Genomic DNA, 72,089 nt, shown 5'->3' on the forward strand with positions numbered 1-72,089 from the left:
TCTTCTCCCCCCTCTGTCTGTCAACTGTGAAATTACTGGTATATCGGAGCACCACTTAAATAATTTGACAATTCAGATGCTTCCTTTACCAAAATACAGAGTAGCTGGTGGTTTTTCAAGGAGTTCCTTTGCTGAGTGGGGGAGTGGCTATGTACGTAAAAAACAGCATTCCATTTGAGTCCATAGACGTATCACGGAAATGCACTGAATAGATATTTCAGTGTTGTGCAGGGGCAGTTCAACTTAGTGAAACTAAACTTCTAATTTTTGTTATTTATACGTCCCCTAACTCTGACTTCAGAACATTTCTATTCAAGCTAGAGATGGTTCTTGATTCACTTTATAGGAAGTACTGGAACATTATATGTGGAGACTTCAATATTAATTTTGTATATGATGCTGCTAGATCTCCTAAATTCATATTTTCTTATACAAATTGTGCTTTGTTTCCAACTAGGATGCAAGGGAACAGTGACACAGCCATAGACAATATTTTTATTCATTCTTCATTACTAGATGAGCACTCTATTAGCGAAAGTGTGAATGGCCTTTCAGACCATGATGCACAAATTTTAACACTAAAAGGTTTTGGTACTCAAACAAATGTCACATATAATTACAAACTATGTAGGAAAGTTAATCCAATGGCAATAGAGAGTTTTTTAAAACTCGTCAAGGAACAAGAGCCGCATTATGTTTATAGTGCCGATAACAAACATGATATATATAATGCTTTCCTTAACACATGTCTCATGCTCTTTGAGAGTTGTTTTACATTAGAACGTTCTTAACGGGGTACTGTCAGTAAAAGGCTGACTAGTGGGATAACGATATCATGTAGAACAAAGCGGGAATCACATCAAAATATTAGAAGTAATCACACTCAAGCTACAGCAGCCCATTACAAACAGTATTGTAAGGTGCTTAAAAATGTGATAAGGAAGTCAAATAGAATAGCTAATTCACAGGATAAACTTAAAACCATTTGCTCAGTTGTGAAGCAAGTGCCTGGTCTGCAGCACAAGATCGATGACTTAAAGTCAGGTCGTAGTAAAAATATTTGTCTTGCTGATAAATCAGATATATGTACAGTATTTAACAATCATTTTCTGAGCATTTCTGGTGAACTGAATAATAATTTAGTTTCTTCAGTGAATCATATAACTCTCTTGGCAAATGCCTTTCCGAGATTGAAGTCTCAAATACTCCTCTGTGATACACACAAGGTGGAGATTGAGTCAATAATCAAATCGCGGAAGACTCTCATTGACATGGTGGAGTGCCTAGCAGAATATTAAAATACATATGTTAGCCATGTACTTAGCCATATTTGTAATTTTTCCTTTAAGAATGGTCAGTTTCCTGAACGATTTAAGTACTCAGTAGCAAAGCCGCTTTATAAAAAGGGAGAAAGGGATATTGTAGAAAATTTTAGACCTATTTCTATGCCATCAGTGTTTGCTTAAGTTATTGAAAAGCCTGTGTATATAAGGAAAACTGATCAGTTTATATCACATAATTTGCTATCACATTTAAATTTCGGCTTTAGAAGTCGTTTAACAACTGAAAATGCCTTATTCACTTTTCTCTGTGAGGCACTAGGTGGTGTAAACAAAAAGTTTCGAACGATAGGCATATATTTTGATTTGTGTTGATCACAAAATATTACTCCAGAAATTGGACCATTACGGAATATGTGGAGTAGCTCACAACTGATTCACCTCTTACATTTAACAACAGACAGCAATGTATCATTATTCACAGTGTTGAGAAGGGGGTCTGAGTGGGGCTCAGTCAGATGAGGGGAGCCCCAGGAATCAGTGTTTGGGCCACTGCCGTTCCTTCTTTATATAAATGATATGCCCTCTAGTATTACAGGTAACTCTAAAATATTTACGTTTTCTGATGACACTAGTTTGGTAGTAAAGGATGTTGTGTGGAACATTGGCTCGGTTTCAAATAGTGCAGTTCATGACATAAGTTCATGGTTTTTAGAAAATAAACTAACGCTAAATCACAGTAAAACTCAAGGTCGATATCGTGTTGATGTATGGCTATTGTGATCAAAATGCCCAACGAGCGTGTCCTATGTATGCTGCTCGGTATCCTGGACGACATCATCCAAGTGTCCGGACCGTTCGCCGGATAGTTACGTTATTTAAGGAAACAGGAAGTGTTCAGCCACATGCGAAACGTCGACCACGACTTGCAACAAATGATGATGCCCAAGTAGGTGTATTAGCTGCTGTCGCAGCTAATCCGCACATCAGTAGCAGACAAATCGCGCGAGAATCGGGAATCTCAAAAACTTGGGTGTTGAGAATGCTACATCAACATCGATTGCACCCGTACCATATTTCTGTGCACCAGTAATTGCATGGCGATGACTTTGAACGTCGTGTAAAGCTCTGCCACTGAGTACAAGAGAAATTACGGGACGATGACAGATTTTTTGCACGCGTTCTATTTAGCGACGAAGTGTTATTCACCAATAGCGGTAACGTAAGCCGGCATACTATTTGCTATCGTGATCCACCGACAACGCCTGGCAACATGAGTCAGCGCATTGTCAATGCATGTACGAACATTACGGAAGGTGAACTATTCGCTGGTGAGAGGAATGTCATTACACGTATTGCCAAATGCATTGAGGTTGACGGACATCATTTTGAGCATTTATTGCATTAATGTCGTATTTACAGTTAATCACGCTGTAACAGCATGCGTTCTCAGAAATGATAAGTTCACGAAGGACCACCCTGTATATATTCTTTACTGTCGTTTCTTGCTAACAATATAAGCTTATTCCCAAGAATAAGCAGCTTTCACATTGGAACAACCGAAATAAAATGTTCAAACGTACCTACCTTCTGTATTTTAATTTAAAAAATCTACCTGTTACCAACTGTTCACCTAAAATTGTGAGTCATATGTTTGTGACTACTATAGCGCCATCTATGACAAAGCCAAAACAGTGGTCCAACTAAAACATTCATATTTCTTTACGTACTACATGAATATGTAATAAAAGTGGGGGTTCCTATTTTAAGAAAACGCCGTTGATATCCGTCTGACCTATGCAGCGCCATCTAGCAGGCCACCAATAGCGTGGGAGCTCTAATGTTAGGCTGACGGTGGACTACTAAGGAATATAGTGGGCAGATGCGGTGACAAGGCCAATGCCACTCTGTTTTCTTGCTTGGGGGTCTCGTCCGAGATGTAGAGGAGTTTCTGCTGCTGGCGATTAAGAGTACTAGGTGCATCTGGCTGCAAATTACGGCTTATGTCGGCAGGAGTGATGCCTGCCGTCCATTTTCAGAAACCATCCTCGCTCAAATGGGTCAAATGGCTCTGAGCTCTATGGGACTTAACATCTGAGGTCATCAGTCCCCTAGAACTTAGAACTACTTAAACCTAACTAACCTAAGGACATCACACATATCCATGCCCGAGGCAGGATTCCAAGCGGCGACCGTAGCAGTCGCGCGGTTCTGGGCTGAAGCGCCTAGAACCGCTCGGCCACAGTGGCCGGCCCATCCTCGCTGCCGGCTATTTTGGTGGAAATAGCTAGCCACAGGTGTGAGGTGGAAGCAGAGCTAGCATTTTGCAGCATCTTTCCCAGAACCGATCGCTGTTCTCTGGTTTTGAGCCGAGTGGAAGGCTCAGATGATTCTGTGACGGTCACACATACGGATTTCTCGACCTCTGATGTCGAGAGGAGAACTATAGGATCCCCCCCCCCAATATGTCAGGCGTGCACTAAATGCAGGAATCAGATACTAGCATAGCAGATTATGTATGGTAAGGCGCATGTGGAACTTTTACATAGGGAAATCTCTCATCAGATTTCAGTCAGAAAAGAATATAGTTCCCATTAATGAAACTGAGTAGCGTTCGTCATGACAGATTGGAGTAAGAAAATATAAATTTTGTATTAGTGGACTCCATGTGTTATCATGGAAAGGTCCCTCAACTAGTCGGGCACGTAAACGGTAATAACGCCTACATAGTGCTAGGGGTAGAAAGCTGGTTGAAAGTAGATGTTAACAGTAATGAAATTCTTATTATGTCATAAATAGCTTAGCGCCCGCTGCTTCGTCGCATACTGTATGACCTGCAGAGATTTTTTTTGTTTTTGTTTTTATTTAACCGAATTTTTATGTTGTTCACAAATTGCAACACCTTCTAGGCTTTTTACGTTAATTCAGACCATATAAACATACTTTTTTTTCCGAATGTGCTTCTGACCAAAAAGCGATTCTGGTAACTTGGATCTAAAGTTCTTAGTAATCATGCCTTTTGCGATCTTGCGGAGATATTTCCATAGCATATTTCATAGTCTAGCAAATATTTCTTGATATCTAACCGAGAAGTGAAATAACAATTGTCATATATTTAGCTTTATTTTTTTTAATGTAACGAAATATTTTCTTAAAAATTTTCATCTTGTATTACACTTACTTACGGGTTGAATTTCTAGATACAGTGAAACACGTATTTTTCTATTTCTAACCGAGAAGTCAAATACCAGTTATCATAGATGTAGCCTTAAAAATCGTTTAATATTTCGTTAGTAATTATTTATTTTCGAAAAAGGTTTCACTCACTATTTTACCCCCTTACTGGTGGAATTTCCAAAAATGCTGAAACACATAATTTTTAGAATTTCTGACTGAGAAACCAAATACAAGTTTTCGTATTTCTTGCTTCAAAATTACCTTAATAACGACATACTTTCAAAAAGCTTTTATCCCCTATTTCACTCTCTTAGGAGAGTAATTTCGGACAATCGCTTCTTAAAACGTTACCTACAGTGTAAGATACACACCATCTCTAAACTTAACAGTATGGGCTGGCCGATGATGGGTCACTGAATCAGTCTGACCCTTTTTTAACCCCATTATGGGTTGAATTTCCAAAAGCACGTATCTTTTCATCTCTAACCGAGAACCCATACATCAGTTCTCGAAGATTTATTTAAAACTTCCTTTGCAATGAAATATTTTCATAAAACATTTCACCCCATATTGCCCCCCCCCCTAAAAGTTTAATTTCCAAAAGCAGCGACATGTGTATGTTTTATTTCTAACAGAGGAGCCACATACAAATTGTCATAGATTTAGCTTCAATAATGCTTCCAAAGTGTCTAACATGTGTGAGACTGGTTCTGATCTATCTTTGTACCACAGTCGCGCAAGGAAACTCTGTGAGTGTTCTAGGAATTTTGTGTTGAACCTACGGTCTGTAAGGTAGGAATGTCGGTTCCACTACACTCCCTGTAAAGGAAACGCTATCGCTAACAGAAATTAGTGTACGGGTTCAGGCGTAAGTATATGTTAGAAAAAATTAAAATCTTAGATTCTCATTATTCAGGTTTTTATTTTCTCTAGGTATGACTTCATAATTATAATACGTACAGGATGGTAAATTATTAATATTGGGTGTTCACAACTGTGAAGTGAAATTCCTAACTATTCCCATTGGTAGTAAGATGGTTGATGACCATGTCTACGGATCGATGAAATACAAACAAATTACATCCAACTGGTGCCAGAGATACTTAAAAAAATGCACGGGACTTCACTGTGTGTTATTTTTTTGACACCTTAATCGTTGACTTGGGCGCTCTCTCGTCAAATCGAACGTTTATTGTGCTTTAGTGGCCTTATCCCCACGTCTTCTTTCGTTCCTTCCTGCCTTTGTTTGACTTTTCGATACGGGTTTCGTTGCTGGAAATTTGTCCGCCTGTTTGTCCTCCAATACCCGTTGCGATTGCCGTTTTTCCCCTGTAGCAGTTATTGCCATTCCAGAGTGGATAACCACTGCCGTTTCTTGTTCCGTATACATACCCATTGCCCTGTTGGAATCGATTGTCATATCTCGGCGCGAAGTTATGCCGCCGTTCGTAATAGCTGACATTCCTTCATGAGGTCTCTGGCGCATTTAGCGGTCTTTCATTCACGTCTTCAGCGAGTTTCGCTTTTTTCTTGTCTCATCTTCCAAGAACATGAATTCTAATTCTCTTGAAATTCCTTTGAAAGCTTCCATGTCATTGGTTCCGCACCTGCCAATGACTGTTGGTATTTTAGTGACAGCTTCATGGTACACAATTTAATCTTATTCTCCATTGCTGTATGGCACATCCAGTCATTCGTTTATCTTAGCCATTGCTTCGAAAAATTTTACAGGGCTCTTCTCTCCGGAATTCTCGAAGTATGGATTTTGTAGTAGTTCATACTTGACGCTATTTTGCGCTTCGCTCGACCCACAGCGTGAGAGAAACTTATCTCTGAAATCTTAATAAGATAGACATGTAGCTGCTACGTTTTGCATCGTTTCTCCTACTTTTCCAGATATGTCGGCACATATAAAATCTAGTTTGTGTGCTAATGTCCAAAATTCTGGTAGTCCTACTCTGAATTGATCAATGCTGGTTTATGGATGCAGTGAATTTCCTACCCGGAAATGCTGAAACTTCCTTGCAGTGAGGGAATGATAGTTGTCGTACCTCGTCATGGTACCGTACGAAATTCGAGAGTCCTCGTCACTTCTATTCCCGATCATTTCACGTGTCAATCTTTCAGGTTGTGGTCAATCCATTGGATATTACCCACTGCAACTTTCGGCTAGTCTTGCATGATATCGTTGTAATGGAACGCAATGACTTCCTTCCATCGGCTCTGCCCGAGTGATGGTATGCTTTACGCTATAACCTTCGCGCCCTTGCATTTCCCTGTTACGTATGGGCTCAGTATCTTGTCTGGCTAATCTTGCCGCTTCATCATGTGGTCCGAATTGTTCCGAAAACGATGCTTGTGGTACCCGATGTCTTTGTGGTGCCGTCTGCTCTTCGTTAAGTTTCGAAACGAGCCCGTGGCATCGCAGGTTGTCGGGTATCGCGTAACTTTTTCTCCGCCTGTGATTGGAGTTTTATTTGAGTGAAACCTTTTTTTTTTCATTCCTTGTGAAACTTCTTGCCTTCCCGGTGGCGTCATTGACTCGGAAGTTGTTACGGATTCAGAACTTGTATGATCTTGATCACTTCACTCTTTTATAGTTCACAACAGTTCTTCTCTGAGTTTTTCGAATTGATTCTTAGTTTTCGCTTCTATTCTCACGATCCGAGTACCATACCTCTTGACAACTGCTTTCGTGATGCGTTTTTTCAACACACTATCTTCAACTATTTGTCGTGCAGTGACCGCTGCTTGGCATGTAATTGCATTAACCTGGTTGGTTATCTTTGCAATTTCACAATGAGTATAATCACGTAATGTTTTGTTGTCATCACATAATGTTTTGATTTCGGTCTGTGTACCGTCACGCAATGTTTGCAAGTCCACTTAGACCTTGCCAAAATCTATTCTTAATTTCCTGTGACCTATTATTAAAGTTTCGATTACCTTTCTGGATTCTTTTGCCTCTTCCTCTGTGTGATCTAACTTTTGTTTGATCTCAAGTTGTCTTGCCGTTCCCGCACTTTGCTCACGTATCTGTTGGAGCAATTGTTTCGTCTATTGTTTTATCTCTCTGTTTTGTATTGTTACGGTGTGCGTTAATTGCTGGAGAATTTCTAACAAATTAACGGTTCGTACTACCTCTTCTTCCAACGCTCCTCTTTCTGCGTCCACATTCTCGTGTCTGTCAGCAACTAACAACAGTGAACCATACAGTGGCGCATTTCCAATTGTATTGCCTGTACTCAGTTGTGAGGGAGGTCTTGTTACATGCACTATGGGCTAGACGTATTCAAGATGTTCCCCATCTGCCTGCACCCCTGCATTACGTTGATCGCCACTTTCGGCGGCTTCTGCTGCACCACCTGTCCTATTTCTCCCGTCTGTTGTTCTGTGCTCTGGTTCCCGTACATTATCTTGCTGGGTGTCAATCTCAATTCGATCAAGGCCTCGATCTGCCACTGCTAATCTCGCTACTGCCTGTCTTTGCAATTTTAACTGACGAGCCATACTTCGCGTAATAATGCGATCATGCGACCTTACTCGCTACATAAAATTAGTACCTTCACACTTTCTCTACTGTTACTAGTTCGCTTGACTGTAGACCTTCACTTACCATCTGGGACAGAATCAACTTAACAACGCTGTCTGCCACATGTGAGCTTGCAAAAAAAAACTTAAAGCTATCAATGGCGTTACAACTATACTACGGGGATTCTGCGTACATCTCTCAGTGCATTGCATGTCTCTGTCTCTCTACTGACATGTCACTATCGACTACCATTTACCATTGGTTGATACAACACAAAAATTTAATACAAAAATTTTAAGAGTATAATTTTCTCACCTACTAACTATGCATGGTCGACCACCTTACCATGGTATTTTACCATCCTGGCAGGGTCGCCATTATCTAACATTTGTGACGCCGGTTCTGATCTTCTGGCTTCGTACCACAGTTGCGCAAGGACGCTCTGTGTGAGTTTTAGAAATTTGGTGTTGAACCTAAAACCTGAAAGGTAGGAAGATAACATCCCATGCATGCAGAGTTCAGACGAATGCAACAGTATGGACAGTAATGTAATCAGACAATCATCTCAATGTCAGTTCCACTACACTCTCTGAAAAAGGAAACATTATCGCTAACAGAAATAAGTATATGAGTTCAGGCGTAACTACATGTCAGCAAAAAATGAAAATCCCACATTTTCGTTAGTTAGGTTCATATTTTCTCTAAGTATGACTTCATAATTATAATGTGTAAATGATGGTAAATTACTAATATTGTGTGTTCCCAACTGTGAAGTGAAATTCCTAACTATTCTAAGATTCTTTAATAGTAAGATGGTTGGTGACCATGTCTGGGGATCGATAAAATACAAAAGAAATTAAATACAATTGGGGACAGACATATCAAAAAAATGCGGAATTAAAATAACCAATTAATGGATGAGGTCGGTAAAGAGCATTCAGAAAGAAGTACACAATAAGAACATTTTAATAACTTCATGGTCAAAGCACTGTACAGTGGCTGATCAGTTCTTTTTGTTAAATCGGATATCTCGCGTTTGTTCTTCATTTAAGCCCTACAATCATAACGATGTTTAAGCACAAGTCATGGATGAATGTACGAAAAAATAAGATAGATGGAGACGACCGCAGTTCTGAGTATCAATTAAATATCACTTGATGGCGTAGCGCTAGCACGTGTAACGGCGGCAGAGAATCTATTATAAATCTCTCTCGACTTTTAAACACCAGTCTAATACATTTCCTATGTCTTTGGTGAAGCGAAGACTCCAGGTTGTTCACTAGCTAAGTTAACTGGCATGGTACACGCTATTTGGCTGACATAGCACATACGTAGTTGCCCTCAAATCGCTCGCAAGCATTAACTGTCAGTGCTCGGTGAAATTCTCCATACTAGGAGACTTTGCAGTTTAACTTCCTACGAGCTAAGATGAGCCTGTGATCACATGTTCGCATAATGACTCTCGCAATTGTCTCAGCGCGGCGCGAGTTGCCTGGCTCAAACACTCGACAATTTGCTGCAAGAGAAAGCGCTCTCTACATTTTTCTATATCAAAGCTGGTGGCCACACGTTTTCGATCTGACCAATCAGAGCGTTTGTACTTCTTATAACTCTACCTAACTCTACCCCTAAGAGTTGTTTTTTTTTTGTTTTTTTTTTTTCCTATGACAGGCGTCGTTTCTTTCATAGGGCTGAGCTTAATATCTGCTATGTAGTACTGAGATAAACAGCTTTTACTTTCATGCAAGTTTTAGCGCAGGTGGCTACAGTGAGTCACCATTGTTCTGAGTTGGGTTCCTCCGGATGTTTGGCTGCCATCCTCAGTTGTAGAATGGCTGTAGAATGGCTATCCAAAGGGTCATCGTTAAAAACAGGGACAAGGAGGGATTTTGCTGCCAGCAGTCTGTGCAGTGGCTCTGGCGTCTCATTGTGTCTGCTATATGTCCCACTGTGAAGGTTTCAGCCTGCATGAGACGAGTGCTGCCGTCGAAAAATTCTCCTTCCCTCAGAACTGCATCTCGTAGCTTGGGCTAGGAAAATTACTTGTGTGCAGTTCCTAATGTGAGTGTTAGTGGTTTATATTCACGAAATGCTGGCTTGTTTATTCGTTTTGTCTGTCAACAGTTCGTACATTTTCACATAACTATGTCGTGTTACATACCGATTTAACCAGAATTGTTTCAGGGATTCAATGTAAGGTGTATTATTTGTTTGACACCTTACAAGTGAAATATTTCCATAAAAACTTTCACCCCCTGTTTCACTGCCATAGAAATAAGCCAGTATTCTTGTACAAGTTTGTTCATAATGTTTAAACTATGATTTAGGCCTGCTTGACAAAAGTGTCTTCTGGTTCTCTATTCATCTGTGGTGTCCGCTAACACATGCGACTGACCACTTTTCATTCAGTACACTTTTTAATAGCACTTGCAGTCAACATTTCAATAAAGTCACTGGCAAAATAGTAAACTGTTCGTTAAATAAATACACATGTAAGACAAAATATAAGGTATTCATGCTATATTCATTTACTGTGTAATTGTGGTGGATACAATGTTCTGACAATAATTTTCATAATGAAACAATTATAAAAGATGTCGTAACTCGGTAAATAAAATCGATACAGCTACATATATTTCAGGGATAATAGCTACAGTGCAATGCTATCATCTGCGATATCGTTTGTTGAAAACGTTCAAATGTTCAAATGTCTATAAGCACTATCAGTCCCCTAGACTTAGAACTACTTAAACCTAACTAACCTAAGGACATCACACACATCCAAGCCCGAGGCAGGATTCGAACCTGTGACCGTAGCAGCAGCGCAGTTCCCGACTGAAGTGCCTGCAACCACTCGGCCGCAGCGGCTGGCTGTTGAAATCGTATGAAGCTATTAAAAGCTTTTAGCTAGAGGTTCATTGTGAAAATGTTCATTCACTGTGAAACATTAACTTTTGGAGTTTTAAAGATACTGAAATATTGTTGTGACACCAGATGTGCCTCATTTTTCTAATATCGCCGATTTGTTGAGATTTCTGTTTAATACTTGACTGTGAATTATTATATACTCTGAGAGAGCTGTAAATTGCCATATTTCAGCTTGTCTCACTGTCAGAGTCCGCCATTTCAGATCGTTCCATATGCAGCTAAGTGAGTGTCATTGACCAGCTATTTGTGGGATTTACTCACATCCGGTTTTCGCCTTACGTTGGCCGGGGGCAGCCACTGTGCTCCGTCCAGATACCTGGGCCTGCTAGTATTCAGCCGTACATCAAATACACCTTGCCTTGTAACAATTCTGTGTGTTCCATTAGCTCGCCTAAATACACATAATGTTACACACCTCCACTAATGTGGCACATTACCTCAATAACTTGTTACATTAAGTAGCATCTAATTTGTCATGCATAACATAATAAATACATGAAAAACATAATAAATTGAATACCCTAGTTCCATGTCAGAACAATAGGGTAAGTAGCTTTGTGGTGGTGAATGGATCACCACGTACATCTTAGGATATGTCATATTACCATCTTAAATTTTCTAAAACATTGTGAAATTATGGAATATTAATTAAATTTCTAAATAAAAACAGAATTTTTATGTAACTTTCGATTCAGCTCGATCTTTTAAAAGTTTTTAGCGCTATTCCGCTCATTTGATAGGACATTTTTGATTTGACCACATTGTAGCACTTTACCATCACCAATACAACACATAATCAGTACTCGGGCGTTAGAGTATAGATGGTTCATAAACAAATAAGCCAGTATTCTTGCACAATTGTGCTCACATTAAATGACTACAGATTGTCCTTACATATCGTTTAAACATTCATTTAGATTGCTTGACAAATGCATCTTTCGGTTCTGTGTTCAGTTGTGGTGTGCGATAAACGCATGTGACTGACCACTTTTAAATTAGTACAGTTTTTTAATAGCAACTGCAATCAACATTTAAATATAGGTGATGGCAAAATAGCAAAGTGTGCATTAAATAAATGCACAGGTATGAGAAAATATGAGAATTGATGCTGTATTAATTTTCTGTGTAATTGTGACGGATACGTTTTTCTGACAAATATTTACATTATGAAAAAGATATAAAAGACGTCGAAATCAATAAATAAAGCAGATACAGCTACACAGATTTCAGAGATGTTAGCTACAGTGCTATGCTATTATCTGAGATATCGTTTGTTGGAATTACATAAAGCGATTAAAAGTTGTTAACTCAGAGGTCGATTGTACAAACGTTTATTCGCTGTGAAGTATTAACTTCTGTAGTTTTAAAGATATTGAAATGTTATTGTGCCATTGGATGTGCTTAATTTTTTTAGATCAGCAATATATTTAGATTTGCACTAAACATTAGACTATAGATTATGGAACAGCTGTAAGACGCCGTCTTTCAGCTTGTCTCCGAGTCCGCCATTGTTGGTCGTTCCACATTCTGCTAAGAGAGCGACCATTGTCCAGCTCCTTCTTCTGGGATTTTCTCTCTCTCCAGCCTTTGTCGTGGGCTGACTTGGAGAGGCCGCTGCTGTCCACCCGGAGCCACGGGCTCGCTAGCATTGAACTGTACATCAGATACACCTTACCTCGTAGCAGTTCTGGTACACTGATTAGCCAGCCCAAATACAAGTAACGTTGCTATGTGGTCACCAAGCTTCAGTGGAAAGCAATTCTAGAGAGGCGATGTGCGCCACAGTGTGATTTACTATTACAATTCCGAATACGTACATACCTAGAGGAGTTAACCGATAAATTGCTACCTCTTATGTACCTCGCGAGAAATTTGTGAAGAGAAAATGAGAGAGATTCGAGCTCGCATGGACGCTTTCAAACAGTTACTCTTCCCGCCGACTATTCGCTCCTGGAACACATCTATCCATCGACCCGTCATATAGCGCAGACTGCATGCAGGTCGTTGGCATATACTCACCATTTCACGGCCATGACTGACGTCAGTGGTGGACGGCCATATGACTGCCTGCTGGTATCAGTTCTGGAAGTGAAAGTGACAGTACACTTCACCACACACTGGTAAGTGGCTTGTGGAGTGTAGACGTAGATGTTGCTAGCTAAGGGAGAGATAACACAGTGTAGAAGTATGCAGCCAACTAGTCATTCAATATATGCAAACCACACCACCAAAACATCATTAATAACTTAAAAGTTTCATTTCTTTTTAACACTGTTAAATCAAATCTTAAATGAATTTGGATGCAAAATCGAAATGCCAAATGTCAATACCAAATCTTGATTTGACTTTATTTCTAAAACGCCCAGAGTCACCCATAGGAAAATTTAATAAAAATTTTAATAATTATACAAACAACGCTATGATCCCTTAGCAAAGGCTGATGGAGCTTCAGCTTAGTCCACTGGGTTCAACACAGTAGATAAAGAAAGAGCTATTGGCAAGGGTTACCTCCTAATGCAAGTGGAAAAGTTACAAGAAAAACTACGAGAGATTCACGGGGAAAATAACTGAGCAGGTAAACGTAACCTACAACAATGACAATCGCAACAAACTTGAATAGATTTCCGCAGATGATGACTGAAGAATATGCAACTCGTGATCATCCTTAAACCGATAAAGAAATTTACCGGAACCCAACGGGCGGAGAGAGGAGACATTGGAGGTACTAATTCTTCAACAGATTTAACGCATTTACATGGAAAGGCGTGGTCTCTACTGCAACAACTTTGTAATGCGTCAATCAGCTTCCAAACATAGCCTACCAAATGGCGTTTCACAGCAAATGGTGTGTTGAGGAAATCCCCATACATCGAGCCCTCGAAGTAAAATCATTGAAAGAGTTAGATGAAATTGTTGGTATACGCCAACATTAGAACACCAGACAAAATGTAAGTCACATTCATGAGAGCTAACGTAAATACCGTGCAACACCGCCCCTAGCCTTGATAATCGCCTCGATTCGGAGAGGAAGAGGGTCCACAAGTTTATTTAGGTGCGTCATATCTCACTGAAGCTACTCATTTATGATTGTATGACATAAAGTTAGAAAGGTGCGCAAATGTTAATTACTACGTTCCAAAAGCTGTTCGAAGCATTCTCACACATTTTTAATTGGATGAAAATGATTTAATTTAGCAGTAGGGTGTATAAGTGTTCACCAGACCACGAATGTAAGGGTGCAGCGCTGTGAACATGCCTGTTGTCAGCTTGAAAGAAGTTTTGCCTGGTTGCCTAGCGGTAAAGCTCTTCATTCAAAACCGCGAGGTTGCTGGATCGAATCCCAGTCGGATTACGTATTTTCCAGTTTAGTCTCAAACTAACCCTCACCTCTCAACGATGTGAGGAGTCGTAAGAAACGACACATGGTTCGGATTCCACGTTAAAGTGTAGGTCCCCTTTCCGCGGTCGTATAAGTGGGATGGGTTAGGGACAAGCAAGTCGCAAAAGTGGTGTCCAATTGAAAGATCTGCATCAGGTCATTGAGCTGAACGGAATTATTATTACACCTTGAAAGACGGGAGTATCCACAGGATACTCATCATGAAGATGTGTAAGGAAGGGATACATTAGGTTATGTTGAAATAAACACCATGATTCATGTTCGAATTTTTCTGTGCCTCGTGATGACTGGGTGTTGTGTGATGTCCTTAGGTTAAGTTAGGTTTAAGTAGTTCTAAGTTCTAGGGGACTGATGACCATAGATGTTCAGTCCCATAGTGCTCAGAGCCATTTGCACCATGTTCGAATTTACCTGAATAAGTTGGCCCATCTTCTGGCACGAAAAACACTCGCAATATGTTCCACAAACACCTAAGGTCTGAAAGACACCCTCTACACGCTGTGGGTTAAAGTACTCATAGGGCTCCGCTGCACCAAACGCCTTGCATCATTTGAAAAGAGAAAAGAATTGCATCTCGTCGGACCATACAACAAACTTCCAGTTAGCCACTATTATGTCGTGTTGTTCCGTCCATTGAAGACGTAAAGCTTTACGTGACGTTATGAGCAATAGCCTTTGCGAGACACCCAACTCCAAAGGTCCTTTGTATGGAGCGCCTGCCGCAATGATCGCTCAGAGACTGGTGGAGAAGAACATGCTTTCAGTGACAGCGAAAGGTGTATGTTTATTTTGCCCTCCTTCATTCTGATTACGTATTTTTACATATCTGTTCCGTGGGAATTCTTTGGCAAATTTTTCGACCGCTCGTTGCTCAATTTCGATATCCCTCTGCTACCTGGGAAGTATTTAGGCTTCACTGGAGCTCTCTGGAGTGAGCATCGGAATGCCTTGAGCGTGGGGGTGTGACGCGAGCACCTTGTATGTGTAGGAAGGAAACGGGGATAGGTACAGGGTGGTAGTTGTAGCTACAAGCTCACTGTAAGTTGGATCGGTAATGCTAAGGTTACAAGATAGGCTCTTCTGTAAATTTAAAAATTATTGTGTGCAATAAAAGTGAAGACATCTGTTGGAAGTAATCATCACAGTTCTTGTTACACATCATAGAAAACGTTGTGCTATTATGATATGGGTTCGAATAGTTTACACTGAAGATGGGCACACAGTGACCTAAATCTATCTGTATGATAAAGGATTTCAATATTTACGACCGATGCTACCATTTATCCAAAATACACTGAAGCGCCAAAAAAAAACTGTTATAGGCATGCACATTCAAATACAGAGGTATGTAAACAGACAGAATACGGCGCTGAGATCGGCCACGCCTATATAAGACAAGTGTCTGGCGCACTTGTTAGATCGGTTACTGCTGCTACAATAGAAGGTTATCAAGATTTATGTGAGTCTAAACGTGGTGTTATACTCAGCGCACGAATGATGGAACACACTATCGCCGAGGTAGGGATGAAGTGGAGATTTTCCCGTACGACCATTTCACGAGTGTACCGTGAATATCAGGAATCCGGTAAAACATCAAATCTCCGACATCGCTGCGGCCGGAAAAGATCCTGCAAGGACGGGATCAACGACTACTGAAGAGAATCGTTCAACGTGATAGAAGTACAACACTTCCGCAAGTTGCTGCAGGTTTCAATGCTGGGCCATCAACAACTCAGCGTGCGAGCCATTCAACGAAACCTCACCGATATAGGCTTTCGGAGCCGAAGGCCCACTCGTGTACACTTGTTGATTGCCCTACACAAAGCTTTACGCCTCGCGTGGACCCTTCAGTACCGACATTGAACTGTTGATGACTGAAAACATGTTGCCTGGTCGGACGAGTCTCGTTTAAAATTGTATCGAGCGGATGGATGTGTACGGGTATGGAGACAACCTCATGAATCCATGGACCCTGCATGTCATCAGGGGACAGTTCAAGCTGGTCGAGGTTCTGTAATGGTGTGGGCGTGTGCAGTTAGAGTGTTGTGGACTCCTGGTACGCCTAGATACGACTCTGACAGGTGACACGTACATAAGCATTCCTTCTGATCACCTAACTAACCTAAGGACATCCCACACATCCATGCCCGAGGCAGGATTCGATCCTGCGACCGTAGCGGTCACGCGGTTCCAGACTGAAGTGCCTAGAACCGCTGGGCCATACCGACGGCAAAAGCTTTCAACGTGCTGTTCTGAAGAGATCTCTATCCCCTCGTACTCTTACGGATTTATGGACAGCCCTGCATGATTCATGGTGTCATTTCCCTCCAGCACTACTTCAGACATTATTCGAGTACGTGCCACGTCGTGCTGCGGCACTTCTACGTGCTCGCGATGGCCCTACACGATATTAGGCAGGTGTAGCAGTTTCTTTGCCTCTTCAGTGTGTATTGACGATAATACACTCGTGGTGGACACGGTTCCCAATGGAATTAGAAATCAAGTAGTTGTAAATTGTCAGTCACTTGGAAGCAGTTGTACTGAGGCAGTCACCGTGCTGTTGTCACATGAGCTCAGTCCTAAGTGTAGTGCAGTGCCTGTTTTTATTTAGTAAGCTTTGAGTAGCTTTTTGGTTGAACTGTGTGTTATTGTCAGTTGGTACGAGCAGGCAGTGCTGAGCCGGAAGAGGCCGGTTAGAAGTCATTTCATCAGACAAGCTGTGGTCTGATAATTCGGCTGCCACTCTGTTCAATTGATGGACTGCATGTATTGGTATTGGTATTGATAGCGGCTACAGTATTACCGTATTTTTGATAGAGCAACTATGGTTTTTGAATTGATTTTGACAGGTGCATGTTGCTCCTTTGCATTCTCATCAGCGATCTGACGTATGGTATTACTGCTTTGCGTTTCTTACGGCTTCGCTTGTATCTAGCGGCAGTATGTCTGATTAGATTTTCTGATGAAGAATGTACCAGTGTGATGGTTAGGCTTGGCTTAATATTCAGCATTGGTTACATTCAACCAGTTATCTGAAATTGGTAATCATTGTTTTCATTCGCCAAATATATCGGAAGTATTACTTTATTTCCTCAGGAATCGAGCCAAATGTAACTGTATTAAGTGTAACAGATGCTGCGTGTTGTATTACTTTATCCGAGGGAATATTGTAGTAATTATTTTAATAAATAAAACGTTTATTGGAATTTTCCTATTTATTTAATGTGGTCAGACTAAAGGTCTTATCTCATGCTTTTTCTAAACAAATTACCAATATATATTTTTGGGTTATTACTTTTTACTGCCACAATACGATGTCTGTGAGGAGTCAGTTGTATGTTAGCGTCAATTTTATAAAATAAGATAAGTCACGACGAAGCTGCGCCTACCGAGTTATTATTTTATTGTTTTCAGGTGATGTGGCACTGCCAGACACTGTATGAATAATTGTTTCTGTGATTTAATTTTTTATTCTCAAACATAATGATTAGAAGTGGCCGGTAGTAGCTCTTACAGAGGTTGTTTCTTAACCGAATCATACATAACATTTCTACAGCTGGCAGGTGTGACCGAGCGGTTCTAGGCGCTTCTACATCTACATCTACATCCATACTCCGCAAGCCACCTGACGGTGTGTGGCGGAGGGTACCTTCAGTACCTCTATCGGTTCTCCCTTCTATTCCAGTCTCGTATTGTTCGTGGATAGAAAGATTGTCGGTATGCCTCTGTGTGGGCTCAAATCTCTCTGATTTTATCCTCATGGTCTCTTCGCGAGATATACGTAGGAGGGAGCAATATACTGCTTCACTCTTCGGTGAAGGTATGTTCTCGAAACTTTGACAAAAGCCCGTACCGAGCTACTGAGCGTCTCTCCTGTAGAGTCTTCCACTGGAGTTTATCTATCATCTCCGTAACGCTTTCGCGATTACTAAATGATCCTGTAACGAAGCGCGCTGCTCTCCGTTGGATCTTCTCTATCTCTTCTATCAATCCTATCTGGTACGGATCCCACACTGCTGAGCAGTATTCAAGCAGTGGGCGAACAAGCGTACTGTAACCTACTTCCTTTGTTTTCGGATTGCATTTCCTTAGGATTCTTCCAATGAATCTCAGTCTGGCATCTACTTTACCGACGATCAACATTATATGATCATTCCATTTTAAATCACTCCTAATGCGTACTCCCAGATAATTTATGGTATTAACTGCTTCCAGTTGCTGACCTGCTATTTTGTAGCTAAATGATAAGGGATCTTTCTTTCTGTGTATTCGCAGCACATTACACTTGTCTACATTGAGATTCAATTGCCATACCCCGCACCATGCGTCAATTCGCTGCAGATCCTCCAGCATTTCAGTACAATTTTCCATTGTTACAACCTCTCGATACACCACAGCATCATCTGCAAAATGCCTCAGTAAACTTCCGATGTCATCCACCAGGTCATTTATGTATATTGTGAATAGCAACGGTCCTATGACACTCCCCTGCGGCACACCTGAAATCACTCTTACTTCGGAAGACTTCTCTCCATTGAGAATGACATGCTGTGTCCTGTTATCTAGGAACTCCTCAATCCAATCACACAATTGGTCTGATAGTCCATATGCTCTTACTTTGTTCATTAAACGACTGTGGGGAACTGTATCGAACGCCTTGCGGAAGTCAAGAAACACGGCATCTACCTGGGAACCCGTGTCTATGGCCCTCTGCGTCTCGTGGACGAATAGCGCGAGCTGGGTTTCACATGACCGTCTTTTTCGAAACCCATGCTGATTCCTACAGAGTAGATTTCTAGTCTCCAGAAAAGTCATTATACTCGAACACAATACGTGTTCCAAAATTCTACAACTGATCGACGTTAGAGATATAGGTCTATAGTTCTGCACATATGTTCGACGTCCCTTCTTGAAAACGGGGATGACCTGTGCCCTTTTCCAATCCTTTGGAACGCTACGCTCGTCTACAGACCTACGGTACACCGCTGCAAGAAGGGGGGCAAGTTCATTCGCGTACTCTGTGTAAAATTGAACTGGTATCCCATCAGGTCCAGAGGCCTTTCCTCTTTTGAGCGATTTTAATTGTTTCTCTATCCCTCTGTCGTCTATTTCGATATCTACCATTTTGTCATCTGTGTGACAATCTAGAGAAGGAACTACAGTGTAATCTTCCTCTGTGAAACAACTTTGGAAAAAGACATTTAGTATTTCGGCCTTTAGTCTGTCATCCTCTGTTTCAGTACCATTTTGGTCACAGAGTGTCTAGACATTTTGTTTTGATCCACCTACCGCTTTGACATAAGACCAAAATTTCTTAGGATTTTCTGCCAGGTCAGTACATAGAACTTTACTTTCGAATTCATTGAACGCCTCTCGCATAGCCCTCCTCACACTACATTTCGCTTCGCGTAATTTTTGTTTGTCTGCAAGGCTTTGGCTATGTTTATGTTTGCTGTGAAGTTCCCTTTGCTTCCGCAGCAGTTTTCTAACTCGGTTGTTGTACCACGGTGGCTCTTTTCCATCTCTTACGATCTTGCTTGGCACATACTCATCTAACGCATTATGTACGACGGTTTTGAACTTTGTCCACTGATCCTCAACACTATCTGTACTTGAGATTAAACTTTTGTGTTGAGCCAACAGGTACTCTGAAATCTGCTTTTTGTCACTTTTTCTAAACAGAAAAATCTTCCTACCCTTTTTAATATTCCTATTTACGGCTGAAATCATCGATGCCGTAACCGCTTTATGATCGCTGATTCCCTGTTCTGCGTTAACTTTTTCAAATAGTCCGGGTCTGTTTGTCACCAAAAGGTCTAATATGTTATCGCCACGAGTCGGTTCTCTGTTTAACTGCTCAAGGTAGTTTTCAGATAAAGCACTTAAAAAAATTTCACTGGATTCTTTGTCCCTGCCACCCGTTATGAACGTTTGAGTCTCCCAGTCTATATCCGGCAAATTAAAATCTCCACCCAGAACTATTACATGGTGGGGAAATCTACTCGAAATATTTTCCAAAATATCCTTCAGGTGCTCAGCCACAAAAGCTGCTGAGCCAGGGGGCCTATAGAGACATCCAATTACCATGCCTGAGCCTGCTTTAACCGTGACCTTCACCCAAATAATTTCACATTTCGGATCTCCGTCAATTTCCTTCGATACTATTGCACTTCTTATCACTAAAATCACGCCTCCCCCTTCACTGTCCAGCCTGTCTCTGCGGTATACATTCCAATCTGAGTTTAGGATTTCATTACTGTTTACGTCTGGTTTCAGCCAACTTTCTGTCCCTAGTACTATATGGGCGTTGTGACCGTTTATTAATGAGAGCAGTTCTGGGACCTTTCTATAGACGCTCCTGCAGTTTACTATTAGCACATTAATATTGTTATTCCCTGTAGCATTTTGCCTACTCCTACCTTGTCGCGTCTCAGGAGGCGTCTTGTTGGGCCTAGGGAAGGGATTTTCTAACCTAAAAAACCCCCATGTGCACTCCACGCGTACTCCGCTACCCTTGTAGCCGCTTCCGGCGTGTAGTGCACGCCTGACCTATTCAGGGGGACCCTACATTTCTCCACCCGATAGCGGAGGTCGAGAAATTTGCACCCCAGATCTCCGCAGAATCGTCTGAGCCTCTGGTTTAAGCCTTCCACTCGGCTCCAAACCAGAGGACCGCGATCTGTTCTGGGAACGATACTACAAATAGTTAGCTCTGATTCTACCCCGCGAGCGAGGCTTTCCGCCTTCACCAATTCCGCCAACCGCCTGTACGAACTGAGGATGACCTCTGAACCCAGACGGCAGGAGTCATTGGTGCCGACATGAGCAACAATTTGCAGTCGGGTGCACCCTGTGCTCTCTATCGCCGCCAGTAGGGCCTCCTCCACATCTCGGATGAGACCCCCCGGCAAGCAGACAGAGTGAACACTGGCCTTCTTCCCCGACCTTCCCGCTATTTCCCTAAGGGGCTCCATCACCCGCCTAACGTTGGAGCTCCCAATAACTAATAATCCCCTCCACCCGTGTGCCTGCTCGGACCTTGCTGAAGGAGCAGCCACATGTCCACTCACAGGCAGAGCGGGCGATGCCACACGGCCAGCCTCCACATTGATCCTCCGCCTCGTGCGCCGCGAACGCCGCTGAACCCGCCACTCCCCTTGGGGAGAGGATGGCCCAACCGCGCCCGGTACCCGAGAAGATGTCTCGACAGCAGGGACAGTGGGTGAAGCATGTAACACCTGGGGTGTACCTTGCGACGCACCAGACTCCCCACTGCCGCTACACTCCGAGGCAGCAGCCTGAAGACGGCTGACCGCGGCCATCAACACGCTCAGCTGTTCGCGAACAGTGGCCAGCTCCTCCTGCGTCCGTACACAGCAGTCACGCATCCTATCCATCCTAAGGAATGAATTTACTGAAGAGAGTTAATCAACCTTTAACAAGACTGCTAATTCACTAAAGGCGGCTGTTTATTCACTAAACTGTGGTTGCTAGCCACTTCTTGTAGAAAACAATGAAAATAGCACTACCTGTCTCTGGACTGTATTGAAAACAAACACTAGCACTACTGGCACTATGGTTGACTAAAGGGATTCTGTATTCAAAACAAACACGAAATCTATGGAACACTATTAATAGCACCCGACGATAAAGCTTCCTAAAAGCAAATACACACGGAAGAAGAAGTGAAAAGGAAGAAAAATACAGTTAATACTTAAATTATGGTAGCTCGCTGCACAGCAGACGTGAAGCAGACGGCAGTTACGACGACACTTCAGTCTGGATCCGCGCGACCGCTACGGTCGCAGGTTCGAATCCTGCCTCGGGCATGGATGTGTGTGATATCCTTAGGTTAGTTAGGTTTAAGTAGTTCTAAGTCTAGGGGATTGATGAATTCAGAAGTTAAGTACCATAGTGCTCAGGCCCATTTGAACCATTTGAACATCTCTACAATACTGAGAGATTGTAGGACTACGTTGCGCAGTATATGTATTGATATCAGTCGTTTTGGATTGAGTCAGCTACTAATAATTGATATAGATATCGTCTTTTAACAGACAGCAGCATTACCTGCTGGATTTTGAAAACTACTGTCACTGATAAGGCATGAGACTCGTCTTCAGGCTCTGGTGGTTAGGATCGCTTCAGCATTGCCGTTCTTACGCTTGTTAAGCGCCTGCGAGTGTTACACCGTTCTTTGTAAGCGAGTTTTTACATTCCACGTGGAAACATGAGTAAATCAGGGAACTTCGTTACTCTGCGGCCATGGTCGTAGGCAACCACAATACCTATCTCCTTTCCGCTAAAGCGTCATGTCTTTGTGTCGACCCATCATGCTGCGCTGATTGCATCCAAACGATTGGCACATCGACGCCACTGCACAGCTATCACTGACGTCAGCTGTGGACTGTCGCAAATCCGCCTGGTGCCAGTTCGTACACCATGTGCAGCGCTCCAAAATTATTAGCGAGAGCTTTGAAGGGGGTAACTAATATTTTTTTTTCAGCTGACCTTCTCATCGCCTTCTCAGCTGTTAACAAGAAATCAAACGGTTAAAAAAGTTGTAAGTGGAGAAAGTATCAGGATTTAATCGTGTGTTTCCGAACTGTATTCGACATCTTGTAATCCATGGAATAATTTAGCGGAAGGAATTCTGCTATGATAGTTTATGCAGTTGGACTACTATTTCAAAAACAATATCAAGGAATCTAATACTATAACGATATTTAAACAACAAAGATCAGTAGACGTTGAATCGAGCTTCGGAACACAGCATTACTCAGAGCATGTTTCGCACTTGTGGAACACTGAACATTCAACACAGAACAAAATATTACAGACTAAGCAGTTCCAGCAAACAATGCCGGTTTCCAAATTTGGCAAAACTATTTTGCCAGGAGACGGCCCTCAAGCCGACTTAGGATTCGCAGGAAAGATAAGGACGTTAGTAACATTTTTAATTTAAAATGGAAGGTGCTTATCAAGCGAGATACTGACAACTCTCATATATATGTGCCAATAATATGATCTTCTAAAATCAGTTAGGGCATGAATAAGGAAAATATTCCAAGTAAAGGACAAGTCTCCTAAGATTCATTATTCATTCCAGTAGTCCCATTCTCTTATTACACTGTAGGAAATACTGCAATAAGTCACAAGTGGGTCAGTTCAAATCCATTTAAGGTAGTAAAATAACAAGACAAAGGCTCAGATGAACATTTACAAAGATAAATCTTCATAACTTAGGCAGATATTCTGATCGTTCACTGACCTGCCTAAAGAATTTCTAAAACAACAGATAGAAACTCAAAATATGCCCCAATAACACGAATAAATTACCTAGTACTTCACTGACTGTTGATGTATATCATTTCCACACCACATCTCTCGTCTATTGTGCCCAAGTCTCACACAGCAACCGCAGTGCTAATAAGAACTACATCAATCTTCAAGAAAAAAATTGAATTATTACAGGAGCACTTAATGTAACTTCTACAGACTGGACACAAAACGCCAGTGATAAGACAACTGCACAGGTCAGGCTACAGGAAAAAACATCAAGAGAACCTAAAATTTCCCTTATTTTAAATTCATGGGGGTCTAAAAGATGTCAGTTATTGTATTCTGTATTCAAGGTAAGTTCTCTCAAAACATTTGTGTGCATTTGATTACGTGCTCCACAGACAAAGTTTAGTATCATGATATCGAAAAATAGCTTGAGTCCACAATCAGAGTATGGCAGTGTAAGAAAATAATTTACCACCAAGGGAAAATGTTCCTAGGTATGTGCTGTATGCCAGAGAAAGAGTCCCTGTTTTCAAAATTAAATACCTTAAAAACCAAGATCGACACACGAGTGCAACAAACAGTATGTTTATTGTGAAAGCTGCAAGAATTTTGCACAGACGTTCAAAAAGCTGCTAAAAGATGATGCTCCAACCGCAATACATAGTAGCTCAGAGCGATCAGTTTCAACGCTGAAACGTGAAAGGAAGTTAACGTACCGAAGGAAGAGGTTGGTGTAATATATTCCATCGAACGCTCACGTTGAAAGACTCTGTCTACTGGAACCATCCCAACGCTCTGGACGAGCTTGAATCGAGGACCTGTATTATATCTGAATCCATTCCCGTCAAGGCACTACAGGACGTGATGCCAAATTACAATTTTCATTCGTGCGCCTCTATACTGCGAGTGGTAGAAATTTTGAAAAGCTTGTGATGTGACTGCAAGGACTTCTTGCAGAGGACGAATTTAATGTCACACGTCGATACTGTAAGAGCTGCGGAGCGTACAGTGCCACCTGTTAGCAGCTTTTCGAACTATTTCTGTATAACTTCTGGGTAAAACTCTTACAGCTTTCACAATAAACATACCTTTGGTTACACTGGACTATTGGTATTGATTTTTGACATACCAAATTTTGAAATCGGGGACTCCCTCGCTGGACCCCCTGTACTGTCAAGTTATCGCAAACTCCTTTGTTTAACTAGGGGAAATTATTCCGAAGAGGTGTTTGTGAATTAGACTGAACCGACTGAAGACGATCCATACCATAAGCTTCAATCTCTAATCTCTTCCTAACTCTTCCCACTGTTGCTGTGAACAATGTTTGGGACACCTGATCCAACGATATCTTCTGCATTCGACTGTCTAAAAGGACTCCTATTAGGTGCAGAACTACCACCGAAGCCTCGATATTGTACTTTATAAATGTTGTTCTGTCATAGAAATAAGAAAAGAAAGAAATTCTCTTCCGTATATGAACAGTTTTCCATACTGTTTGTCATCCAACTTTTTCGAAGAATTAATAATATTGTCGAATTTAACTTCTGTCTAGGTTTGTTGTTCACAGTTACGTACTTCTAGTCGACAGCTAGTATATGACACTTTCTGATTAACTCGGGAGAGACATATTCGTACGTCGCCAGCGCTTCCGCAAAAACTACCCAAGTACGAACTGACAGTCAGTAATGCCGACACGTACATCAAGAGGAACTGTGTGTCTGAAATCTCCATCTCCACTACAGAACATCGTAAAAGGTCCTAAATCGGTCCCTGTGGTAATAAAAAAGGACATCGGCTACAGAACATTTACCGAATATCTGTAGTAAAAAGTGTGGGCAAATGGCGTACTTCGATTTTATTGCACCATTAAGTTTGAAGGACTGTTTTCAGGTGTGAGGCAATACGCTGTAGATGGCTGTGAAGTATCTAGCACCCAATATCGTTTACTACTAAGAGCACCAGTCCACAGCAATGGCTTTACCAGCGGCTCGCCAGCATTTCGAGGAGTAAGAGAAGCGATATGAGTTCCTGGAAGTATCCTTCTGCTTTTTAGGACATTTGCAGACTAAATTCGCTAAATTCTGAGCATTAATTAGCTGTGGAAACGTCCACGGAATAGTCCTAGAATAATTATAGCTTATTAATGGTAACAATGTCCACAAACGACTAGGAACACTAGCGAAACCTTCAAATTCCAGTAAGCCATGTATCGCAACGAGGGATAGATTTTAGGGGTGGCGGCGTAATAATTGTAGTAAGGAACCTGATAATTTACAGTGAGGGCATTGCATATTTGTAAATGCCGCATAGTCTGTGTGGAAGTAAGAGTTGATGTACACCTGTAATCAAGGTACCTGTATTGTTTTTTACGTTCCTTTATTTTTCAATATACGCTGGCTGACAAAAAAATTGAAGCAATCAGAGGACATGGTCAGGTGTCAATGGAACTTCGTACATGTATACACCGTCGGCACGAATGTAATTGATAACATTTGGTATTCTTTGTGACAGGTAGAACGGCCGTCAGAATGGAATAGTTTTGTTCGTGTTTACTGTTGTTACAGGCCTGGTAGAGAATAAGGGCCGTGAACAGCATCAGATGCTCAGTGATCACTGTGAACGACACGAAGACGTCTTTTACTCGAGTGAGGAAAAGACATCAGCACCTGAGAGGGCTTGAAAGGAGCCTCATTGTGGGTCTCCATTTGGCCGAAGTCTCTGCGTGATGTTGAGATTCTCTTGCGGCCAATAAGATCTCAGATCTGTCCCCGATGTAACATGTGTGGGGTCAACTTGGCCATCAACTCCATATCAGCGCCAGGACCTGTTTCATGAATTGTGGACCAAATTGCCTCACAAGTGAATAGAACGGCTTCATGACACTAGACAAATCAGTGCATGCATCCATGCCAGAGGGGGTGCAACGTATTACTGGTAAGTGCGCTCATACTGCCAAATTCGTTCTGTATTTGAATGGATATTGTAATCACTGAAATAACGTAATATATACTGTTAGCCTGTAATGTTTCACTTCGTTTCTTCCTCCCGTTCTGGGTGCTTCACTTTTATTGGCAGGCAGTGCATGATTTTCTGCTATACGGATAAATACAGAAATAAACCAGTTCTGAACTACGGAACAGCATCCCATACAGTATTTAACCATCTTTCTCAAATAGTTAATAATACTCTGGGATTTAGCTACTTCTAGATTTACGATTCATAGCTACGCTATAATAGTCGAGACCCATCAAAGGACATGTTCGAATTAAATCGCGGCTAATGTATTTGTGCGTCGCCAGCAGTCCTGAAAAATTGAACCAAGTGTGAAGTGACAGAAGTGTCGGCAACTGCGTCAAGATATGGCGGCCAGATGCCCTTCCTGACACCGCCATTCCCTCATAGGGCGGAATTCGTTACCCAAACTGTCTGCATGTAGACCGACGTTCATGTTCAAGGGTAACAATGTTTTTCTAAATGTTTGTGAAGCGTGCGTCTGAGGCGGGATGTTGTGAAACCACCTAAAATCCTCATCCAAGGCGACCGGTTCACTGACCATAATCGTTCATCCGCCAAGCTGAATCGATACAGAGTCGACAGAAGCGTCACTTGGCGAGGAATGACTGCTATTCAAACACACGCATGATGCATGTAGTATCAGTGAGCGAGCTGTCCGTGTGTAGAACGGGGAAGGCACGCGATCTGTCTGAGTTTGACCGAGGGTGAATTATGATTGCCCGGAAGCTGGGCTCGAGCATTTCAGAATCTGCACGAATTGTCGGATGCATGAAGGGTGATGTTCTGAGTGTCTTCAACACCCGACGAAACCAAGATGAAACCACGTCCAGACGTCGTGGAGTTTGGCGGCCACCCCTCACTACAGGTGTCGGAAGTTGTAGTCTGTGCTGACTGGTAATACAGGACAGGCAGCGATCTGTGGCGGCACTAACATTAGACTTTCAGTGCAGAGTAAAATTGTGTCTAAACACACAGTGCACTGAACACTCCAATGATGGGCCTCTGCAGTCGACGACCCATGCATGTGCCAATATTAACACCACGACTTCGGCAACTACGACTGGAATGGGTATGTGACCATCGGCACTGGACGTTGGCACAGTAGCAGAGCACTGCATGATATGATCAATTCCGATACTTTCTTCACCATGCCGATGAGAGGGCCCGAATCCGTCGTCTTCCAGAACAGCAGTTGCTTGACACCTGTACTGTGAGGCAGAGACTAGTTGGCGGCTTCTCCATTATGCTCTGGGGAACATCCACGTAGGCATCCATGGGTCCAGTGGAGCTCGTGCAGGGCACCAGGACCGCCAAGGCGTATCGTACACTGGTTGCAGACCACGTAGACTCCTTCTTGAGCATCGCGTTTCCCAACGGCAGTGGTGTTTCTCAAGAAGATAATGAATCTTGTCACAAGCTAAGAGTGGAATGGAGTGGTTCAAAGAACACAGTGACGACTTATAGTCGATGTACTGTCGCCCCAACACGTCAGATCTGAAACCTGTCAAACACATCTGGTATGTGATTGAACGTGGTGTCAGAACTCATCGCCTCCTTTCCTGGAATTGACGGGAATTAGGTGACTTGTGTGTGTAGATGTAGTGCCAAATCCCTACAGTGACCTACTAAGTTCTCATTGTTTCGATACCATAACGAGTCGCCGCTGTTATCTGTGCCGAAGCTGGACATACCAACTATTACGTACGTGATCATAATTTTCTGGACGATCAGAGTATATTTGTAACACATTATTCCTGGTCTTGCCTTGAGGTCGTCCTCTTGGCTGATGGGAATGCCCCAGCCGGTAGTAGGGGCCCTGTCCAGCCTGGAGCTGACGGGTTGGTCCAAAGCGAGGCTTATTAGGCTGGTTAGTGTCATTCCCATGGAGCACGTGTTCCCAGCGCATTCCTCAGCCCTAGACGGCTCCTCCCACTGTCAGTGCGGCAATGTACTTACATTTGCAAAATTATTGAACTATTTGTGCACATTATGAAGTTGCATACATGGCTACTATGACTTTCTGAAAATATTTCACGTGAACAGCCTAGGTGCATCTAACAAATAAGGTTTGATGGACTCTGAAGAGAGAGCCTGCCAGTCGATAAGCAAGGTTTTGACAAAAGGGATTACAAGGGATTATGAAACACGCAAATGAGTTACAGGTTCAAAAACTTAATTTGAAGACCTCCTTGCAGATGTCGAGCTCTTGTTGGAAAGAAGGCAACAAGGGGGAAAGAAATTTATCCACATGATTCGTGAGATGAAACATATTTTATTTTGAATTTCAGTGGATACTTGTGCACTTTTGTTTTCGTATTCCTAGTCTGCAGCATTTGAACTATAGCTTGCATCACACTAGCTCTACTTCCATCTTTTTAGCCGCGTGGGTAGAAATCCACACATACTCCACCTCATTACGCAATTCGTTGAAAATATTCTAACGCCATGTAACATAAACCCAAACGGCTCGACGATTTCGCTCATCTTTTGCAAGAGTGTAGTACATACTTAAATGTAACAAATGAATCTCAATTACGATGCGTTTCTCAAGTAATCTTCATAAATCAAGGGTTAAAGTTGTTCACTATGATACCAAGCCATCGAGCAGCACAATCAGCAAAGGTGGTAGTGTGATGCCGAAGGATTTGCTACAAACAGATCAGACAGCAGTTAGGTAAGGTGGAAGCAATAACACTTTCATTCAGGATGCAGTTGAAGAATAACACTATCAAATAACACTATCAAGCAACTGTACAGTCTATGTGGGCTACAGGAAGACATAGCACACAGCAAGGAAGTACCTCGGGAGTTACTAGAGTAGTTATCACCATACTGGTAACTCGGTTTAAAGTGTGTAATGGAGCCCCTATAGTGAGGTGTAGTCCAAGGCCTACGTCTGCGAGTCGGTGTCCGCCGATGGTAGCATTCGTGAGATCGGCGGAGTTCGGCGCTAGTCGGGAGGAACAGCGGGGCGGTCAGAGCAGATGTCCGGCATAACTCCCAACAATGACTGGTTTGTCGCAGGTCGTGTGCAGGCTTAATGAAGTACAGCTGTGGCGGATGAACACAGCACGGACTATTTTTTAGCACGTGATACAGAAGAAAGTAGTCCCGCACTGACTACACTTCCTATTGTCGATCGGAACGACACCAGACAATATATATATATATATATATATATATATATATATATATATATATATATATATATATTCAAATGTGTATGTATTCTTAAGGGACCAAACTGAGGTCTTCGGTCCCTAGACTTACACACTACTTAAACTGTTTTTACTGGAAAAGCACAGGTTAGAAAACAGCCCTGCGGCAAAAGGACATAGTTGCCAAACACGATTCAGTGTTCCAGAAAGATCCGATGCGAAAACTGTTCTCAAATTCCAACGAACAGACAGCGTGGTTGATCTATCGGGGAATGTTGGCCCCAGGCAAAGTGAAGTTACTCTTAAACATGTCGGCACGGTTTCTGGAATTCTTCATTAAAATCTAAGGAAATCCGTGTGAGGAACTGCAGCTGAGACTGGTTTGAATTATTCTAGCAAACAGGAAATATTGAGACAAAGCCTACACATGTTTCCATTCAAAATTCAAACCACCAGGCCATACCTGTGCGACAGAGGGCTGACTTTGCGAACCAGATTCTCACAATGATTAATAATGAAGGAGTTGATGTTGGGCGCATCTAGTTTACAGATGAAACTCACTTCCACCTGAAAACAGTCGTGAATAAGCAGAACTGGCGATTCTGAGGTTCCTAAAATTCCCATCTGTGTGAAGCGAAATCACCATGTTCTCCAAAAGTTACTGTTTGGACTGTGGTATGCAGCAGACATTATTGGCCATTTTTACTTGTGGGAAACGATCAGTGGTCAACATTACGCCATTATGGAACAGTTTGTCGCCACACAACTAGCGTTGGAGGATCGACCAGGCACCGAGGGGTTCATGCAAGATTTGTTTCGCTTTTTTGATGAATGCTTCGGTAATACAGTCAATGCGTTTGATTCTTACAATTTTCCTGTTCCACGGACTGACTACTTTTTATGCGTCACGTTTTACATTAAATGGCAGTTAGGCTCATTGTGTCTAGATTCATCTACAGAATAGCTTGAGACCCGAGTGTCAGTTAGTGTGTCTTGAATTATACGTAACCGCTGACATTTTCCTACTATTGCACCCCGCCAGACTTTTTATGTGTGGAAAAGGGAAAGTGTAATTTTACTGCAATGTAATCACAGAAACCCAAATTCCTATTCTATCTGGCACAGTCACATAAAGACAGTATAGATAGACCGTATAAAAGAAAAAAAAACGATACTGACACTTAGAACACCTCCTAACACTGTCATAGACCCATTGACAACATGTGATGGTGAATTGCGCTACGTGCAATAGTCGTAAATCTTTTCAATATTTATTGGTTCTCTGAATTAGTTTACAATATTTTCTTCATATACCTTTCAGAAGTCGTTATTTGATGGAAAAAATGGGTCTAAAATTTCGTGTTATACTAACTGCATACTACACTCTTGTTTACACATTTTGGCTCTTGATGTAACGGATAAGGATTTTCAAAACTTCAGCGTCGATTGTACGGCGAGTTCCCCCATCACGAGACATGTTGGGATACTTCATAATAATAAAAAGAAAACAGCATTTTTGTATCAAAATACCTGGATCAACGAATTCACTATCAACGGACAGTAATAGCCAGTTGCAATACTGACGTCGAGCAGTGATATTTGTGTTTGTGTCCATGTACTACCGTTACTTTGTAATATTTTGGCTTCAGTTTATGAACAGGTGTGTGAGCTAGCGAAAAGCCAGTCTTAAGTGCAAATGGCACAAATATTTTCTCGGACTTCTTTCCGTGCCCGCTCGGTTAAAACTCCAGTTGCATCGGGCCTTGTGTCGAACGTGAAACACTCTGTTATACATATGGAGTGAGACAGCTAAGACAAGGCACTCAAAATATATCCAGAACGAGCATAATTATCAAGATGTGGTTTGGCTTAGTCACAGCACAAAAATGTAGAATTTTCGTAAGTATGCAAGGTTCCTTTTATATCTACAGAACAATCAGTCTCGAAAGCTGAGTGGTCAGTGCATCTGACTCCTGAAACGGTCCCATCACCCAGGACGAGCTTGAATCGGTGATCTGTATGGCATCTGAATCGAGTTCAAGCAGGCCACCCGTGTCGTGGCCACACCATCTTCCTGCACTATCGGTACTTTCGCGCCTCTGGTCGCCCTGCTTGCAGACAGCGTGAAGTAACTGCCTCGGTGCCAGTGCAACAGTTCCCGCTGAATCAGCGTACCGTACTCGTTAACTTGCAAGTCTCCCTTGTTCCGCTTCTCTGGATTAGTGCATCACTCGAGGGTGATGTCTTGATTTTATTTAGCTGTGTCAAGTATATTATTTTGTGGCACAACAGTTAATTTCCGAAAAAAACCTGATTCATTGTACCCTTACCAGCTTTTGGAGGGAGGTTAGAGAAGAAAAAGGAAAATGACTGCAGTACGTGCTGACACCTAATCTGTTTCGTCAACTGGGTTTGCTATAGCCACTGCTCGATGGTTGGAGCCCTCTTACGGTATTGAAAAGTTTGTAAAACTTGGAACCTCAATTTTTCGGAAACGCTTCAGAAGCACATCGTACTGTAAAAGCATTCGTTGCAGTAAGTACTGCAATAGGGCAAAAGATGAGCAAGTTCACTGATGTTTTTGATAGTTTCCTTGTTAGCTGAAGGCATTTATAAACGATCGGACTACTTCAGGAATGCTGTCAGTATGTTAGTTGTTGAAATAACGTGGGTGACATGACAATGTCCCACATCCCTTTGCTCAGTATGAGTTTCATGTCAGTGGTGCGTGCGCATCGTCTCATGACAATAAAATGAAACGGTGTGTGTGATCTAAACTCCTAGAGGGTGGAGACAGCAGTATTCTGGCGATCGGGATTCTTGCATCGCCAAATGCATGGCTAGTAAGGACCGAGGAGAGTTCTGCAATTTGTCTGTCCTTCCGCAACCGTTCTCCACAGCTGTCTCTGCTTTGATGCCACGACGAAACTAGAACCCGCAAGCGATCCTCTTCCACCTTTTTCTGTACTTCTGAGCCGCTCGTAGCCAAGTGAGGTAGTGCCATACAGTGGTGTTACAATAACACGCTCTTGAGATGTCGTCTGTATTCACTGGTATGGCATAGTATTGCTTGCCATTGAACTTAGATCACGTTCGTGGCACTGGAAGTGAAATGCATCTTAATTATTATAGACAGAAACCAGTAAAGACCACTAATAATCGGTCCTATGCCATCACAGGAAGATCGGCAGCCAGTATCTTATTTCGCGTGCTTCAACAGCTTTTTCTTTTCATTTTGGCTTATAATCCTATAATAAATTTTATAGCGCAGCATTTCTGCCGATGGAAGTGACATTTGTGTTTTAAATAGGCGTATTTCCTACCTTAGGGTTATTACGCTTCTGAAACCAAACAGAAGGATGTTGTAAACGAATTAGTCAGAGGAAATAAGTAGGAAGGGCGAAAGCTCGCAAGTGGTAGAAAGCAATTTGGGAAAAGCTTCATATCTCAGTCGACAACTAGGTTTCCCCATCTGTCAAAGTCGAGTGAGATATATCTAAAGGAGCTGCAGAGAAAAGTAAGCTACGCATATTTCGAATCTAACGAAAAATAGACGGAAGAATGCCTTCGGATTAAGAAATATACCGAATTTAAAAGTGTATTCACGCGTGAGGAGACTAATGTAGCTTACCTAAGTTCGACCGGTACACACACTCACAAATGAGAGATAAAGATATTAGTGACATCGGTATTACAAAACAATTAGGGGCACTCAAGAAAAACAAGGCACCAGGGCTTGCCAAAATTCCAGTTAATTCTTGGATTGAATATCTCTCAAATTACCTCCATTTCTATCTCACATTTATCGAGAAACTCTAGCGCAGCGAATAATCCCTTGTGCCTAAACCCTATTTACAAAAAGGAGGATAGATGGGATATTCTGAATTACAGACTAGTATCGCTGACTTAAATCTGTTGCAGTATCTTACAAAATATTCTAATCTCAACCATTATGACGATTCTGGAGAAAAGTAAAATAATTTTCACTTAAAGATTCAGCATGGATTGAGTAAAAAAACAACTTGGGTGGAGCACATGTTCATGCACAATATATTTCAAACTTAAGATGCTAATCAACAGGTAGGCTCCACCTTCCGAGATTTCCAAAAGGTGTTCGAACCTGTACGGCAACGTCGATTGCTAACCAAGACACGAAGGTACGGGGTGTCTCTGTAAATATACAAAGAGCATCTGAAAAGTTCAGTGAATAGTCTCAGAAAATAAAGGAAACAAGAGTTACAAACAAAATACCTTTACTGGCCTTCAAAGTAACCACCATCAGTTACAATACATTTCTGACATCTGTTGTAAAGCTGTTGGAAATTGCCACCAAACACTTCATGTGCAATCGCTAAAGGCACACGTTGTTGGATATACACGTGCTGACTTCCTCTCTCCTTATGCTTCAGATTTGGTACCGGTATTCTTATTGTTTACTGGCCTTTATCCGTGAAAGGCTTACGCTTTGCATACTCTCTATTACATCATCTGCGAAGGGAAGCCTTTCGGAGAGAATAGAAGGCAGGGATCATAAAGGAGCCTCCGAGCGCCAAATCTGGAGAATAAGGATGGTGTTGAAGAACAGCTACTTTGCGTTGAGCGAGAAAGATGAACTCACGAATATCTAACAAAGAGTAGCCACATGGTTCGAGCGATTCCACAAGAAGCGTTTGGTGGTATCCTTCGTCCGATCTGTCACGAAATGGATACCACTGTGAAAATCCAAAATCTTTTATTTGCAACAGTTAGCTACACCTTCCAGCTACTTCTCTACGTAGTCACCGCTCCGACTTATACAACTGTCGTAGCTTTGTACCAACTTTCCAATACTCTTGTCATAGAAGCCTTCCCGCCAGTTGTCTACGCTAGTCTGGAGCGCGTTGTCTGTGCCAAAATGTTATCTGCGTAGCCAACGGTTTATGTGAGTAGAGATGAAACTCAGGATGAACAAATTAAGGGCTGTATTGTGGGTGATCAAACAATTCCCAATCGAAAACGCCGCAGGAGTATCTTCATTGCCCCTGCAGAGTGCGGCCGAGAACTGTCATCAAGAAGGAAACGGATGACAATTGCGTTATGTGAGCTCCATGACATTAGGCGAAATCTCTCACCGGGCCCACATATCTGGCGGGAGACACTATTTTTCTAGGCATCTTTAAATGGTCACTGTGCCCCCAGAACTGAAAAGAGCGACGACACGCGACTGACAGGAGTACCAGAGACACTACCCAACGCATCTGTGTAAAGCTTCATCGGACGTTCACTGTGGTTTCCATTTCGTGCCCAACTTTACTTTACGAATAGGCATCGTAGTATCTGCTTATTAATTTAGTGGACAACAATTTGACCAAGTCAGTTTGTATAAGTATTTAGGGGTTCCACTAAACAATAATATGAAATTGAATGATTAGTATTAGGGAACGCGAAGGGAAGACATAGATTTGTTGGAAGAGTTCAGGGAAAATGCATTGCATCTATAATCGAAATTGCATACAAGACAATGGTGCGATCCATTCCAAAGTATCGATATAGTATTTGGAGTCCTTATCAAGCAAGCATGACAAGACAGTGAATGAAATCAGAGACGTGTTCCTAGGTTTGAAACAGTAAATGCGAAAATGTAATAGTATTGTTAAGATATCTCAAATTGAAATACTTGAAAAAAACGACTACTTAGTTCTGGCGAAATACTTTAGTTAAATATAGGCAACCCGTATTCCAGAATGACTGTGCTGTCATTATGTTACAGCTATCGCATATCTTGGGTAAAAATCGTGCTAGTAAGGTAAGAAAGGTCGGGCACTTACGCAGGTAAATAGTTAGTTGTTATCCCCACGCTCATTACGCGAATGGAATAGGAAAGAAAATCGATAATGTTTGTACGATGCACCTCCTCCATGTACCGTACAGTGACTTGCGGAATACATAAGTAGATGTAGGAAAACATTATGTTGCTAGATAGCAGCCGTCAGTGTAATCAACACCTAGACACGATTCGTAGGACTGTAAGCAATTTTAAAATTAATTGTACTGAAGGTGAAGCACAATGTGGAATCGGTGAAATGCGTCAGGATGAAGTGTTGGCAGAACACTCCTTTTACTCTGATCCCTCTTATACATTCCACTTTTCTCTCAGTGACAATGTGATTGTGTGTTACTGCTGATAAAAAGGTTAGTCACATTTCTCTGAACAACTAATTTTCTTTTTGTTACAGTATTTTCATTCAAGCTTCAAGTATACTGAATAGTTTTTTATACAGGAAGTTGGATGTATATGTGCAGATACCATGGTCATTGGTACCGTAATATGCCCCCAGTTCAGTATGTTAGTTGTTTTTTCTCTGCATCTAACTGCCTTACCGCAAAAGCGTCACACAATTTACTCCCTGACGTTTTCTGCATGGTTGTAACTGCATCACTAAATGGACTACACCTGTCAGTACAGACTTACCGTTTTACTTCCTTACCTCTACACTCCTGAACTGACCTGCCTCCCAGGGGGAAAAAAGGATTAATGAAATGTTCTTGCCACATGTACTTGGATGTACTAACCATCCTAAAAACATACTACTCTTAATATCTCTACAATTATTATTCTGCAAATGAGGTAAATACTGACTTAATGTTGTTCAGTACAATGCCCTCTGACACCAACAAAAATAACTACACTCACACCGTTAACATCCTGTATGTTTGCAAAAACTGATCGTCAGTGTTTGACACGATCATGTTACCTTTCAGCATATAACTGCCCTGTTGCTCTAACAGTTTGGCGACATTTGCCGTAAACGAACCCACATCCAAATTTTCGACTATCGTCTATCCTGTGAAAGTCGGAAAAGCTTCACTAGTAAGTTGTCTAATCGCTACAAACAGCAGATCACAAACTGATGGGCTCCAAGTGCACAGGTGAACACACGAACCTTTGCTTGCATTTGTTACTGTAGGGCGGACACTTGTGGAGCCTCTTATCCTGACGGTACTTTAGTGCGCTGTTACCTTCTTACTATTTGATCAAGTTCAACTCGTGTTTTATCGATGTTAAAGCCCTCTTTGCACGCATTTTCTGATGCCAAAGGAACAGGTGCATAGTTCTATTAAGAAAATGCGAAGTCGGTGTCATAATTAGGCAGATATGAACATACTAATTTTTGCGAACAGTCTGAAATAACCGCACTACGCCAACCGGCCGTCGTCATCCTCTGTCATACAGTGACATTCGGAGGTGTTGTGGAGTGACATGGTGTCAGCCCTTGTCCACTTTCCAGATGTTTGAACCGCTGCTTCCTATTCACATAGCTCCTCAGTTGGCATCACGAAACTGGCTGGAACTGTTCCAGTCCTCCCAGTAAGGAAAAATCCCTATTCCAACCGAGAATTGATCCCGTGTCCTCCGCACAGCAGTCAGATGCACTGACCACTCAGCTTTCGAGACTGATTGTTCTGTAGATATAAAAGGAACCTTGCATACTTACGAAAATTCTACATTTTTGTGCTGTGACTAAGCCAAACCACATCTTGATAATTATGCTCGTTCTGGATATATTTTGAGTGCCTTGTCTTAGCTGTCTCACTCCATATGTATAACAGAGTGTTTCACGTTCGACACAAGGCCCGATGCAACTGGAGTTTTAACCGAGCGGGCACGGAAAGAAGTCCGAGAAAATATTTGTGCCATTTGCACTTAAGACTGGCTTTTCGCTAGCTCACACACCTGTTCATAAACTGAAGCCAAAATATTACAAAGTAACGGTAGTACATGGACACAAACACAAATATCACTGCTCGACGTCAGTATTGCAACTGGCTATTACTGTCCGTTGATAGTGAATTCGTTGATCCAGGTATTTTGATACAAAAATGCTGTTTTCTTTTTATTACTATGAAGTATCCCAACATGTCTCGTGATGGGGGAACTCGCCGTACAATCGACGCTGAAGTTTTGAAAATCCTTATCCGTTACATCAAGAGCCAAAATGTGTAAACAAGAGTGTAGTATGCAGTTAGTATAACACGAAATTTTAGACCCATTTTTTCCATCAAATAACGACTTCTGAAAGGTATATGAAGAAAATATTGTAAACTAATTCAGAGAACCAATAAATATTGAAAAGATTTACGACTATTGCACGTAGCGCAATTCACCATCACATGTTGTCAATGGGTCTATGACAGTGTTAGGAGGTGTTCTAAGTGTCAGTATCGTTTTTTTTTCTTTTATACGGTCTATCTATACTGTCTTTATGTGACTGTGCCAGATAGAATAGGAATTTGGGTTTCTGTGATTACATTGCAGTAAAATTAAACTTTCCCTTTTCCACACATAAAAAGTCTGGCGGGGTGCAATAGTAGGAAAATGTCAGCGGTTACGTATAATTCAAGACACACTAACTGACACTCGGGTCTCAAGCTATTCTGTAGATGAATCTAGACACAATGAGCCTAACTGCCATTTAATGTAAATTGTGTAGAGAAGACGACAGTTGTGTATAAAAAATGAACATCGTTAACGCGGTTGCTGCATATAAGATTCGGGAAGTGATTGGTGAACAGAAAGCGAGAACATAGACAAGTTTGGAGTTTTACCCGGTGATGCAATTAGCGAATCATTTGTGAATATAGATCCTTAATTCAGAACGGGTCGCTGTTTGTGAAGCGAATTCAGAACGGGTTGCTGTTTGTGACAGGAAATGAAGCGAGCGAGCAGAGGAAAACCATACTTGATGATGATGACGCCTGTACTTACAGCGTCGGGATGTATTCGTCCGACTGATGACCTCAGATGTTAAGTCCCATAGTGCTTAGAGCCATTTGTACTCGTTCCGTTGTGAGCAACTGCCTTTTGCAAGGTACCCAAATCCAAATGTCCATTCCGTGCAGTTCCCTTCACAATGTTGAGACAAAAACTGTTTGAGCTGGGCTTAAATTCACAGACACCAGCAGCGCGATTATCACTGACAAGGCGTGACACTCGTATCCTGCCTCTGGCGTTTAGAATATTTTTCGACGGCTGTTCCTGAGACTATGAGTGTTGCATCAATCTCGACAGACGCACTGGGTGGTGCACACTCATAAACGACCTACAAATCAAGAAATTTCAGTCGCGGTATGGTCATGGGCACGTCCTCTCGTCTGCCATTCTGTCACAACTGCACGTCGACTCGTCTTACTGCAATAAGTCCACACAACTGACTGTAATTTACACACCACTTCGCTGTCATGACCTACGTCAGTGCTACAGGGCCACATGACACCCGGTTACCATGTTTACTCCATGTACAGCGCACCAAAGCGATACGTATGCTGCTTAGAGGGGGTAATTAATATTTTGTCCTGTGAGCTCGCAATCACAAAGTAATTAAATTTATAAGATGTAAAATGTTTTAAACGTCTGCGTCTTCATCTTTTCTGAGATGTCATGTTACTCATTAAAAAAAAATGCCCTGCGAAACAAAACTTTTACCTTTTTATGAAATTCAATATAAAGTTTAAATAAGCAAAATTTGATCAAGTACTTTTCCTTTGTTTTCTATTCAAAGTGAGACTTGGGCTTTCGTAGAGGACAAAGGAAGCAGGACTCTCTGCGAAGTAACAATGAGCGGGAAAGAATAATGGTTTACAACTGACGGAAAAAATCACGACATCAAAAAATATTTCATGTAGGTTAATGAAATTTCTTAGATTCGTCTAGCTAACGTATTCAAGTTGTTAACATTGCGAGATCGCAGGTTAATGTTAGCGCGAAATAAGCCATCGCAAACGTAGAAGTCTGGTACATTAATGACAGGCGTAACAGATAGAACGTTGAATGCAAGCATACAGAGGTGCACGCGTTGCATCATACATGTGACGGATGTCAGTTTGTGGGATGGAGTCCCATGCCTGTTGCATTTGGTCGGTCGATGCAGGGACGGTTAATGTTGTTTGTGGATGACGCTGGAGTTGTCATCCGATGATGTCCCATATGTGCTCGACTGGAGACAGATCTGGTGATCGAGCAGGCTAAGTCAACATGTCGACACTCTGTAGAGTATGTTGGTTTACAACAGTGGTATGTGGGTGAACATTATCCTGTCTGAAAACACACCCGGGTGTGCTGTTCATGAATGGTAGTATAACAGGTCGAATCACCAGATTTGCAGTCTGAGTGCGTGGGGTAACGACTAGTGTGCTCCTTCTGTCGTATGAAATCACATCCCAGACAATAACTTCAGGTGTAGGTCTAGCGTGTCCAGCACGCGGACAGGTTGACTGCAGGCCCTATACTGGCCTCCTTATAACCAACACATGGTCATCACTGGCAGCGAGATAGAATCACCTGTCATAAGAAAACACTACAAATCTACGCCCAGTATGTCAATGAACTCTCGCTTGACACCACCTACAGGGCGTCTGGCTCGGAGCTATCTCTGAACTAACCGATTTGTAACCGTTGTGTCACTGTGGTGCCGACTGCTGCTTATATTGCTGCTGCAGGTGCAGTACGATGTGCCAGAGCCTTACGCCGAACACTATGGTCTTCCCTCCCGGTAGAGCCATGTGGCCGTCCGGAAGCCGGCCTTCTTGCGACCATAAATTCACGTGATCACTGCTGCCAGCAATCATGTACAGTGGCAATATTCCTGCCAATTCTTTCTGCTGTATCGCAGAAGGAGCACCCAGCTTCTCGTAGCCATCTTATATAACCTCGTTCAAACGCAGTGGGATGTCGATAATCGCGTCTTCGTCGCCCAACAGGCAGACTTGACTAACATCAACTCACTACGTCCAATCTCAAAGGTAACTAACTCTCACTCGTATTTAAAGCAAACCTAGTTTTCTTCTCATAGTGGGGCTACTACAGCCACTCTTACTCAACTTGCGTGAAATTTGTGTAGACATCCATCCTTCAGATGTAGAAACACGCCCACCAAATTTCGTTTACGTCGCACAACTCCTACTTGGCGTTGCGATTATTTTCGGTCAGTATATGATGAGACAAAACTACCACGGAATGCCAAATAAGTTACTACTAGCACATTATTTTTCTAATACATCTGTCTCGCATGCTCCCTAGATCGCTAACATTCCACTGATTGCTCTCAGCAGGCACCCAGAGTCTTTAAAGCAGATTGCTCGTCTCCACTTTTTTTTTTTTCCAGAACAGTTGATCTGAACTTACCCCACACCTGTCAGTCACAATATATCATGTCCCTAGTGTGCCTGCTAGATGTAATTTATAGATAAATATATATGATTTCTTAGAACAAAAAGAAACGTAGTATATACCAGGTGAACCAAAACTCCATCAACAAACTTTTAGAGTTTGAGCTAAGGACAAAAACAAGGAAAAAATGTCTACTAAATATAGACTCTGAAATCTATACCTTAAAAGCTAGGAACGCTTGTTCATCTTCGCTACTGCGAAACACATCTCTCCCACTAAACAAGTGCTCATAGTATTTTAGAACCAATGTTGACTAGACTTTTTTCTTGCTTTGGGCCATACTATCACCGTTGAAAGTTTCCGGTGGAGTTCTGATACGCCCACTAAAATTAATTTTCAGTATTTTTACAAATGTAATTCCGAAAAAATTACAAACACCGCAAATTATCACTTTATTTGTAAGACATATGATGTGTTGTTACTTGTCACCCTGAATATATTATTATCTGTTTTGGTTCTAGGAAACATCTTACACACACATGCCAGAATTTACAGTTGTACAGACTTAAAATTAAGCAATGTAGAATAGTTAATAGTGGAATATACAAACAAGGGGGTATCACACCTGTTAATCGCGGATTTTGCTGTGTCTTAGGTGTGTTGTAAAGTGACCTGTCCTGTGTTACTGGAAAGCGGCTTGTGTTGCGACGAGTTTCCGAGCAAATCGATGTTGAAGTTTTCTGCTTACCTACTATACCTGTAACCTATTCCTTTGTCAGCTATCTCAGCGCAGCGCCGCAGCTCAAGTTAACGGCTATCACGATGGCGGTACAGGCTCTAAATCTGTCAGTGCACTTTATTTCCAGCTGCATGGTACAGAATATCACTAAATAGTATACGTCATGCAAAATTATAAAAAAATAGTAGTTTCATTATAAACCAATCATTACAGCAAACTCTTTATAGATGTGTAATCGTTTGTTATGGAATCGCGTCGCTTAATGTGCTACAAAATAATTCCCGATACTATTGTATTCGTCGTAAAAGCAACAGAAACGCAAACTCTCTAAGCACCATGCCAAGTCAATGAAAGCTTGCCTTACAAACTCACCGATATTTCAGAGGCAGTACCGGAAATCACAGTTCGTTAAAAATTTGAAAGAAATTTTTTTTCTTCAACCAACTTCGATGCGAACCACGTTTATCTGATCATTCATGTGAAAGCAGGTGTACTAAATTGTCGCAGAATTTTCCTTCGAAGTGATTTCTGTATTAGTATTTAGTAATTAAAGTTTTGAATTTTTTCCTGAAAAATTTTACCCGCCTGTAAAAGCAAAGTTAAGAGAGCTGGCAAAATAGAGTACATTTGGGTGGGATAATTTGTACGACACAGGTCCATGTTTGTGTTTCATCTAGAAAGATTTGATCGTAAATTGTCTAATCGGTATTCCCTCCCCCAGAAATCAATAGTGTCAAGATATTTTTGTTGTCCCACGTACGGAAGAATGATAAGTTTTAAAAACTCTTCGTTCAGCACTTTCGCGAACTGCCCTTACTTCATGCAGCTCACAATTATGTTTAATTAATTTATGAGTAAATTCGTCAGCTCTTTTTTGATCAGTCCGACCGAATTTCCCGGACGGCTCTTGCATATAAAAGAAAAGGCAGGGGAATATCCTTACTCACGCAATTTAAGTATACTGTAGTGTGAAGGAATGAATAATCTTCTTCAAATCTTGTTTGTACACAGGGACTGTTTTCGCTCCTTATTCCGCCAGGGATATATTGTACGCCGATCAGTACTGGCAGCTGGTTTGACCAGTATCAGCTATGTAATCGAGGTCAAAATAAGCCATGAGTACTTTCATCTGTATATGAAATCGTTCAGTAGCTACTAATGCATGGTCCATAGTTGCGAACTCCATGGAGCTGTCCAAATATTTGGAATTTTAACTGCGAACCACAAACGGAATAAACATTTCAAGAGAATGTGCTGTAATGATTGAGTTATTAACGAAATTATTTCAGCGAAAATTACTATTTTTAAGTAATTCTGCATGAAATAAATTACTTAATTGTGTTTTGTGCGCTGAAATTGGGAAAAATAAAAAAGTAAAGGATGCATGCAGTATCTGAACAAGTACCACCAGCGTGGAGCCTTAGCCGGTGACCTGCCCGAAGAACGGCTAACGTTATAAGTATAGGTCATACGAATAACTCAACGTTAGTTTTCTCGGGAACTGTGGGCTGTCGCATGGAAGACCGCTAGCCAGGTCCCTTTACAACATACCTAAGACTCACCGAAATCCATTATTAACAGATCTGATGGTATCCTTGTAGGTATATTTAATTATGGTCAAGGTTATAATGTGTACAAGCCTATTATTAGAATGATATCATTAGGAGTTATGGAGTTTATATTTTATATTTTATATTTTAGGTCTTCATACACGAAATATACCTTCTTAATTTAAAAGAAAATATACAAAGGTACGACGCATTATTCCAACGACTGGACTACCTCCATAAGATTACTTAAACGAAGTGGACTTACAGTACAAAGTTTAATGTATGTATCAGCATTCTTTGTGAATGCCACTAACAAACTGTGCTTATCTACATCACATGTGTAGAGTAAGGAGGTAACACTTGTAGGTAGGGGAAAACCGTGTGCAGTTTCCTGTACAGGACTCCTTAGCTTCCTTGCTTTTTGTACATGCCAATATTATGAGGACGAATTGAAAAGAAACACCTCTGAATTTTTTTTTCTGTTCTCAATTTCGATTGAGGTATTACATGTCATGCATAATATTCAGTCGACTTCCCCGCTTGGCTGATGCAAGTTGCAACCCTCTGCCGCTAGATGACTTCTAACTGTAGCGTGTAAAATGGCGGTGTGTAACGTAACTCAGGAAACTGGGTTTGTCCACATACGGAGCACCCTCTCGTTCAGCGTGACAATACTAGAACACACACGAACGCTGCGACATCTCCAACAATCCGGCGCCTTGAATTCACTGTCATCGATCATCGTCCATACAGCTCAGACTTGGCTCAATTCGATTTTTATCTCTTTCCCAAACTGGAAGAACCCCTTGGAGATCTCACTTTAATAGAAATGAAGCAGTGCAAACAGAGGTGAGGTTGAGGCTGCGTCAATCAAGTCAAACATTCTACACTGATGATATCAACAAACTGGTCTCTTTTTGGGAGAAATGTGTTCGTCAACATGAGACTATGTTGAGAAACAAATACGGATCAACAGTGAAGGTGACAGAAAGGTATGGAACGGAATGGTAGGTCGCTAACACACTATGGCTTGGAATATGAGTTGCTTTGGACGTCCGCATGGGGAGAAGAGGGCCCACTGTATATGCCTGCCAAAGAGTGGATGACACCGTCCTTCCAACTTCTCTTTGATGAACCAATGTTGCGTTTCATAAAGAAATAAAAATAATGAAACACTCAGAACGTAATTAAAAACACCGCTTGGACCGCAACGTCAGCAGAATTGGAGGCAATGGTTGTCATCATGTACGCCACAGGTACTTCTGCAGCTAAACATGTTTTGTTAGATGCCCTGTGGTGGCATTTCTGGGTGCCTGATTCCATCAGCGATAAAATGATATGAGGCAGAATTCACGAACTTATCAAATTCCTTCGCGTCGATTAGATGTCATTCCGAACTTACCGCATCCCTACTGACAATTTTGCTCATGTCTCTGAAATATTAAACAAGTTCGTGAATTTATGTCAAACAAACATGAGAAATGTGGAGACAAGTTACTGATTGCCGCACACGTAGCATTCGGGTACATTTGTAGTGCCTTCGTGTACCTTGGTGAGGAGAAAGACAATCCAGACAACTTACCATTGGGAGAGTACGTCGTTCATCGCCTCATGGAACTACTCCTAAACCAAGGAAGGAACGTGATAACACAGTATCTTCACATAGCTTCAGTTTGCCAATAAAATAATAAGAAAACGTTATTAAGAACACAGAAGAAAATTTGCCGAGATATACCCAACTACTTGAAGGAGAATTGCTCTTACTTATATTCCACCATCATTTTAAAAATACTGGTAAACCAGAGTGCACTTGGCAGTGCAGCAAGGGAAGACGGCAATGAATGTCATTATTTCAGCACACTACATCCTGATGTGGCTGTGAACGAAAAAGAAAAACTGAAACCAGAAACTGCTACCTACTATCACGCCACGAAGTGCGCTGTGCACATCGTTGATCAAACTGTCTGTAAATATTCAACTAAGGTTGCCACCTAGGCGTGGCAGCAATGAATGCGTGAATCATCTACAGTCACATAACAAAAAATATTCTGATGGCGACAGGGCTCATTTTACAAGTAGTAAATTATCACACGAACAGTGAACAACAAATAGAAGATTAGGATCAAGAAAGCCAATCAAACGAAGAAGTGGCTGTAGTACGGGGCAAATTAAAAAAGCGATAGAAGAACAAAGTGAAATGTCCAAAGGACGCAAGACTACTGAAAACTGTGAGAAATGTATAAAAGCCGTCTGTGGAAAAGGTGCATAGAAAAAACCAATAATCTGCTCAAAGTGTGATTATAGCGTTTACAAACAAACAAGTGAAATAAATGAAGAAATGTTACGGGTTTTAGAAAAAAGTTCACATTTCTGGCCAAAACAGTAATCTAAACGCCTTACAACTTCGAGGTAAGGCTTTTTATTGAAATGTGTTATGACGCAAAACTGAATGAAAAAAAACAACGAAGTTCTTATTTTAGGCATAATGCGGATTTTACCGCAAATCTCATTAGGGGTAAAATGACCATTTTCCGTTGTTCTAGGGGTGTCGTACTTTCCCCTGCACTAACGTTAATAGTTGTTGTTGTTGTGGTCTTCAGTCCTGAGACTGGTTTGATGCAGCTCTCCATGCTACTCTATCCTGTGCAAGCTTCTTCATCTTCCAGTACCTACTGCTGCAACCTACATCCTTCTGAATCTGCTTAGTGTATTCATCTCTTGGTCTCCCCCTACGATTTTTACCCTCCACGCTGCCCTCCAATACTAAATTGGTGATCCCTTGATGCCTCAGAACATGTCCTACCAACCGATCCCTTCTTCTGGTCAAGTTGTGCCACAAACTTCTCTTCTCCCCAATCCTATTCAAAACTTCTTCATTAGTTATGTGATCTACCCATCTAATTTTCAGCATTCTTCTGTAGCACCACATTTCGAAAGCTTCTATTCTCTTCTTGTCCAAACTATTTACCGTCCATGTTTCACTTCCATACATGGCTACACTCCATAAAAATACTTTCAGAAATGACTTCCTGGCACTTAAATCTAAACTCGATGTTAACAAATTTCTCTTCTTCAGAAACGCTTTCCTTGCCATTGTCAGTCTACATTTTATATCCTGTCTACTTCGACCATCATCAGTTATTTTGCTCCCCAAATAGCAAAACTCCATTACTACTTTAAGTGTCTCATTTCCTAATCTAATTCCCTCAGCATCACCTGACTTAATTCGACTACATTCCGTTATCCTCGTTTTGCTTCTGTTGATGTTCCTCTTATATCCTCCTTTCAAGACACTGTCCATTCCGTTCAACTGCTCTTCCAGGTCCTTTGCTGTCTCTGACAGAATTACAATGTCATCGGCAAACCTCAAGGTTTTTATTTCTTCTCCATGGATTTTAATACCTACTCCGAATTTTTCTTTTGTTTCCTTTACTGCTTGCTCAATATACAGATTGAATAACATCGGGGAGAGGCTACAACCCTGTCTTACTCCCTTCCCAACCACTGCTTCCCTTTCATGTCCCTCAACTCTTATAACTGCCATCTGGTTTCTGTACAAATTGTAAATAGCCTTTCGCTCCCTGTATTTTACCCCTGCCACCTTTAGAATTTGAAACAGAGTATTCCAGTCAACATTGTCAAAAGCTTTCTCTAAGTCTACAAATGCTAGAAACATAGGTTTGCCTTTCCTTAATCTTTCGTCTAAGATAAGTCGTAAGGTCAGTACTGCCTCGCGTGTTCCAGTATTTCTACGGAATCCAAACTGATCTTCCCCGAGGTCGGCTTCTACTAGTTTTTCCATTCGTCTGTAAAGAATTCGTGTTCGTATTTTGCAGCTGTGGCTTATGAAACTGATTGTTCAGAAATTTTCACATCTGTCAACACCTGCTTTCTTTGGGATTGGAATTATTATATTCTTCTTGAAGTCGGAGGGTATTTCGCCTGTTTCATACATCTTGCTCACCAGATGGTAGAGTTTTGTCAGGACTGGCTGTTCCAAGGCTGTCAGTAGTTCCAATGGAATGTTGTCTACTCCGGGGGCCTTGTTTCAAGTCAGGTCTTTCAGTGCTCTGTCCAACTCTTCACGCAGTATCGTATCTCCCATTTCATCTTCATCTACATCCTCTTCCATTTCCATAATATTGTCCTCAAGTACATCGCCCTTGTATAGACCCTCTATATACTCCTTCCACCTTTCTGCTTTCCCTTCCCTGCTTAGAACTAGGTTTCCATCTGAGCTCTTGATGTTCATAGAAGTGGTTCTCTTATCTCCAAAGGTCTCTTCAATTTTCCTGTAGGCAGTATCTATCTTACCCCTTGTGAGATAAGCCTCTACATCCTTACATTTGTCCTCTAACCATCCCTGCTTAGCCATTTTGCACTTCCTGTCGATCTCATTTTTGAGACGTTTGTATTCCTTTTTGCCTGCTTCATTTACTGCATTTTTATATTTCCTCCTTTCATCAATTAAATTCAATATTTCTTCTGTTACCCAGGGATTTCTACTAGCCCTCGTCTTTTTACCTACTTGATCCTCTGCTGCCTTCACTACTTCATCCCTCAAAGCTACCCATTCTCCTTCTACTGTATTTCTTTCCCCCATTCCTGTCAATTGTTCCCTTATGCTCTCCCTGAAACTCTGTACAACCTCTGGTTCTTTCAGTTTAGCCAGTTCCCATCTCCTTAAATTCCCACCTTTTTGCAGTTTCTTCAGTTTTAATCTACAGGTCATAACCAATAGATTGTGGTCAGAGTCCACATCTGCCCCTGGAAATGTCTTACAATTTAAAACCTGGTTCCTAAATCTCTGTCTTACCATTATATAATCTATCTGATACCTTTTAGTATCTCCAGGGTTCTTCCATGTATACAACCTTCTATCATGATTCTTAAACCAAGTGTTAGCTATAATTAAGTTGTGCTCTGTGCAAACTTCTACCAGGCGGCTTCATCTTTCATTTCTTAGCCCCAATCCATATTCACCTACTACGTCTCCTTCTCTCCCTTTTCCTACACTCGAATTCCAGTCACCCATGACTATTAAATTTTCGTCTCCCGTCACTATCTGAATAATTTCTTTTATTTCATCATACATTTCTTCAATTTCTTCGTCATCTGCAGAGCTAGTTGGCATATAAACTTGTACTACTGTAGTAGGTGCGGGCTTCGTATCTATCTTGGCCACAATAATGCGTTCACTATGCTGCTTGTAGTAGCTTACCCGCATTCCTATTTTCCTATTCATTATTAAACCTACTCCTGCATTACCCCTATTTGACTTTGTGTTTATAACCCTGTAGTCACCTGACCAGAAGTCTTGTTCCTCCTGCCACCGAACTTCACTAATTCCCACTATATCTAACTTTAACCTATCCATTTCCCTTTTTAAATTTAATAGTATGACCTACGAATAAAATTATATATTGGAAGACGTTTCAATCGGATTTCAAATAGTAAAATGAAATTCCTAACTTAAATTTTTGTCAAGTACTTCAGATTTTAGTAAACATCTGGACACACATTCATCCAAACTCCACTACTTTCAAACAGAACGTATATTAATAACGATGCCAATTGTAGTAATATTATACACTGAAAAACGTGACCACTGCCATTCTCCTACCACTCGGAATACCATATAGTATTGAGATACGTACAACAGAATACATCACAGGCATGTGCAAATGAACACAGGCCTCCTAAATGAACCGGAAATAAATAAGGTGCTGGAAAACTCCTACAACAGACGCCCACTGTGTTGTTGTTGTTGTGGTCTTCAGTCCAGAGACTAGTTTGATACAGCTCACCATGCTACTCTATCATGTGCAGGCTTCTTCATCTCCCACTATGTACTACAGCCGACATCCTTCTGAATCTGCTTACTGTATTCATCTCTTGGTCTCCCTCTACGAATTTTACCCTCAACACTGCCGTCCAATACTAAATTGGTGATCCCTTGAAGCCGGCCGCGGCGGCCAAGCGGTCGTAGCCGCTTCAGTCCGGAACCGCACGACTGCTAAGGTCGCAGGTTCGAATCCTGCCTCGGGCATGGACGTGTGTGATGTCCTTAGGTTAGTTAGGTTTAAGTAGTTCTAAGTTCTAGGGGACTGATGACCTCCAATAGTGCTTGGAGCCATTTGAATTTTCTTCCAGGTCCTTTGCTGTCTCTGACAGAATTACAGTGTCCTCGGCGAACCTCAAGGTTTTATTTCTTCTCCATGGATTTTAATTCCTACGCCGAATTTTTTTTTTTTTTTGTTTCCTTTACTGCTTGCTAAATATACAGATTGAATTACATCGGGGATAGGCTGCAACCCTGTCTCACACCCTTCCCAACCATTGCTTCCCTTTCATGCCCATCGACTCTTATAACTGCCAGCTGGTTTCTGTACAAATTGCAAATAGCCTTTCGCTCCCTGTATTTTACCGCTGCCACCTTCAGAATCTAAAAGAGAGTATTCCAGTCAAGGTTGTCAAAAGCTTTGTCTAAGTCTACAAGTGCTAGGAACGTAGGTTTGCCTTACCTTAATCTATCTTCTAAGACAAGTCGTTGAATAAGTATTGCCTCACGTGTTCCAGGATTTCTACGGAATCCACACTGATCTTCCCCGATGTCGGCTTCTACCGGTTTTTCCATTCGTCTGTAGAGAACTCGCGTTAGTATTTTGCAGCTATGACTTATTAAACTGATAGTTCGGTGATTTTCACATCTGTCAACACCTGCTTTCTTTGGGATTGGAATTATTATATTCTTCTACTAATGCAAACTAAATATGCACCTTTCTTTGGGATTGGAATTATTATATTCTTCTACTAATGCAAACTAAATATGCAGAACTGGTGACCTGTTGGATGCAATACATCACCGCGCAAACCAAATAATGTTTCATTTAATCTATAAAAGAGTGAGCCTATTCGAGAATGTGGACACTCGATAATTATTTCACGACTTATGAGAGCTATCTAACAGCACATTGCGTTTAACTGTAAACATAAGAAGAATCAAGCGGATTAAAGAAAAATCGCCGTCATCATATTATCTATGGAAGGGATCTGAGCCAGGTCACCCAACCAGAATGATATACTGAATGAAACAGTTTCCGTACACCACATCATAAAGACAGCGAAAAGGGCTGAACAAACTATAATCCGTAAGTTAACAGATCACCGGTAAAATATGTACAACACACAGAACCCAGTCATAGAGTAATTTGTTCGACGGTTCACATATATCTATGCCAAAACAGAAACAGACAAGAACGTCCAAGAAATCTTTATAGAATATAACTGCCAACATCAATCTTAAAGAAAATGAAACTATGTTAGAAGGAACTGAGAGCAATAATTAAGTAATCATCGAAAAGACAGTATTTGGTTTTGATGGAATGCCACCCGAATTTTACTTAAATTTCAGTTGTTTGATCTGCCTGCAGGTTACTGTATCATGATTCTCTATCCGCAGAAGAAATGGCTCTAAGCACTATGGGACTTAAAATCTGAGGTCATCAGTCCCCTAGACTTAGAGCTACTTAAACCTAACTAACCTAAGGACAAAACACACATCCATGCCTAGGCCGGATTCGAACCTGCGACCGAAGCAACAGCGCGGTTCCGGACTGTAGCGCCTAGAACTGCTCGGTCACAACGGCCGGCGCTACAGAAGAAATGCTAGTACAAATACAAAAGCAGAAAATAGCATCAAATCTCAAAAATATCGAAAGAACACACTACTTAACACCGTTTTAAAATATGGATATTCCTGTAAAATAATATGATAAAAGTACTTCTCCCAAAACGCTCGTCAGTTCAGAACAAGGTCGATAACTGTCGTTCCATGCTAGAATATCAAATACCTAACATAGAGCAACAAAACAAATTTAGCGTTAGACTACATCGATTTTGTCAAAGCTTACAAAAGAATTAAACACAAATTTTTAAACAGTTTAGTGCACAGAATGGGGTTTCAGGATTAGATGTTGGATAACACACAGTACATTTCTGATACGCAATCAGTACCCAAGATAAATGCTTATTTAGTTAGTTAATAGTTCCACGTTCAAGTTTTGCTTTCTGTCTTGTTTTCAGTTTCAGTATCAGGCAGATACACGAGAGATTAAAAAGAAGGTTTGGAAATGTTCATCAACTTGGTCTCCTATTTGACAAAGGTGTGCGATATGTGATGTTGCAGCGCGCAGCCCGGCCACGCTGCCAGTGACGGTGCTGTCCGGGGAGTCGAGCTCCGGGTCTCCATCGCCGCCGCCGCCGGCCGCTGGCGGCCGCTGGAGGCTGCGGTCGGCCGCCTTGCCGCTGGCGCTGCACAGGGCCACGCTCGACCAGCCGTCCCCGCACGCCCACTTGCTCACACAGCGGCCCCCGCTCCTGCAGGTGCCTTCTCTACTCATCTATTTACTGCTCCGCAGATGTAGCTCACTAAACAAGGGGACCGATATTGATTAGTTGCGTCCATTTCCTCTTTTGTAACTCGTTATTAAATGAACTGTGACAAAGAGAGAAATGCTATCATCTCTTTCATTTGTGACTTCATTTCCAGCTTCTGCTCTCAAGACCAACTTCTGCGCCTCCACACTCCTATCCCACCAACTTGGCAACCAAAAATCCGCAATTTTTGATTCCGTAAGGTGCTAGTTTGGGACCCTGGTTTGAGGCAGCAGTCTCGAAGGTAGAAGTCATGTGGCAAACGGTAGGCGTGACTCGTATACGAGGCCTCGTAGCTGGTTCACTGTAACTGAATATCATATGGGCTTCCTAGCCTGAGCACTGTCCGTCTGAGGCAATGATATAGTGTCTGACCAAGGATGACACGATCTATCCTCGTTTTCCAGGTTCATCCGCGCTTTCACCGCACCTTTGTGTCACAACAGTGGCTTTCAGGACCTCAGCTTGATGCCTTTCCCACGTGTCAGTTGGCTGAAAGATGCTCTTGTGGAACATGTACCTGTTCTTTCGGCATTCCGATGCGCAATTAAAATCACGTTATGATCTTTCCTCCGTGATTATATGTTGCTGAATTAACAATTCAGACTTCTCGCTTGAGTGAGATGAAGCAATAGCTTCGGATTTGTGTAATATTATTTGCTATATCGAATCCCTGACTGTTTGTGATTTTGATTGCTACACAACTCGCTGGGTTGCTTTAACTTTACTTGGAGCTAGCTAGAGAAAACTGTAAGCATATTTACCAATGATATCTTTTTTCGGCGCAACATATCCCTCTACCTTGACTGCGTATGGCATTTATTTCTCATCTTCAGACTCCATGCATACGCTCTTCGAATCAACTACGATATTTCAGTGTCTGTGTTGCGAAGAAGTACGCCCTGACAACCTTAATCATTCCTGCCATTGGGGCGACATCCATTTTTTCGAAGGCAGCCATTTATCGGAACATCTTGTGAGCCGAAGCCGTTTACCATCGTTCGTAGGGCTCGTACACACTATCCAATCACATGTGGCGCCCACAGGACGGGCCAGTCGTCCTCTAAAAGTACTCTACGTCAATATGCATAAACAGAGTAAATTATGGCCTTAAAACGTGCAGTCCCACGAACCGTCTCATTCCTAGGACACCTCAGCTGTCACTAAACTTACTTCCTAAATACACTGGTGTCCTAAATTAAAGCAACAAACCGCTATTTCCCCGTCCCGTATCTAATTCACGATATAATCACACAAACTGTCAACCAGACGTCTGCACGATCGTGTTCTGCACGGAAGATGGCATTGAGGTCAACGGACAACCACGCCAACGATGACGTCTGGGCACCTATGAAACGAGGTAGTGTTTGTCGGGTAGCCCCACATCCACAGTCGCTCTGTAATCAGTCACAGACGGTGCAGTATGGCACAGAAATGATGCAACCAGACTTTCTGTGGTGGAGGGCCATAGAAAGAAAGGAAGCAAGGCAGTTGCAAACTGATGAGACCCAATGGCTTACTGTGAATCGTTCTATTGTTTCTCGGATGTGGCGCCAGTTTATAGAGACCAAAACTGCATTCCAAATACCAGGGAATGGCTGACCACGTATGACTTCAGAGTAGAAGACCGTTATTTAGCTGTAAGGGCACGACACTGCCCCCTTAGTACTGCACGGCATCTGGCATGTGAGCTCGCAGCATCTACTACCCCTGTTGTATCGAGGCAAATGGTGATCAGAAGGCTTCGGCAGAGTGACCTTTATTGACGGAGATATGCTTTATGTGTACTTTTGACGCGTCTTCACAGAAGGGAACATCTAGAGTGGAGTCGTCCACATGCCACCTGGAAGGCCGAACAGTGGGCCAGTATTGTTTTCACAGATGCGTCACGGTTTAGCCTGAAGAGTGATTCTCGACTGATTCACATCTGGAGTGAACGTGAAATACGATTTTCGGACGCAAACATTGTGCAAGGAGACCGATATCGAGGAGGATTCCTAATTTTGTAGGCAGGGATTATTTTGATCACACGAATATCTCCTCATGATACTGTACAGTTAAATCTGCAAGGTTTAACTGCTGTCAGGTATCGTGACGAAGTCTTGGGACCTCATCTGCGGTTGTTGCGAGTCCTATGGGCCCAGACGTCATGTTGATGGACGATAATGGTCGACCTCAGGGAGTACGGGTGGTTAATGTTTTCTGGGAAACGGAAGATATTGCACGCATGGCGTGGCCTGCTCGCTCTCCCGATTTGAATCCCAAAGAACATGTCTGGGATGCACTAGGGAGACGGCTTGCATCACGTCAATACCCATCAACCTCTCTCCAGACTGCGAGCAGCTCTGCAGGAAGAATGGGCGTTACTGCCTCAACTTGAGACTGATGATATCATTCACAGCATGCCCCGTCGTTGTCAGGCCTGTATTGCTGCCAGCGGTGGTCATATCCCATACTGAGCACAGTAACCAGTTGTCGGAATGTGTGTGCAATCCGTTAAGTTGGAAAAAACAGAGAACATTTTTGTCTACCGATATGCATCTTGCAGTTGTTTGCATTACGTATTTTTTACATCGTTTCTGCTTTACTCTCACCTGTTTTTACTGTTTTGTAGCAAAATAGACACAACCTTGCAAAATTTACTTTTGTTGCTTTAATATTGGGCACGGGTGTAGTTGTCAAAATAAGTTCTGTATTTCGTAAGAGAAAGTCCGAGCTCATTTTGTTCTTGCATGGCGTGTCCAGTGATCCTGTTGACCGCTTATGTCTTCTGTTTGGGAAAGAACATGGGGTCTGGTAAAAAAAGTGCATCCTATGTGATCTCTGTATCGGTTGTGCGTCGAAGAAAGGCCAATGTTTTTCCGTGTCTAACCATCCATAGGTTATGCACAGAGGAGGACAAACCATATGCATGGCTTACAACCGGTTCCGTGTGACAGTTTTACGGTTGATGAGAACATACCACGTCGATAGCGCTGCCATTGACAGTAGTGGTGTATGCACTGCACGCCAGATACGCTTTCAAGTTCTCGTTGGATGTTTGATTTCTGTAACGTTTCCGTGGTGACTCATGAAACAGCGATAGATCTCCTGAGTCGTGGGTGTTCTCATGGAAGATAGCTCCAGACGAACATAACAATTATCCACAAAAAAATAAGGCTACGTGTGGAAGAGAAGGTGAGATGTTGTCCACCGCTATCAGAGGTTCGAACGACGGCGGAATAAGAGTTCTTCCATCAAAGCTGATATTTCGGTGTGTTTCCACTACTGCCAGTTCAGAACCATCGCTCGCAGATAAAGTTCCAAAGCTCTGATACGCACGTTCGTGAAACTGAGGCCATTGTTACGGAACGGTAGGGTTAACGTGTCATACTTGATCTTAAACAACATCCCAGTACTGACGTAATACTCAAAGGTATCCATGAGGTCGTCCGTGGTCGGTAGGATCTGCACTAAACGTGGCAATAATGACGAGAGGTGAACGTCTGTGTACGCTACGCGTTCGACCAGGTCGAGGACTCTCGATAAATCGTTGCGTATGAACAATCGAACACTCTGAAGCGGCAGCCGATAATTCGCCACTGCTAACCGCCTCAAAGAACGAGTAAATGGGATCCCTACGTATCGCAGCGTTTTCTCCGTCTGAAACGGTTCTGGCACATCTTCCAAACCTCTTCATATTTATAGTATTCTGGACTTCGCCAAGTTAACGAGACTACCTGCCACCATCCCGTAATTGTTGAGATGTCTGACAGCCTGGCGCACTTCACGCCCTGAGCTGGCAAGGAGTATCAGGTCGTCTTCATAGGCATGCCAAATGAATGAGGTTGCATGTAGCGTTATTCCGGTGAGAGAGTGTCGAGTAATATGCATCAACATCTCGAATGGTAAGTACCACTGAAAACGTGGATCCTTGTCGAATGGAGCTGTTAATGTGAACTGAGCTCGAAAAAATGGTTCAAATGGCTCTGAGCACTGTGGGACTTAACATCTATCGTCATCAGTCCCCTAGAACTTAGAACTACTTAAACCTAACAAACCTAAGGACATCACACAACACCCAGCCATCACGAGGCAGAGAAAATCCCTGACCCCGCCGGGAATCGACCCCGGGAACCCGGGCCCCGGGAGAAGTGAGCTCGCTTCCTGATCGAGTACCATCACCTTTGATGTATCCCCTCGGATTTCTCTCGTAATTATGGAGATGAAGACCGATGGAAACGCTTTTCGAGTCATATCTGACGATAAAATGTCATGGTTTACCCTGTCGGTCAAAGTCCACCGATATTAAAGCTGCTCGCTTTCGACACGTTTCGGCAAAGATTATGACGTCACGACATTCACTTAAAGACTGATGGATATCGACGCAACGCATTCCTTGACCTTAACTGCGTATGGCGTTTCTTTCTCCTTTTCAAACTCCAAGCACATGTTCTTCCTATTTACTAAATTATTGCAGTGCCTATGTTGCGAAGAAGTACGACGCAATTTTCCATCGGGTATATATACTCAGGTACTGCGAAATCGTATTTATCGGCTGATACAGGCTCCGCAACATACAAATAAAATGTCTCCCCTGAACGAGAATAACGTTTAAGGGATGCACGAGTACAGGTATGGCACGTGGATGACGACATATGAAGCTTAGGTCTGGCCGTAAGTCGTACTCGGATAGCCGAAACTATGTAGTCTGCGAAACGGAAGTCTTATTTACGTCCTTGCCGCAGAGTTTCGCCTTGAGGTTGTTTGTCTCTTCAGCCGTCCTGCCGTGACTTATATGACTCGATATAGACTGGCACAGTCATACCGTAAGTCGACAGTAAAGATCAGCTTTTCGTAAGAATATGCTGGTCCTTAAGTCCATGGAATGGAAAGAATCATACGAGAAGAGGTTAAAAATGACTTTCAAGATATTATAGGAAGCCACTTCTCCATCGTGGGTTGCGTGGTCTACGTAAAACTGATAAAAACTGCTGTGGGTGACAGAATCATTCGAGCTACTAAGGATGGACTCAGATTTACACTCCAACGTCTATACTGGTGATGTGGTTATTAATCATACAGTGCTTTGATTATGAACCATCCGCATTTTCGAACTCTCCTTTGAAGTTCCATCTGACCTAGTGATTGCTGCACTGCAACTGTATGGTAGAGTGCTTAGCCATGTCCCTGAAAAATGGTCGAATTTCACTAGATATCCTGTTCTCGAGTGAGTGAGACAGACCCGGATTGAATTGACAAAACACGCGCGGTAATTATGTACGAAGGACAACCGAACACATGCTCTGACAGCAGAAAGGACTTCCACGTCCGTTCAGAGTACATGCGGCGGAAAATTGTGCAAGGTCCTACTAGAGAAGCAATCCCTACGCCCACGCCGACGTCACTCCCACTAACGCATATTGACATGCTCCGTACAGACACTGCTCCGATCAATAACTAGCTCCTTCTCATGACAGTTTCCAGGAAACGCCCACACACTACAATTTCCTCGTATGTACCGCCCACGACTGTGCTGTCAAAACCGATGACTGAAGAGGAGGGATCTGATATGGGGATAGAAATCAATACCATGGTCGTGCCCACAGCTGCTTCCGCTTCTGAAGGCGGTGGTATCTTCCGCAATCGGATACGGAAGCGCACGCGAGCGAACGAAGATCTAAACACGATTGTTCTTCTTATTACAGAAATTTATTCGCCCAGATCGCATAAAAATACACAATGATTACTAGTTTCACCGAGATTAAGTCGCAGTCTTCAGATCATTTGTACAGAAAACATTTTACAGAGTCAATCCATTTCTTCGACTGTTCACGTAATTGGATACCACTGTTTTGTACATAAAGGAACAATTATGGAAAATTGCAACATCAAATCGACATAAAATGCATACAAATTCAAAGTAAACATAGTTTGTAGAGGAGATATTCCGTAGTGACGTCTCTCGTCATACAGTAAGAGAATAGCTGTGCGAAAAGTACACAACAGTTACAAATTAAATACATAAGACATGTATAAAATCCATTCATGTCGTTGACATCTGATAGGATACTTGTGAGGCAATCAAAGGAATAGATTGTGTTCTGCAGTTTCACCAGATAAGAGTGGTCTTCAACATCATCGAAACAGAATTTAAAGAATTTTGTATTTTTATTATTTTTGTATACATAAAAATTCATAAGAGTAAAAGGATTATATACCAGGTTTTCCATTTGTATGTGTCAAAAAATTATTCACAAAAATATTTTCTATTGTATCTTATATCAGTGTTATGGCCATTAATAGCAGATACGTATAGAAGTAAATTATTAACGTTACAATAATAAATTATCGGTAATACACATTAAAAATACGGAAACTGTGTTGTGTGACTTTACTACTTGCGAATGCAGAGTCTCGTACAACAATGTATTTTCAATGGTCTGGTTATCTGTTTTAGTAGCTCGAGGTCTAGGCTATGGTCTAGTGTATTAAGTCTGTTACCTGAGTCATGGTCTAGTTTACGACACGTGTTACATATTGCCTTATTATACAACAGTTTCGGAGCTAACTCCATCTTTAAACTTCAAAAGAGAGAGAAGTGCTGAAAAAAAAAGTGATCATAAAAACACCAGAGGTAGCACGTCGTTATCATCTATAATACACGCTTGTGAACTCAGTTTAGTCTACTGCAGCACCTTCAGCGTATTATCACATACAATTATATAACAGATAAAACTATATTTAAAATAGCTACCAATGCAGTACATAAAAAACCATTACAAAGCTTACAATAGCAGATATAAAATCGCATTAATACACTCCTGGAAATGGAAAAAAGAACACATTGACACCGGTGTGTCAGACCCACCATACTTGCTCCGGACACTGCGAGAGGGCTGTACAAGCAATGATCACACGCACGGCAGAGCGGACACACCAGGAACCGCGGTGTTGGCCGTCGAATGGCGCTAGCTGCGCAGCATTTGTGCACCGCCGCCGTCAGTGTCAGCCAGTTTGCCGTGGCATACGGAGCTCCATCGCAGTCTTTAACACTGGTAGCATGCCGCGACAGCGTGGACGTGAACCGTATGTGCAGTTGACGGACTTTGAGCGAGGGCATATAGTGGGCATGCGGGAGGCCGGGTGGACGTACCGCCGAATTGCTCAACACGTGGGGCGTGAGGTCTCCACAGTACATCGATGTTGTCGCCAGTGGTCGGCGGAAGGTGCACGTGCCCGTCGACCTGGGACCGGACCGCAGCGACGCACGGATGCAGGCCAAGACCGTAGGATCCTACGCAGTGCCGTAGGGGACCGCACCGCCACTTCCCAGCAAATTAGGGACACTGTTGCTCCTGGGGTATCGGCGAGGACCATTCGCAACCGTCTCCATGAAGCTGGGCTACGGTCCCGCACACCGTTAGGCCGTCTTCCGCTCACGCCCCAACATCGTGCAGCCCGCCTCCAGTGGTGTCGCGACAGGCGTGAATGGAGGGACGAATGGAGACGTGTCGTCTTCAGCGATGAGAGTCGCTTCTGCCTTGGTGCCAATGATGGTCGTATGCGTGTTTGGCGCCGTGCAGGTGAGCGCCACAATCAGGACTGCATACGACCGAGGCACACAGGGCCAACACCCGGCATCATGGTGTGGGGAGCGATCTCCTACACTGGCCGTACACCACTGGTGATCGTCGAGGGGACACTGAATAGCGCACGGTATATCCAAACCGTCATCGAACCCATCGTTCTACCATTCGTAGACCGGCAAGGGAACTTGCTGTTCCAACAGGACAATGCACGTCCGCATGTATCCCGTGCCACCCAACGTGCTCTAGAAGGTGTAAGTCAACTGCCCTGGCCAGAAAGATCTCCGGATCTGTCCCCCATTGAGCATGTTTGGGACTGGATGAAGCGTCGTCTCACGCGGTCTGCACGTCCAGCACGAACGCTGGTCCAACTGAGGCGCCAGGTGGAAATGGCATGGCAAGCCGTTCCACAGGACTACATCCAGCATCTCTACGATCGTCTCCATGGGAGAATAGCAGCCTGCATTGCTGCGAAAGGTGGATATACACTGTACTAGTGCCGACATTGTGCATGCTCTGTTGCCCGTGTCTATGTGCCTGTGGTTCTGTCAGTGTGATCATGTGATGTATCTGACCCCAGGAATGTGTCAATAAAGTTTCCCCTTCCTGGGACAATGAATTCACGGTGTTCTTATTTCAATTTCCAGGAGTGTATGAATAAAAGTACCAGCTTCATAGAATATACCAAGAAATAAAAGTTACAGGTGGCGTTACCATTTCACAAAGTGTAATATCCTTACTCATACGACGTGGTAGCGGTAATGTAGGCCTCTGCTTACACCATAGTTCTAGGTCTAGGCTTAACATGACACAATAAGACCCTGTCTAGTTGAATGTGAAGGTTCTACTGAGGGTGTAACACCAGCTACCATTAACGGCTTAACTTGCCCTATGGTAGACAATATATGTATGTATTATCACCTCTCAGTATTATAAAGCTTATTTACAACGACTCTGATAGTTGGGTTTCAGGGACATGGTGACAGTCGCGGATACACACTCTACAACAAAAAAGGAAGGAATTGACGCACCACAAAGGAATTATATGAATGGAACGGAAATCACCGGATCTAATGTTCATGTACAGAAAAACCATTGATTACATAATTGGATGATTTCTTCAAGAGAAAGAGCTTCACAAATCGAGCAAATTAATAACTCCGCGTGGAATTAACCGAGCGGTCTGGGGCGCTTCAGTCATGGATTATGCGGCTGGTCCCGGTGGAGATTCGAGTCCTCCCTCGGGCATGGGTGTGTGTGTTTGTCCGTAGGATAATTTAGGTTAAGTAGTGCGTAAGCTTAGGGACTGATGATCTTAGTAGTTAAGTCCCATAAGATTTCACACCCATTTGAACATTTGAACAAAATAATAACGCGTTGGTTCACTTATGCAAGCAGCAATTTGGCTCGACATTGATTGACAGAGTTGTAGGATGTCTTCCTGGGGGATATTGTGCCAAATTGTATCCAGTCGGATTGTAAGATCGTCAAAATCTCGACCTGGTTGTAGAGTTCTGCACATAATATTGCAAAGTTCTCTATTGGGGAGAGATAAAGCGATTTTCTGGCCAAGGCAGGATTTGGCAAGCATGACAACAAGCAGTAGAAATTCTCGCCGTGTGCGGGCGGGAACTGTCTTCCTGAAATGTAAGCCCAGGATGGTTGCGGTGAAGGGCAACAAAACAGAGGGTACAATATCGTCGACGTACTTCTGTGCTGTAAGGCTAACGCGGATGAGAACCAAATATGTCTTGCTATGAAAAGAAATGACACTCTTGGTTGTCAAGTCATATGGCGGGCGACAGGTTGATATAGCACCATTGCTCGGGGCACCTCCAGGCACGTCTTGCACCTGGAATCTCATTGACTGGCGTGGAATTGTTTTGAGTGATGAATCTCGCTTCGAACTGAGCCCCGATGACCAGCGGACACATGTCTGGAGCAGCCCGGACAGCGATGGGATACAAACCTGACTGTCGTCGGCCATACGGCCTGACAGCTATGAGTGACGGTCTGAGGTGTCATTTACTTTCGGAGCAGGACACCATTGCTGGACATCCGTGGCACCCTAACAGCATAGCGGTATGATATTATATTTCCCGTTTTGTTGCCCTTCGTGGACTGTCATAGTAGCCTTACATTTCAGCAATATAATGCCTACCCGCACACTGCAAGAATTTCTACTGTTTCTCTTCGTGTTTGCGAAACCTTACCTTGGCCACCAAGGTCGCCGGTTCTCTCTCCAATCGAGAAGGTTTGCAGCATTAAGGGCAGGGCGCTCCAACCAGCTCGAGATTTTAATCTTCCAACGCCTCAATTTGGCACAACATGGCACAATATCCCTCAGGAGCACAACCAGCAACTTTATTAATCAATGCAAAGCCGAATTACTGCTTGTATAAGGGCCAGAGGTGGACCAAAGCCTTATTGACTTGCTCAGTTTGTAACGCTCTTTCTCTTGAATCAATCATCCATTTTGTATGAAACTGTAATCACCTTTTTAATCTGTGCATGTAAATCACATCCACTGAATTCCATCCTTTTCTCATAATTCTTTCGTGGTGTGTCATTTCTCAATGGTATATATTATACAATCGCTCAGGAAGTATCGATTAAATTTGCGTCACACACAGTCTCACAAATGCTGTCCCTGATGCGGAATTGTGGCCTGTGGCCTTCTCGGACCATGCCCTGTATATGTGCACGGTCTCACTTCGATGGCAACAGGTGTGGAGGAGTCAGGCACTAGCACACCTCTAGGACACAGAATGCAAACATTTAATATAAGACACCTGGAATACATGTGAACGACTTCTATCTGGTGGCTTGATTGTGTCGAGCGTTCCTTGCGTCGGGCATTGACCGCATATGTATGGGAACAGTAGGTGTGGAAACGGAATGCGATGGGCTTTTATTTCACGGTGCTACTGGACTTCTCTGTACAAGCGCCTTCAGAAGATCGGCACGCTGTACTTAATCGGGCACATGTGCAGATACTTCCCCTAATGCGAGGCAACCCACAGAGAACAATACTCTGAATGAGTTCTCTTAATTGGGTGTGGCGATAACCTCCATCGATGCATCATAGCATCGGAGAGAAACAACGAAGTCGGAGAGCTTTAATACGTGCCATCGATATGGCCAACGCCTTTGTGGAACGTTATAATCACTTCTACGAAGAAGCGGAAGACGATGTGGCAGGCTTCCACTTTAAGTTCTCCAGATACATGATCCGAAAACTGAGAGCCTGTTAACAGAGGAGTTTACGGATGATGATGCGGCGGAAGCTCTGTGTAAGGACGCATCAAACAAGTCGTCGGGAGCCGATAGATTTTCGCTAGAGTTTTAGCGGACATTTAAGAATTTCATGGCTCCTCGGTAGACTGCCATGTACCGTAATTTGATGTTTCCCAGTGTGCCCCTACCATCTGCCTTTGTGGAGAGTACGATTATCATCATCCACAAACCCTCTGGAGGAACAAGGGTGCAGGACTATAGGCCGCTGATGCTTTCGAACTGCGACTTCAAGATTTACACCAGGATACTTGCAACACGTGTCAAACTCGTTCTGTATCAGGTCACCTCACTTGACCAAACTTAGCTCAATTTGGACAGTAATATGCAAACGGCGCTCAGCGACTACCACAATGCGGTCGCCCTGGCAACAACGGGACGTCCCCATGGTGTTTTGGTGTTGGTGGATTTTGATCGTGCTTTTGTCAGGGTGAGCCACGCGTATCTCGCAGAACTGATGATGCACATGAAGTTTCCACCGATCTTTAATCCCGTCGTGATGCGACTACTCTGCTCTGCCTCTTTCAGTGTACTCGTTAACGGTCGAATGGTGGGGCCAATCAACACCTAGAGATCGGTGACGCGAGGTTGCCCGCTGTCGACGATACTTTATGCCACAGCTCTCGAGCAAGTACTCTGTGTCTTTCGGAACCGTTTAACAGGAATGTTGATCAGGGGGCACTCATTTATATGTAGATCGTATGTGAATGAACTGGTATTCGTGGCACGGTCGGATGACGAGGTACGAGTGGAACTGAATTGGATCTCTCAGTATGGAACGCCTACGGGAAGTTGCATGAGCATAGTGAAGTTGGGGCGATGAACATTGGCAGATCGCTTCCTATTTGAAGCGTAGCACAGTTAAAGATGATGGACGTGATGAAAAGCTATGGGATAATATCCACAACGACATTCACAGCACAGAAGCGCTCAACTATAAACGTTTACTACAAACAATAAGAATGGGTGTCCTAGGTAACATGTTAAGAACTTTAGACATGATACAAGCGGTCATCTTTGTCAACAGTTCTCTGGCGTAATGTATCCCACACTTGCCCAAGTGCTCCCGATGCCGGCAGTGATACTGCGCCAGCTCCTTGCGGCCTTAGGATATTCTGACCTGTGATCGCAGATCTGCTTGTAATGTCAGCTATGAACCCTTATACTCCCGATTAGGCGAGGTGGCCTTGGCCTTGTCTACGTCCGCGACGGTGTAGTACCGATCTACGTTAGCACGATAAACAGGATGTGGTCTCGACACCAGATACGTCTGACTGGCAACTTGATAGAGGAATTGCCACCGACCTCTCGACTAGCGTCGGTAGCGGTGGCTCGCACCTCACTGACGGTTACCGACATTCGAAAATTTTTGAAGAAAGCAGTTATGTACAAACGGACCTACCGACTATCAAGCTTGCAATGGTACGTGATATACATCGCTTATTGTCACAAGGACGACGAGATAATACTGTAGATGGACTGTAACTAACAGTAATGTGACCAGTGGTATGGCGTTCAGAGACCATGTCTTCCTTGATAGAGTGACACGTGCGCTGTGGGATCTGGTAGTAAATGCGAAATATGTGACGCAATCTCGGTTACATGTTTTTCATATGATGGATACTCCTCTATGCCCTCAGTGCAGTGGTTTGGATACTGAAAACCATCGCCTAGTATGTAGACCTTTTGCAGAATTTGGTCTTTGGTGCAAAAAATGATCGCTTTCTTGCTTCATGTAGTGCCGCAAGTTATCTAACCACGGATATGACTCTCCCGGATAAGACATAGTATCCCCGAGCGAAGACCAATGTAGCGACTTGAATTCGGTTTCCGACAGTGTTCTACCTTTCCTCAGATGGCTATAAGAATGTACTTGATTTTTGGGTCTTCCTGCAAGAACGTCATTCTTTTCACAATCTGCGACATGGTCGCGAATAAAACAGTGACCCGAATATAGAATATATTTCCTTTACTTTACGTCTGTGGTCACAAATTTTTATCAGTAGACTACCGGTTTCGGTCTATAATGCCCATCTTCAGATCTGTCTTATAAAAACATGTCCTAATATACTGCACCCATCGACATTTGACGCTGCCACTATGGCTGCAGTACATTAGGACATGTTTTTATAAAACAGATATGAAGATGGTCGTCATAGACCGAAACCCATGTCTGGTGACAAAAATGTGTGACCATAGATGTAAAGTAAAAGAAATTTGTACGTCATTCTCCGCTTTTTAAAATATTTGAGATATCGGTTATTTTACTCTAGCTTTTAGAAAGTATCTTGGTAGATACCCTACGCACTCGGGGTGTATATATATATAAAGAAAATCGTCAGCTATGACATGACAGCTTGCTTATATTTCTCTTAAATTTAAGTTAATATTTCAGTTGTTATGTCTGCCTTAAGTTCTGAACGTAGTGGAGACAATTTGCATGAAATGTTCACTCTCGAGAAAACCATCAGCGACACACCACACCGAACAGCTGTCACTTTCATAGCGCCTGACATATCGGGCAATTGGCAACTGCGGCCGGTCCGAGAAATGTTGAGACCAGTGACCTCGAGCGATTCGTAAGAGTGTGTAAACCAGGATACCTTTGTCTGTTCTGCAAACATAGAAGCGTTGTAAGTACTAGTTCAGATCGTCAGCTGTATTCGTTTTACTTATACGTTTGACAATCAGATACAATAGGAAAATTTTTATCGCAATAATAGTGCTACTACGGGGACTACACTAACACATAATAGCGTTCGCATATAAACATGAAAATTTAAACATGAAACATGAAACATGAAAATTTCGGCAAATAAAAATGCGTACGCAGTTAGTCTCATTCTTTTCGGAAGTTGTTTTTTAGCGGTCCTTAGCGACACACCGACCATCCATTACAAATGTCCAATATATTCGAACTGTGGCATCTCAAGCCTTATTGGTGTCCCTAATCACTGCCACTATGATGATAGGGATGTAGGAAAGCGTGTGTTATTTGTGAATAGCTTACAACGCCGCGAAAAAAAAGAAAAAGGAAAAAAAGAAAGAAAAAAACATGAAATTGCTGTCAGTTACTAAATCCGTTTACGAACTCCACATCACATCATAGAAAAATGCGCCCTCGTAAATGACCGTTTTCCTTATTTGTTTTATGGCGGAAGGAAATGGACCATTGTGTTATTCCGTGGTTTCTTGAAATTTGTCATTTGTTAATTTCTAGCTCCAGTCCAGATGGTATCTCACTTACTGTTTACTATGTAGTAGAGCAGGGATAATACTTCGTCTCCTGGCCTGTTATGCTGTGTGACAGAGAGTAAAGCTCTGCAGTTCAGAATAACGAAAAGGCTGCAGGCCTCGCGACCGACTGTACACATGATGTTACATAGGACATTGGCGGATAATGCATGGGATATAAAGAGAAAGGTCTACGAATGTTCCAGATCCGTCGATGAAAATGAATTCCATGTTTACGGTGCCCTAACTGTTACCTGAAATTATAACTCTTCGAAAGAGTTAGGGGAACAAATGTATCAACGTCCGGTATGTTACAACAGTTTGATACAGGCGACAGCTATCGTCTCTTATTGCCTGGCTTGAGATCTTCGCTTTCAGTGTAGGCAACAACTAGCATCATTTCTCATCTATTGGCTGTGCTATGCACTATAGTATCAGGTGATGCTTCGGAAGGAAGTGAGTCCCGATGTCCCAGTGAGGTACACAGATGGCAGTTGCCATTTGTGGACGTTGTATTCAACCAAGCACAAGCAGTGCGAAATCTAAATGCAGTGCAAGTTGCAAGGGAAGTCTGTTTGATCCAAAAAGGATGGACTTTGGTCGTGTTGCTGCACATGATAATGTCTCTCCATTTGTCATCCCTATGTTTTAGAAACGCTGTGGGGAGACAGGCCAGTACACAAGGCGAGTTGGGCACAGTCACCGACTCATTACAACACCACGTGCGTCGTGGTGTCGTATGGATACCGTCAGAGCACTGTAAGACAAATGGTTGAAATGGATCTGAGCACTATGGGACTTAACATCTGTGGTCATCAGTCCCCTAGAACTTAGAACTACTTAAACCTAACTAACATAAGGACAGCACACACATCCATGCCCGAGGCAGGATTCGAACCTGCGACCGTAGCGGCCACGTGGTTCCAGACTGAAGCGCCTAGAACCGCACGGCCACACCGGCCGACACTGTATGACAATATAAGAAGAGCCACTGGAACCACTGTGTCCGATCAGACTGTAATGAACAGGTTACGAGAAAGGACTGTACGACACAGACGCCCTCTTCGAGTACCCGCATGACACTACAGCATCTTGTAGCTCAGATTCAGTTCTACGGTTCCCATTTCAGCTGGCAACTTCACCACTGGAAAAACTTGTTATTCACAGAGGAGTCAAGATATCTTCTGATGAAGGCTGTGTTCATGTGAGGATACTTGTGGTGAGGGGTACCTGCCATATGTTGTGCAAGAAAACGACATATTTCCAACGTTCTTTGATATAGTTGGCAGGCTTGACAGTCTATGGATCTTGTCGTTGTCCATGGTCGCCTCACCGCTAAACAATACATATAACAGATTCTGTTGGACCATGTGGTGGCTCCCGCATACGGTGATGGCTTGAAATTCCTTCTTGTGCCTGGAGCATGTGGCGGGCGTCAGCAGGGATGTCTCACGATGCCTAGACATTGATGTAATGGAGAGGTCGACGGTGAGTCCTGACGTAAAACCCATCGTGCATATGTGGGGCATGGCTGACAGACATGTTCGTGGTCATGCTGTTCCAACAGAGACTCTCCAAGAACTCACATGGGCTCTTATTGAAGAATGGAAACGGATACCACAAGGTGAGCTCTGCAGACGTATACAGAACGTGAAACGTAGGCGTCAGGCAGTGGTAACCGCTCAAGGAGGGAATACATGTTGCTGAAGCTCTCGAAGTCCAATGGAAAACACTCGAATGTTGGGACGACTTATTATTTCAACTTCTTTTCAACACCTGGCGGACATTTTAGCTTCTTTTAAGTAAACTACTGAGAAAAATTGTAAATATGTTTCCATATGTACTTTATTGTTGAAAGATTGATGCTCAATCCAATATGGCAGACGCCCAAAGTCATGTTCCGCAAATTCTTGTGAGCAGAATATTCTCATGTATTCTTTATATGCAGCAGAATTAAAGACATGCTTCCGCATTTTCTCTTTATTTTTGAATTCCTGTGGGATCTGCTAATAATATGTGCAGGATTATTTGTATATGTGCACTTGAAAATGAACGTCATGTTGGAATTAGCCTGTAGCGGTTAATCAGTCATGCTATTCAAGTAACGTATATTACAGTGACTTTTAATTTTGTCTACTTTTACAGCTTCTTTGGAAAGTGTTAGCACTTCATCCTTTTAATCATATAAATATATTGGCTGATGCAATCTTGCTGTCGCTTAAGGCGGGCGTGATCGTTGTGTGCCGCAGAGCCAGTCCACCGCCGGTCACTCGCCGTCACCACCACCCCCGCCGCCCCCGCCACGGCTGGCCATAATCGACTTCAACCAGCTGACGCGCGGCGGCCTGGAGGCCGCCACAGGCAGGACGCGCCGCCGCCGCCGCCCACGCACCCGTCCCCGCCACAGGAGCGCCAGCGCCAACCTCCTCGCCACGTGAGTGCATTCACTCACCTTTCATATCTTAGCCCTGAATCAATATTATGAAAATAATCCTCCTGACAGATTGAAACTGTGAGCCGGAGCAGTACGCGAACCCTGAACCTTTTCCTCCCGAGGTAAAATGCCCTACCGAGCGGTCTATCCAGAAAAGACTAACGACCCGCCCTTAGAGCTTCACTTCTACCACCACCCTCCTCCTATCTTCCAAACTTCATTGAAGTCTTCCTGCATACGACTCCTAAAAGAAAGGTTGTAGCGGAGAAATGGCTTAGCCACAGCGTAGCGGATTATTTCCAGAATGAATTTTCACTCGGTAGCGACGTTTGCACATTTTTTAAGCTTCCAGGATGAAAACTTTGTGCTGGCCCGTAACTCGAACCTGATTCGTTTTCCATTCGCTAGCAAATGCTCTAATAAATGAGCTGTTCGGATCAAAATAATAATCTTTTATGAAGTTTCAAACCAGCGCACACTGCGATGCAGAGTGGAATTTCTCTCTGGGTTTCTATGGAACTTTGGCGTACTGTCAACTGAAGAATCTCACGACAACTGATTTGCGACGTCTACTTCTATAATATACTGTCATTATAAAGCGTGTCGGGAAGACGCAAGTAACAGTGCACTCGTTACCGTATTGTGGAAACGGAGCTATTTACGTGACGTCGAAAAGAGTATGATCATTGGCTTTCGGGCCAAGTGTGGAACGATTTCAGAAACGGCGCAGTTTGTAAACTGTTTGCGTGCCGCCGTGGTTAAAGTATGCCGTGCATGAAAAAATGACACTATCCAAAACTAGCGCCGAGGCAACTGTAGTGCACCACGTGCCATATACACACATTGTCCGCCGCTCGTGGTCTCGCGGTAGCGTTCTCGCTTCCCGAGCACGGGGTCCCGGGTTCGATTCCCGGCGGGGTCAGGGATTTTCATCTGCCTCGAGATGACTGGGTGTTTGTGTTGTCCTCATCATTTCATCCATCCAGGAAAGTGGCGAAATTGGACTGAGCAAAGATTGGGTAATTGTATGGGCGCTGATAACCACGCCGTTGAGCGCCCCACAAACCAAACATCATCATCATCACCACGTGCCATAGGTGACAGGAGTGCCCGACGGCTGCGGAGATATGTACGGGCGACTGAACATGCAGTTGCTGAGCATCTGATCGTCCAGATGAAACAATCGGCTCCCTGTAGCGTCTCGTTAACGACCGTTCAGCGGACTTGGCTGCGTATGGGTCTCCACCGCAGGTTTCTGGTTCATGCAGGCTGACTGCCGTTTATCTGCGACGAAGGCTGGAATTTGCACGCCAGTATCTCAACTGGACGTCCAGTGAGTGGCGATATCTGGCCTTTCCAAATGATTTACGTTTTAAGCTCCATCGGACAGATGGCCGTTGGCGTGTGCGGCCCGGAATGTTAGCGTGGAATTCCCTGGGTTATCTCGTCATTCTCAAAGGCACAATGGATCGACACAAGCATGCATCTATCCTTGGGTACCTCGTCGATTCTTACAAATAGTCTGTTCTTTCCTCTGCCCGATGGCTTCTATAAGCAGCAGAAACAACGTGTGAAACAGCTCATAGTGTACGTAAGGGGTTCCAAGAGCACCGTTATGAATTTACCGTACTCCCCAGGCCACCAAACTTCCAGGATTTAAGACCAATCGAGAATCTGTGGGGCCACCTCGATCGGGCTGTTCGCGCACTGGAGTCGGTATGGCTCCACATCCCTGTCTTTCAGAATGTTACTGACTATCTTCCATCACATCAGTGGTGCCAAAGGCGGTTATTCAGGCGTTTCAAAGGTGGTAAAGGTGGTCACATTAATGTGACCTCATCGTGTATGTATGAATGTAGATTTGCTCCTGAAACCTGGACCGATTTCGACCAAACTTGGTACACATATTACTTACTACGAGTATATGGAGAAAATCGCTTTGAGGCTAAGAACCACGTACCTACCAAACTATTGGGGGTGAGGGTGAAAAAGTAATGTAGCTCACGACTCACGAATTCACAGATTTTATTCATCCCTTATTTGAGAATGAGAGCATGCAGTGACTTGCAAGAAACTTTACACATAATTTCAAATCTTTGAGAATCTTTTTCTAGCTGATAATCCCCACAAAATGAAGGAAAGAAAGAAGTTTATCACTTACTACATTTTCGTTACTCATGCAGTAGAACTTCCGCATCATGCTTCACTTTTTAATTTTGTTACTTCTTTACCATTAATTGTATTGATGACACACTTTGTGACAATATGGGCATATGATACTAAATGTGACTACAAAACTGTAGCATTGTAGGACACATGGTTCAGGAGATAGAGGTGCATGAAAACAAAACTGCAGAACGAAATTCCCTAGAGATACAGGTGAAGTATGTGTACAAATACGTGTAAAGTATGTCAAATATATGTGAAATATGTTTTATATGTGTGTACACGAGCAAAGCTATGAGTAAATAGCTCCTCTAAGCCCGTCAATCGGCTTCACGCAAACTTGGATTTGGAAAGAAATACTGTGAGGGCAAGAGCCAGCAACCTCCTACTGCTGTGGGGATGATAACGTGGGGATAGAAAGCGGGACAAAGAAATGGACAGAGACGGGGAAGGATGGCATGGACAGAGAAAAAAAAGGTGAAAGTATATAGAGAGAAGGGGAGGAGGAGACAGATAGAGGATGGAGAGAGGAAGAGATGGACGGAAAGATGGGGAGAAGGAAACAGAAACGGAAAAGGAGACGGGTGGACATATAGGGGACGAGGAGACATTGGGGCAAGAGACGATGATTCAGAAAGGAAGGAGGATATGCATAGGAGGGGAAGGAGCAGATGATCAGAGGGAGTCGAGAGGAGTAGGTGGACAGAGAGAGGGAAAGGATAAGGTAGAGAGTTGGCCGTGGAGGAGGTGGGCATAGAGAGGGGGAAGGAGAAGATTATCTAATGGAATAAATACATACGTAGGCACCACAAGCTACTCAGCTTATGTGTCAGTAACGAATAAAAGTCGTACCAAGTGTGATCGTACCTAAATAATCTAACACTGACATACAATAATAGGAAAGTACATGCGATAGGCCAATTAGAGAGCATCCTATAAGTTAGAAATGAAACTATAGGGTTCCAGAGACTTTTTCATGACTAAAGCATCTATGGTGTATATATGCAGAATGAAGCGACGAATGAAAAATTGTACCAAGACTGCGATTCGAATCCAGATCTCGTGCAAAAACGCAGGCAAAACTCAACCGACGTTTTTATACATCTACATCTACATCTACATGGATAATCTGCAAATCACATTTAAGTGCCTGGCAGAGGGTTCATCGAACTACCTTCACAATTCTCTATTATTCCAATCTCGTACAGCATGCGGATGATACCAACACCTATATCTTTCCGTACGAGCTCTGATTTCCCTTATTTTATCGTGGTGATCGTTTCTCCCTATGTAGGTCGGTGTCAACAAAATATTTTTGCATTCGGAGGAGAAAGTTGGTGATTGGAATTTCGTGAGAACATTCCGTCGAAACGTAAAACGCCTTTCTTTTAGTGATGTCCAGCCCAAATTCTGTATCATTTCTGTGAAACTCTCTCCCATATTTCGCGATAATACAAAACGTGCTGCCCATCTTTGAACTTTTTCTATGTACTTCGTCAGTTCTATCCGGTAAGGATCCCACATCGAGCAGCAGTATTCTAAAAGAGGACGGACAAGCGTAGTGTAGAGACAGTCTCCTTAGTAGATCTGTTACATTTTCCAAGTGTCCTGTAAACAAGACACAGTCTCTGGTTAGCCTTCCCCACAACATTTTCTATGTGATACAAATAAGAAAGGATTCATTATGTACAAATTATAGATGTTATTTAAGGAATGGGTAAGGAGCAGAGTAGGCAGCGGTCAT

Source organism: Schistocerca cancellata, chromosome 4 (genome assembly GCF_023864275.1).
Source record: "Schistocerca cancellata isolate TAMUIC-IGC-003103 chromosome 4, iqSchCanc2.1, whole genome shotgun sequence".
NCBI classification, from domain to species: Eukaryota; Metazoa; Arthropoda; class Insecta; order Orthoptera; family Acrididae; genus Schistocerca; species Schistocerca cancellata.